Source organism: Acinonyx jubatus, chromosome A2 (assembly GCF_027475565.1).
Source record: "Acinonyx jubatus isolate Ajub_Pintada_27869175 chromosome A2, VMU_Ajub_asm_v1.0, whole genome shotgun sequence".
Lineage (NCBI taxonomy): Eukaryota > Metazoa > Chordata > Mammalia > Carnivora > Felidae > Acinonyx > Acinonyx jubatus.
This window is the reverse complement of record NC_069383.1, coordinates 11,411,399-11,483,487: the sequence shown is the minus strand read 5'-3', so window position 1 is coordinate 11,483,487 and position 72,089 is coordinate 11,411,399. Positions and strand designations below refer to the sequence as shown.

The following is a 72,089-nucleotide window of genomic DNA, read 5'->3' as shown; positions in this document are numbered from 1 at the left end:
CAAAAAAACTTGCCTTGCTTCCTTCTCCTCCAAAAAAGAATAATTTGAATAAAAAAATATTGGCTCCAAATGTAACAATCAGCACTATGGAGTTACTGCATGACGTATTTTAAAGGTAGAAAGAAGAAAAACAAGCAATATTTTTTATAAAAATAATGTTTTAACTATACCTAGAAAATTACTATAGTCACTAAAATATGTATACCTTAAATTAAGGTTAAACCAAAAGAAGAAAGAGGAAGAGGTAAATATAGGATAATGTGTTTCACACAAAACATAATCCGTAAGTATGAATTCAGAATGTTTCTACAAGGACCCAATAGAAAACTCAGGGGATTGCATTTATTTTTATGTGAGTTCAAAAATACTTGAGAAAAAAATAGATGATAAAGGCCAAGCTTCTCCAAAAATAACTAGTGTAGATGAATAATGAAGAGATGTCCTCCAGCAGGTCTAAAGAGCAGCTCTGACTCAAAAGGAGAAAATAAAAGCAAAACCATATTTTGTTAACAGATTACAGAAAACTCCTGAGTGTATGGGAGATTACCATTAATTGTTTCAGTATTTGAGTTATAGGACTTTATTTTTTTCTTCCAAGATTTTCTTTATTTATTTACTTATTTAAGATTATTTAGTTTGAGAGAGAGCATAAGTGGGGAAGGGGCAGAGAGAGAGAGAGAGAAAGAATCATAAGCAGGCTCTGTGTTGTCAGCACAGAGCTCAATGTGGGGCTCTCCCACAAAGCATGAGATCATGACCTGAACCAAAATAAGAAGTCAGAGGCTTAATTGACTGAGCCACCCAAGCACCCCTCTTCCAAGATTTTATTTAAATTCAAGTTAGTTAAAAAATATAAATTAATGAATTAATTAATTCAAGTTAGTTAACGTATAGGGTAGCATTGGTTTCTGGAGTAGAATTTAGCGATTCATCACTTGCTTACAACACCAGGGCTCATCCCAACAAGTGCTCTCCTTAATGCCCATCACCCATATAGCCCACCCCCCACCCACTTCCCCTCTAGCAACCCTCAGTTTGTTCTCTATAGTTAAAAGTCTCTTATGGTTTGCCTCCCTCTCTGTTTTTATCTTACTTTAGTTTTCCTTCCGTATGTTCCTCTGTTTTGTTTCTTAAATTCCACATATGAGTAAGATCATATGGTATTTGTCTTTCTCTGACTGACTTATTTCACTTAGAATAATACACTCTAGTTCCATCCACGTCATTGCAAATGGCAAAATTTCATTCTTTTTTATGTCTGAGTCATATTCCATTGTATATACACCTTCTTTATCCATTCATTGGTCGATGGACATTTGGGCTCTTTCCATAATTTGGCTATTGTTGATAGCACTGCTATAAACATTGGGGTGCCTGTGCCCCTTCAAATCAGTATTTTTATGTCCTTTGGATAAATACCTAGTAGTGCAATTGCTGGGTCATTGGGTAGTTCTATTTTTCACTTTTTGCGAAATCTCCATACTGTTTCCCAGAGTGGCTGCACCAGTTTACCTGATTTTTTTTTTTTTTTAGCTGCTAACCTTTTTAAGTCTTTATTTCCAGTTCATGTAACATTTGTGTATTAAATTACATGATAAGCAGTTGTGTTTAAACAATATATTTTTTTTGGCATGTGGCTTGTAGAATTTTTTAAAAAGTGATGTTAGATTTGTTTTCTTTTTCTTATGTGGAAAGCAGATGGGTGGTATCAGAGACTCTCCCTCATCACCATAGTGTAATATTGTTCTTACACCACACTGAAATGTATGCAGAATTGCTTTCGCTTTATTCTTTATTCAGAGGTGTTTCAAATGTACTGATGCTACCATTTCTTGCACTGAATATATATATAAACACTCCAAAGTGTATATATGGGGGAGATTTGAGGAGGAAGTAATTCGTAAAAGATGAAGGCTGTATCTGTTTATTTTATTTATCTTCAATTTCTTACTGGTTCACTGAAATCCTCACGAGGGTGGGATGAATTCTTCTTGCTGTTCAGTGCTTTATCTTTTTCATCTGTTGTTCTGTGGTCACAGTGACCAGGGCTATGTAGCAGACTTTCCCAAATGTATTGAGTGCAAATAAACAGGTACTTAGCAAGACCTGAAAAAAAAAAAAAGCGCTAGTCCAGAAACGACAATGCAATACTTTTTTTGAGTATTGGGTTGTTTGTGTTGGGGATGGTGTATGAAGGAAGTAAGCATGGAGTAACTACCTTTTCCTTGGAGGAATCCACATGGAGCGAATTACACTTAAAATAGTCTTCCAGGTTGTTGTTTGTGAGATGCAACTCTGTGTGCCTGGCTGCCCATCTTTCTCTCTCCTCCCACTGAGTGTCAGCCATCAACACGAAGCACACATTCTCTGCCCCTCTGTGCTTTAAGTTGCATGAGGGCTGGGTCTTGTCGGGAAGGCCTGTTGTTTGATAGTGTTTCCTATGACAAGACGGTGGGTTCAGTTCTGGGTAAGGAGTTAACAAATCTGTTTGGTACCACATCCAAGTCACATCCTCCTTGTGTCTCTCCCTTAATTAGTTCTCAGTAGGAATGATGTAGAAGCTTGTTCTTCAATGATAAATCTGAAAACCCCAGCATATTGTACCCAAGCTTACAGTTTAGATTAACCACATTGGGGCATTTGGATTGTTGATTTCAGTGGCCTACAGTTGCTTGTGCTGTGTGGGTAGGGAGCTCTAAGGGACACTGGGAGCCTAGACCAGGGGGAAAGGGACTTGCTCCTTCCTGTTTGCTTGCTGGTCTTGTCAGGTTGGCTCAATCTCTCTTTAGCTTGCCAGTGGCAGCTGATGTCTGTCACTGCAGCCTTTGTTTTCTGACTTCCCCAAAGTGAGTCTTCCTCCTCCCCCCACCCCCCTGGAGAACAACTGTGCAAGCTGGGGGGCCACCTCCCCTCTGCAGTAGTCTGGACCCTGATTCCTCTGACCTTCTAGATTTTAACTACACCGACCTCTGCCCTAGAGATGGCAGCTGCCCCACACAGCTCCTGCCTGTTTATCACAGAGCTCCGTTTTTCCTGTCACCATTTTGTTACGTTAAATTCTCTCTGCTCCTTTTTGCTGTAACCATTTTATTACATTAAATTCTCTATTGAAATAATCTATATGATTTTTCTGTTCCTATGGGATTCCCATCGGATTCAAAGAGAGGTTTATAAAACGCTCTGAATTTGGGACATCACTATGAGTGATGACATCAAATATCTAGGCAGGTATGAGAGTTGAAGAAAAGAAAATTACTGTAAAATATTTCTAAAATTGCCTGATGTGTTTCAAGGTGATCCAGTTATTATAGGTATGTGTGTATTACCTATACTCTGAATGAAAATGCCCAAGACTTTTAGGAATTTTGTTCACTAAGTGAAGGCAAAATGATGAAGTAAAAAAAGAGTGGGCACCAGGTCAGACAATGTTAAAGTATCTCTTTAGAAAGCAAAAGAAGAGAGAAACATGAAAGCCAAGAGGAAGAGTGCTAAAGAGAAAACACAAATGGTAGACAGTCTAAATATCTCAGTAATTACATTGAATGAAAATAGGTTACGTCTTATTTTCACATTGATATTTTTAAACCCATAAAATATAGCTTATATATTGTTTATAAGAGCAACTAAAACACAATCACACAAAAAAATCTGGGAATAAGGGTCTTGAAGAGCATATCCCTGAACAAATATGTGATAAGTGGAAGCAACAATACAAATTACAGTTTTTTAATAAAACTATTTATTTTTAATAGTTTATTAAATATAGATTAATTTTATAAATAGTTTATTTACCTATAAATAAAAAATAAATTTGCATTCATGTTTATATAAGGCAGAAAGCATCCATTAGCATACAGAGGGTTATAATATACAAATACAGGTAAGAAGCTATCAAGACAGTGTTACAATCATAAATATGTATGTATGTGATGGCATAGTGTAGAATTAGGGGGAAAACCCCCCAAGAATTATAATGAAAAGATTTGTAAATTCAACTTGTTAGTAAAGGATTTAGCAAATGTTCTCAGAAACAAATTGATAATCCCCCAAAAAACTAGAAATACAGGCTTTGAAAAACAAAGACCCTGGGATCCAAAGACCCTGGGATCATGATCTGAGCCAAAATCAGGAGTCTAACGTTCAACCAAAGTACCCCCTTTGTGTTTTAAAAATGAAGTTAATAATGATGAAAGTTCTGAATCTCACATGAGATGTACAGCTCAAATGGTAGAAGAAAAGCAAATTTATACCTCAGATTACAATTATTAAAAAAATAGGACACAAAAAGTAAGTTAAATATTCAACCCAGGAAGATGATCAAGAATTAAAGATAGGATGTAATTTATATAACAGCAAACTTTATTGATAAAAATGAAGTATGAAGATCATTAAAATATAACCTAATTCTTTTTTTTAAGTTTATTTATTTATTTTGAGAGAGAGAGAGAGAGAGAGAGAGAGAGAGTGAGCATGAGTCGGGAGGAGCAGAAAAAGAGGGAGAGAGAGAATCCCAAGCAGGCTCCGAGCTGTCAGCATGGAGCCTGAGGCAGGGCTCAACCCCACAAACCCTGTGTGGTCATGACCTGAGCTGAAGTCAAGAGTTGAATGCTCCACCCACCAACTGAGCCACCAGGGCCCCTAAACCTGATTCCTTTTACAAACAAACACCAATAAAACAGATAAGACTGATGAGAGGAACAAAAGAGAAAAGGTCTATATATACAATGTTGGGAATAAGTTATATAACCAAAAAGTAGAGATTGAAAAAACAATTCTATGAACAAAATTTATTACAATAAAATTTAAGATTAGAAATATCACTAAAACTTCCTTATGTAGAAATAGAAAATCTGGACAGGAAATATTCAAAAAAATTGATGACCAAAATTATCCTACAATCAGAGAACATTGAGTCACATGGTTTTAAAGGCAAATTTTACCCATCTTCAAGAAATGGCTAATTTGCAGATCATATAAAACCTTTTTGAGAACAGAAAAAGAGGGACAAGTGTCCAGTTCATTTTACAAGGCTAATATGACATTGGCAGCAAAACTGCCAAAGGATAGTAGAAGAAAAGTAATTTATTGAATAAATCTCAAAAGGTAAAATAAATACAAACAATCTTAAATAATCCGTAAACCAAACAGTATATTCAGTATCAAACAAAAGATATTTTTCATATAAAAATAACTTAAGGCAAAAACTTTTTTTTTTGAGAAAAATAGGACCCTTCTATGCTAGTAGATTTAAAAAAGGAGGAAAAGTAGCAATTTTGTATGTTTAATAAATTGGACCAGAACAAAATACAGGTAATGATAAGTGTTTCTCTCTAGTCACCAGATGCCCTTGGATGTTATCAGTAGGAGGGGGTAGCATCTTTCCAACATGTCAGGGTGCAAGCTGGATGCTGGTCACCAGTAAGCCTCTCCCTGAACAGGTGTGATGGAGAAAAGCCCATTTCAGATCTATGGCAGGTCAGTGCTCTCGGGTTAAAAAATAATCAGTCTGTTGATAATTTTCTTAGTTGGCATGTACATTAAAATAACTTTAACTTAGGAATTACATTTTACCCCGTTTATATTTGTGTATAAGAGTTGATTCAGATAAAAGAACAAAATAAATTTAAATTACAAAATCACTATTAAATTGACTCTTGTATTCCCCAGAATTATAAGATGCAGTCAGTTAATTTCTATTTTAAGAAGAGAGAAAATGGTGGCTACCTAGGGAAGACCTAGGGGGACCTTGGTTTTCCAGTCCCCTTGAGCTCAGAATCTCTGGAAATTAAAAAATAGAGGTTGTTTCCTGCTGAGATTTTTCCTTCCTTTTCTGCACTCCAGGTAAATCCTACAAAACAGGACTTAACAAGTCCCATTGGGATACCTTATCCTATTTCCTAACTCCTTAACATGTTCCTCATAGCTTCTATAGGTCCTGCTACCTGGTCTTCCTTTATAAATTGTATTCCTTGTGGTGATTTGATGAAAAAAAAAAAAAGGATGCATGGTACATCAGGTCAGGTGTGGTATAAAACTTAGCCAACACCACCGAGCATGGGGAAAATATGAGTTTCATCTGTCCTAAATACCACTTAATCTATTTGGCGGTTTAGGGATGTGGCAGGGGAGGGGGGGACGTTGGAGTTTTTGAAACCGAAATAAAACAAGCTTGTGGTAATTGTGATGTATGAAGGAGACTGGAAGACATTCTAATGCGTCTCACATTTAGGATCACGGGCTCCACAATGAATAAAGAAATCTGCAGCAGCAGCATTTTGTCAAGAACATCCTTCTAGAGAAACCAGAGGTAAGTACAGCGAGACCCCCCCTTCCCTGGGAGCAGCAGACAGCGGTGTGACAGACGGGGTTTCATCTCTCCCTACACCCAACACTCAGAAGCATCTTGAGAGGTGGGTGAGCTGAGCAGAGATTAAATCCTCTCTTCTGAAAGAGATTCCTTTGCCCCTGTGGAGAAGTTTTTCTCTTGCAAGAGATCATGGGAAGAAACGAATTTCAGCAGTAACTTACAGATGCCATTTACTTCATTGGGGTGCTTTCACTTCACCCAACTTCTATTGAGTTTGTCATCTCATTTTTAGCTGTGAATCTGAGCCAAGTTTATTACCTAGTCTTTGTTCACTACACAATTTCGAACAGGCTGTACTGAGCAATCACAATTCAAAATACAATTGCTATTGCCTGTCAATGCCAAATTTCTGCTATTGATAGCCTTAGCTAATAGGATAATTTAGATACACCTAATATGTATCATTTCCTCTCCTGCATGTAGTGTTGTTTATTTAAAATTTTTTTTAACATTTATTCATTATTTTTGAGAGACGGAAAGAGAACGTCAGCAAAGGAGGGACAGAGAGAGCGGGAGACACAGAATCTGAAGGAGGCTCCAGGCTCTGAGCTATCAACACAGAGCCTGATGCGAGGCTAGAACCCATGAACTGTGAGACATCATGACCGGAGCTGAAGTCAGGAGTCCAAAGCTTAACCAACTGAGCCACCCAGGTACCCCGTGTTTCTTGTTTAAATTATAACAGCTGTTTGAGAGATTTGCTTGCAAACCTTTCTATTGCCTCATGAACTTAAGGAGTAAGAACTTAAGTAAGCACCAAAAAATGAGTTTGTTACAGAAGAAGTGTGTGCTGAGGGTTTTCTTTTTGAAGGTGAAATTTCTTGTGGTGAGTTATTTAAATATAAGAATTACCATCTTTGTGGATGTTTTTAGCAGTCCTGTCATTCCAATCAGGTTATATACACCAGCAGACAGGAACTGTCTCATATGCCCTCAGCTGAGACACGTAGCAGGACACATGGTATGTTTAGTAAATATCTGTGAATTTTATATTTTGTCTTTTAGCTACTTGTAGGTAGGAGGAAGATTGGCCCTCCTACTCTGGTTTATTGTGTGCCTTCATCATATGAAATTTTAGAAACAGCATTGTTATCTCCATGGACTCCAAATATTGCAAGAAAGTCAAAGTGGAAATGGCTAACACTTTTCTACACATTTAGGGCCAAGGAATCCTATAGTTGGAAGGGACGTTAGCATTCTTCTGGGTCAACTTCTCACATAACACAGGAATCCCATCTTGAATAGATGGTTAATCAATTTCTGATTTCAAACATTCACTGACCTAAAGTTCAGCTCTAGCTTCCAAGGAGATTCTTATCTTTTGAACTAAGATAAAATCATCCTCCAATAATTTCTGTTCTGAATTCTGATTCTGTCTTTGAAGCAGGGCAAAAGTTTACTCACTTTTGTTTATGAAAGCTTTCAAATACTAACTTAACAGAAAAATGGATGGGGAACTGATAGGAACTCAATTATGAGTTTTTCTAGGATACTTATTTTGGTGAAATTCAGATGGATTCTGGACTGAAGATATGGAGTCAGACAGGCAAGAAAACAGGAGGAATGGCTTAAAACTTACAATGATTCCAACTTCAGAGCACCCACTGTGTGATGAAAGATTTTTTTTTAATTTACTAAGCCACAAAAAATGAAAGATTCATGATAAATAATAATTATCTTTTCACATAGAGTTAAGAAGCTTTAAAATATGTCACTACTACTATGAATACGAATCTATAGTTAGGGCTTTTGCTCTAGCCTTGGATAGGGACAGTACTTTTTAAGTCCTAGGCTATGATCCACCATGAAATCATGCAACTGACATTTCAAAAAAATTTTTTAAGTCTATTTATTTTGAGAGAGACAGAACACAAGTGGTGCAGGGGCGGAGAGAGAAGGAGAGAGAGAGAATCCCAAGCAGGCTCCATGTGGTCAGTGCTCAGAGCCTGATGTGGGGTCATGAAACTGTGAGATCATGACCTGAGCTGAAATTAAGAGTCAGACACTGAACTGACTGAGCCACCCAGGAACGCCCTAACCAAAATTCTTACTAAATAATGGAATAGAATAATATAGAAAACACACTGCACGTAATAAGGACTCAAGAGTCCTTAAATTAGTGTAGGAAATAGGTAGGTAGATAGATACAGAATGTAAATATAACATAGAGTATAAGAGGGGTGGTGGGGTAACATCCTGATGATGAGATAGCACAATCAGAATAGAACATTGTGGGTACAAGAGTCAAAAGACAAAGGTCTCCATTTGAAACCTGGCCAGAGTTGTTGCAAACAGCCTGCCATTCTCTCACTTTGTTCAAGATTATTCTGTCAGTGAAGATCACAAGGCTAACAAATAATTTATATATTGAAGGCAAAAACTCATGAGAAAACCTGATGGAAGCTTTTCTGACATTCACCTTATCCTTCTTCCCATCCTCATATTCTAGATATATTCTAGCTAAGAGACATCAGTACAAATTCACACGTACGGAGATATGCATACTGCAATCTGAGAATATGCACGGGCAAACCTCTGATAGAATCATTCCAAACTGAGGAAAGTACCCGCTCCTATGAAGACCACTTAAGTATTAACATTTGAACCGTGATGAAAGCTGGTTTGGAAAGAAACATAAGATTTACTGAATACTATTAATTTTTTTAAACATTTATTTATTATTGAGAGACAGAGAGACACAGAGCATGAGCAGGGGAGGGCCAGAGAGAGGGGGAGATGCAGAATCTGAAGCAGGCTACAGGTTCTGAGCTGTTAGCACAGAGCCCGACACAGGGCTCGAACCCACAAACTGTGAGATCATGACCTGAGCTGAAGCCGGTCACTTAACCAACTGAGCCACCCAGGCATCCCAGATTTACTGAGTATTTTAACAGAATATTAGCATTTAGCTTATTGAAGTGAAAAAATTTCCTTCTGTTTCATTTGGAATGCATAATTTTCACTTAGTAAGTAACTAATAGGACAAAAGCATCCTTGAAGGTATTTTCTTAGGAAATAAACAATGACAAACACAGATCCATCATGTTTAAACCCTTCCCTCAGGCATTCAGGCTTGGTGAGCCCCACTGTCTCACACAGAAATGGGGAGAAATAAGACCTCTGTCACAGAGTTCATCCTAGTGGGATTTCCTCTCAACTCAAGGATTCAGATGCTTCTCTTTGGGCTCTTCTCCCTGTTCTATGCCTTCACCCTGCTGGGGAACGGGCTCATCCTGAGACTCATCTGGCTGGACTCCAGACTGCACACCCCCATGTACTTCTTCCTCTCCCACCTGGCCATCGTCGACATAGCCTATGCCTGCAACACGGTGCCCCAGATGCTGGTAAACCTCGTGAATTCAGACAAGCCCATCTCCTTTGCTGGCTGCATGACACAAACCTTTATTTTCTTGAGTTTTGCTCATACTGAATGTCTTCTCCTGGTGGTGATGTCCTATGATCGGTATGTGGCCATCTGCCACCCGCTCCGATATTCTGTCATCATGAGCTGGAGAGTCTGCATCACCCTGGCATTGACTTCCTGGATTTTAGGAGTTCTCCTAGCCCTAGTACATCTAGTGTTACTCATACCATTGCCCTTCTGTGGACCCCAGAAAGTTAACCACTTTTTTTGTGAAATTATAGCTGTCCTCAAACTTGCCTGTGCAGATACCCACATTAATGAGACTATGGTTTTGGCTGGGGCAGTATCTGTGTTGGTAGGACCATTCTCCTCCATTATGATATCTTACATTTATATTTTATGTGCCATCCTAAAGATTCAATCAGGGGAGGGGCGCCAGAAAGCCTTCTCCACCTGTTCATCCCACCTCTGTGTGGTTGGACTCTTTTATGGCACAGCCATTATAATGTATGTTGGGCCCCGTAATGGGAACCCCAAGGAGCAGAAGAAATATCTCCTCCTGTTCCACAGCCTTTTCAATCCCATGCTCAATCCTCTGATCTATAGTCTGAGGAACAAAGAAGTCAAAGCTTCTCTGAAGAGGATGCTTGAAAAAGAGCGAACTTCATGAAAATCTGTAGAATAATAAAATAACTGAGTTTAAAGGGACCCGAGAAATCATCTCATCCAATATTTACCAGGATTCATAAACATGCTCAAGGGCATCCTTTTCATCTTCACACTTTCCTAGCTCCCAAGAAAGCTCATTCTACTTTCCTCCCTCTGGCATTGCAAGTCAATGCTACACAAGAAAATGAAAATAACTTCTGACCAGCTGAATAGTGGACATACTTGTAATATAATTATATTAAATATTCTGAATGAATGGAAATAAATTTGTATATTTTTCTGCCATCAGGACTCAGAGACAACATTTTATAAAATAAAGGAAGGTATTAGCAGAATGTTTAAGATACAGCAATTAGCAGAGATTGATACATAGTAATTTCAATATTTGAAATCCAGCAGTTGTCTACTCTTTCAAAAATAGTTCTGCAATTAAAATACAATTCCTGTATAAATTCCCGTGATAGTAATGCTTTCTAAGGCATAATCAATTTAAGTTAGGAAGAGCATGAGCCATGGCTTCATGGGATAGAGAATGAAAAATATAACTGTGACGCCACGACCAACAAGAAAAACTAAAAGATGTCTGGCTAGTAAATATAAGGACACGGTAAGAACTTGGGCAGTATAATCCTGAACCATATTCCAAAAGTTATGGTTATTCTGAAAGATCAAGTCAGGTACTTGGGAAGCAAATGCTATGCAAGTTGGTTTGTGGCCCTTAATCATACATACCATGTGGTAAGGTTTCATTGTCTGACAAGCAAGTAATTAGCTGTCTTGGACTGAGTTGTGTTCACTCAAAATTAATATGTTGAAGTCATGGCATTGTAATACCTCAAAGGGGGATGTTTTGGAGATCGGGTTTTATGGAGGTAATTATATCAGTGTGAGGTGTTTAAAGTAAGCCTATCCCAACAGAGCTGATGTCCTTATACGAAGAGATTAGGACACAGATATAAACATGTGAAGACACAGGGAGAAGACTGCCATCTACAAGCCAAGAAGAGAGACCTTGGCAGGAATCAACCCTGTCCACACTGAAATCTCAGACTACTCACCCTCTAGAACTGTGAGAAAATAAACTTCTATTGTTTATGCAGACCAGTGTGTGATAGTTTAATATGGCAGCCCTAGAAAACTAATATTTTATCTCAGAGGTAGAACAGAGAATCAAATGAATATAATTAGCAGAGGGCCAAACATTTTCAAGTACAAGTCAGTTACCAAAGATAACATTTAAGCAGCTACTGGAAAATTCTCCGCTATGGGAAAAAAATGACAAACAGAGAGTTTATTTCAAGTCTGGAAAGTAAAATCTTTTTTCTTAATTGTAAAAGTCTTTTATTGAGGTCTTTGGAAAAAATAAATCTATAGTATCATTGTATGAAAGTAATATTAGATATTTTCAGGTTAATTTTCACTTAGTGAAACCACAATGATCACAGGAAAATTATTTATAAATTTGCCCAAGCAATGCATTTTTATGAGACTCTCTGAAAGAATCATATAAGCAAAATTTATCTTAAAAATTAATTAAAGCTGTGTGAAAATAAATACCATTATGGACAATATGGATATATGTGATCATATATATATTAATATGTTAACATAGTATTAATATATATACTTATTTATATATATTCCTTCAAAAAATATAAGCACTGGTCAACAGAAATAATGTAGCAAGGATCTCCAAAAATCTTCTGCTCCATAAAGAAAAAAGTACTCTGACAAATTGGTATAAATTGACTGTTTAAGAACTCTGGGGGGAAAAAAGAGGCAACAATCTGGGGAGTGTTCATGCAAGAAACACTGCTGACCTTGTGAAGAACAGTGAGTTTTGGGATGGTTCAACTTGCTGTGTTTCCATCACTTTCTCCCCAGCTCTGCAGAATCCTCGAAAAGCAACAGCCCTACACTCATAGTGGAAATCAGCATCTCTGCAGCCTCTGGAGAGGGAGAATAAGGTTTAAGCAATATAAGAGCAAAGAAGTAAATAAATCTCTAGTATCATTCTACAAAACTAATTTTGGGTTAATTTTCACTTTATGAAAGCATGATGATCACAGGAAGGTTATTTATAAACCATTGAAATTAAGTTGATTTAACCTAAACCATATTATTATAAATTAAAATGCTGAGCATAAGCCCAAGGGGCAGCCACTAAGAAAATAACTCAAAAAATATACAGTGCACTACAAAATATTTAACAAAAAGGGGCCAGTAATGAAGGAATGAACAGAGGAACAAAACATCATAACATCTAATATGACAGCAAATAGCAGTTAAAGTATAAATGGTAATGTTAGGATTAGAATTTAGGCAGACCATGAATCCTGTACTCTTAAACTCTAATCCAAATTGTAGAATTAAGACCAAATTTTGTCAACCTCCGAGAATACAATGAGCACTTTACATGTTTAATTAGCAATGTAAAAATATATATAAAGTAATATTGATCACCAAAGAGAGGGAAGAGAAGAGAGAAAGAGAACAGAAGGGATAAGTATATAGAAGTGCATTTTTAAACATATTCTATGAAACAGTGTCTACATAAAGCAGGCACTCTCAACGACAGAGAGAAGGCATGAGAGGGAAGCTTACAACTGGAGTCTTGTCAGTGCCTTTAATGATGATGGATTTACTCTCTTGAGATAGGAGGTCAGCGGGCACTGCTGATTCACACGGATGTGTACTAGGCAAACATCTAGTCCAGAACACTGTATTTGGGAAGAGGCCTGGCAGGACATTTTAATTTAAGTGTTATCAGCATGTAAAATCCTTGGGACCGAGGAGGCCCCATAGAAAGTGGTCAGAAAATAGATACAAAGAACAAACCTTGAAAAATGCCAGTGTTCATAGACATGGGAAATGAAGAGAAACCAGCCAAGGAGACAGAGAAGGAAGAGCCAGAAAAGTAGAAGGACCACTGGTTGGGGTGGGAGGAGGCAGAATATCATGACAGTCAAGAGAAAGGAGTGTTTCAAAGAGGGAGCAATGGACTGTGTTAAATGCTGCTGGCAGGTCAAGTCAGATAAGGATAGAGAACCGGTCATTGGGTTTAGCGAAGACAAGATAATTGGTGAGAAAAACGGTCTCACATTTGACTAGATATGTTTAAAGGAATAGGAGCAAAGGCATTTGAGACAAATGGCAGGAGAACAGTTCTTGAGTAGGTGGGAGGGCTGGATTCCTGGCGTAAGTGGCAGACTGTCCTTCATGACAGACAACCCAGTGACTTCGCAGTAACAGCCGAGGAGTTGGGAATAAGTGCAGGCCCAGGAACTCCATCAATGTGTTAGTTAGGGTTGTGCAAGTTCTTGTTTGATTCTTCTGTGTCCTCAGTCACTGTCAGTCAGTAGCTGGGACTGTGGGTGGGAGGACTCATGGGAGGCTTAAAGAGAGAAAATATGGGGGAAAAATCACCTGGCAAGGAGACTAGAGAAACAGGAAACAGGAAGCGCTCTGGTAGCATCAGGGGTCAAATTGATGTGAATACTCATGAATTTAAAGGGGTCTGAGTCGTCTGGGTTTTGTGTTTTCCTCCAGATGTGTAGAGGCGGACAGAGACGTTCATTGTTGAAATTCAGTCTAACACCTAAAGGCTTAGCACAGAGACACTAAAATTACCTACCTAAAGTGTATGATGGAAAAATAAATGTTAAAAAAAGGAAGGAATATTTAGGGAGTGGCTTGCAATCAAAGGAAGACAAGAAAGCACGGAGGGAATAAGGTTCAATCTCTGTGAGTTTCCATGTAAAAAATAAGTATTTGCAATGGGAATTTTTTATAATTCACTTTACAGTAACACTAGTCAGCAAAGATTGTTCACTCCCTGGGGAGGATCTAGTCCTTTGACTATAGGTGCTTCTTTAACAAGCCCCCCGGGGGTGGGGGGCACACTTACACTGTAACATTTAAACCATTCCAAAAGGGGACATGGAACCAGGCACACTTGAAGATCAAGTACTTAAGATGTCCAAATACTTGAGGCTTGTACTGTGTGACGTAAGCCATGAAATATGACTTATATCTGCTACATTTCAGGCCAAGGTCCTCCTGAGTAGGATCACTCATGTCATTCTCCCTGAGTTCTCACTTTTCTGCATAAATAGGTGCGCACACGCATACCCACACGGATGACAAAGCTGGAGAATTCTGGGCAGGTTTTACACTAGTCTGTAGGGAAGACAATGTGTGAAGACGCTGTGTAATGTGTTCCCTGGATGCACAGGTATGCCTCTGTGAATTGGGGTAGTTGTAGGTGATCAGAGTACAACGCCCTCATATCCAGATGTGTCTTGAACACTCCTGAGTACTGTCCTCTTGGTCAAGGTAGAAAGGATATCTGTGTCTCCTCATCCACCAAACCCGCTCCAGGGACTTGGCGACTCATTCCCCCATCTCTGTGAGTTTTCCTGTACATTCAAGCCCAGTTTAAGAGATACACCAGAAATAGCATTCCCCTTTGTACAAATCATTGTATATAAAGCTGGTTGATGGTTAACACAAGAGCAAGCCAGAAGGCTGGCAGAAATCGTCAGGTTTAAAAAGAAGGAACAGTCTCCTTTGTGAAGACCTCTTTCTCCCACTATGTTGCGGGGGGGGGGGGTGTCCTCACAGTATCACCTGGCATTCATGCTGTTACAACCCCTCCCCAGTCACACCTATGGGAAGTCACACCTGGTGGAATTAGATGTCTGTGACTCATGGTATCAAACAGAAAGGAGCCTAAGAAGGATCTAATCCTTTAGCCTCCTTTTATAATTGGAGAAGATGAAGCCAGAGATCTTCTGCAATTTTCCTTGACCTGTCATTTCTTCCCCAACTGAACTAACTGCTCCTACTACAGATATTTTCCAACCAGGAAAGTGAGAACACTGGGGCTTCTTTTATAAGCCTCCCAGGAGGGAGGTGTTTGTCAGTGGCAGGGACACATCCTATACCTATTGGACAAAGTTCCATTATTATTTTTTTTTTATCAGTGAAGCTGGGAGAGGTGCCTGATTCGCTTATTCTTATTTGGCATTCCAGGCCTACTGTTCAGGGATGGGAGTCCTCATCCTAGGGAAACTCTTTGTCAGATCCTAGAATGGAATTATGTGACCACTATTGTCACTTAGTAAAGTTTAGAGGAAAGTACAGCTCATGGAAATGTGGTAAAAGCCACTACTACTAAACGATTTCATCTCTGTTCTGTGTCTGGCACCATGTTCAGTGACAACATTTGCTTTATAAAATTTAAAGAATTTAAATGAGCTCTTTATTAAGTCACTTTTGAGAATTGCTTCTTTTTTAATTTTTAAAGTTTATTTTTATTTTTTTTGTGAGAGTGCACATGTGAGCTGGGGAGAAGGGCAGAGGGAGAGAGATAGAGAAAGAATCTTAAGCAGACTCTACACTCAGTGTGCAGCCCAACACAGGGCTGGATCCCATACCCTGGGATCATGACCTCAGCCAAAGTCAACACTCGGACATTCAACCAACTGAGCCACCCAAGGGTCCCAAAAAGTGTTTTTTTGAAAAAAAACAAAGCAAAAATGTGTTGTTCTTAAATTTTAAAAATGCAAAAAGAAAAAAAAGTAAGAGAATCCACATCAGTGTGTTTAATATTGTAATGAGAAAATCTTTTCTTTGGATTCTGTGTAAGAAATATCTGCAGCTCTAAGGTCCTCTAATTTGTATTCTGGCAAGTTTGTTCTCCCCTTTCACATTTAGATCTAAAACCTACCTGGAGTTTATTTTGTGTATTAGGTGTAGTAGGGGCCATGTTTTAATTTTGTTCCACATAGATAGTTAACTGACCTGGCATCATGTATCACAAATACCAGTGCCACCTTTGCTGTAGATCATATGAGTGCACTTGAATGTGCATGCATGAGTGTGTGCATGTTTCCGAATTTCTGAGTCAATCAAGTTGTTCCATTGATCTGTTTGTTTTGCCCAATACCACATTGACTTAATCACTGTGACTTTGTGATAAGTATTGGTAGTTGATGGACTAACTCCTTTTACCTCATTCTTCCTTCTCAAGATTCCCATGGCTATCCTTGACCTTTTGCATTTCATATAACATTTACAATAAGATTATTAATTTCCACATGTAAAAAAAACCTGCTGGGATTCTGATTTGAATTTCATTGAAAGTATAGATCAGTTTGGAGAGATTTGGAACTTTACAAATTTTCCAATCTATAAACACACACACATACACACACACCTCCTTCATTTTGTGCATTGACCTTGAATTCAGAGTTTTACAAAATCACTCATTGATTTCAATAATTTATCTATAAATTTTTAAAAATGTTCTAATACATAATTGTGATTTTGTGAATAATGACATTTATATTCTCCATTTTAATTCTTATGCCCTTTGTTTTTTCTTTTCTGCTTTATTTCTGGCTATAGAGTCATTGCTAACTAGACATTAGTGTAAGTGGAGCACAGTAAGCTTGTTTCCTAACTCAGAGAAAAAGCTTTTACTATTTCATTAATTAGGTATAATATTTCTATAGGTTTTGTAAATACTCTCTCTCAGATTAAGGTCCTTTTCTTTTTATTACTTATTTTTTGAGAAGGGGGGAGAAGGGGCAGAGAGAGAGAAAGAGAATCCCAAGCAGGTTCTGTGCTGTCAGCACAGAGCCCCATGTGGGCCTTGAACTCACAAACTGTGAGATTATGACCTGAGCTGAAATCGAGTCAGATGCTTAACTGACTGAGCCGCCCAGATTCCCCTAAAGTTCTTTTCTATTTGAAGTTTGCTAAGTCTTTTTTTAGGAAATGGGTCCTGAATTTTATCTTGTTGGTGGATTTTTTTCCCAATTAGTATTGTACAGTATCTCCTCTGTGCCAATAAATGCTTTGTAATGGTATTACGTGTTTATGTGGCCAAGAACTTGTTTTGTCATTTCTTTTTTTCTCTTTTTTCCCCCTTTTTTCACTTAATTTTTTAGCCTTTGTGTATGTTTGTGTGTGAGAGAGAGACAGAGAGACACAGAGAGAGTTTGACTTATGTTTGAGTGGTTTAGGTATGATTCTTGAAGGGTTTTGTAACTTGTTTTTCTGATTTCCATCTATTATGATTAACTCTGTCTTTTAGTGACTTATATTTACATGTAATGTGATAATATATGTACACATTGATTAATGTCAGCTTATTTTGTGTTTTCGATCAAAATTTTGTTTCTTTCTCCTTTTTTCCCTTCTGCCTGCTGCTGGATTGATAATGTTTTTAATCTATTTTATTTGCCTTATAATTTTGGAAACTGTAGATTTGATGTCTGTTTTTGATGATTTTCATTAATTGGTAATATCCAAGTTTAATAAATTATTCTAAAAAATTTAAAGTCACTGGGGTTTCAATTCTTATCAAGAATCTCAGCACTTGCCACTTATCAAACATCCCTTCCTTGTTTAGTTAGTATTTTTAAAAGATTTCATCTCACCTCTTCAAAATACCAAAAATTATTTTATAATCCACAGGCTATAAAATTTACCAGCATAATTTTTCGAGTGCTGTGTCAATATTGTTTGTGTATTTTGATTTACCTCTAGTTCGCTTTTATTCTTCCTGAGGAATATACTTTAATAGTGTACTAGGAAGGATCTGTAGGTATCAATACCCTTCTTATTTGTATATCCAATAATGCGTCACTTTGCTCTCATTCATTCGAGAGAGTTCTTGAAGATACAAAATTTTGGAACATCAGCTTACCTCTTTGGCACATTAAAGGCAGTAGCTTATGTCTTCAGACCCTTTCCTGCCGTCAGCGGCCATTGAATTGTCCTTCCTATGTATTTCATTGTTTTTACCCTTGGTAACTCTTAGTACTTCCTCTTAATCCTGGAAAAAGTAAATGATATAACAGTCTAACAAAAGTTGCTGAAGACACAAATGAAATTATTGCTGCTATGACAAAATCATGAAAACTATGAATGAAATAAAAAGAGCACTATAATGAATCAAGAACAATGTGTATGGTAAGAATCACCTTTAAAGTCTTAGGAAGGAAAAGTAAAGTCATTTAAATTTTTAAAAAATTATGTAGATGGGATAAATGTTAACCTGGTGTCAGTCATAGAGTAAACGTACAATTAGGGTATAGTTATGAAAAAGTCTATCACGTGGTGAAGAGAAAAAGAAAAACAATCTGAAAGGATTTTGGAAGGGACATAAGTTGATCGACTACACATCGATTGAATAAAAGACCCACAGGGTCTAGATACAGTGAAATGTAGGCGATGGAGGAAAGACGACAGTTGGAGAGATAATTGTTAAGAACTTGGAATCACTGGGAATTTTTATTTATCCTATGCTGTTATCAGAATACATTTTTTTATCTGAAGATTCACATATTCTTCAGTAATGAAAAATACCTCATTTTGCTTGACTGTACATTTAATTTTTGCACTCCTTAAGTGGAATGCATTTTTTTTTTATCATTTAAGGATTTAGGTCTATTTTGAATTTTTGAGTTCTATTTTGAGTTGATTTCATGAAATCTCTTCAAGTATTATATCTTCACTCTTCTCTCCATTCTTTTGCTCTGGAAACTTTACCACGTCTAAGTTTAGCTGCTCAGTCGGATTAATCATGTCTCAAGACTGCACCTTCAAAATGGTACCCCTTTGTTTGTCTGTATTAACATCTGGGAGGGTTCTTAAATGTGACCTTCCAATGCACTATTTCTCTCTTTAATGTGAGGTCTGGAAATGATCTTCCTTATTGGTTACAAAATGATGTGGCATCATGTCTTATTTCAAATGTGTGTGCTTGATTCATTTTATACACTCTTTTTTTATGGCTACCTTATTCATTTTTCTTAATTTATCAAGCATTTTAGTCATTGTTATGCCTTTATTAATTTATTGGAGCATCTTAACCATTCTTGGAGTCTTTGGGAGATTGTGCCATAGCTTTATTAAATCTTGAGTGAATTCCAAGTTCCAAATGTTTACTTTATTTTTCCTATTTAGTAGGACTTATTTTTCCCAAAATAAGTGTTTAGGCACACCTGCTGAGTGAAAGATTTTTTTTAGCATGCTTTTTTTGCTTTTTCCACCTTTTCTTTCTGTCTTGTAATTTTGAATTTTTGTTATTCTTCACCCCAGCTCCATGAGCTCTGCATATACAATATATAAAATGTAATATGTAATATAATAGTGTCTCAGGCTCTGGTGATCTAATGAGAGACCCAGGAAGCATATTGTCTTCTTTGTAGTCACCTTCTCCAGCAGCCCAATAGCTGTTTTAAACTTCTTTTTATATCCAAGCCCTTAGGATTAAGCGATTATATTAGTATATTCCATCTCCCAAAACTTGCCTTGACTCTGTAAGAGCTGAGTTCCGGGTGTAACTTTCTGCCTTCACGCTTGGAGCATACATGTTTCTGATTCATTTCTGGCATTGTGGGAATGACTTCATTTTAAACTCTGGATATCTATTTGGGGGGTTGTATTTTATATTTTGATTTCTCATCTTGATGTGTTTGAAGTAGAGGAAGGCTGAGGAACCCCTCTTGAGCACAGGTCTTTCTTCTTAACTAAATATACAACCAATAGTGTAAATGCAATGATAACATTGTTAGTGTCTGTTATTATTGTTAATAGTATTTCTGGGAGAAAATAGAAATTAGTGGAAGTGGAGGTAAATGGAAGAGAATCTGACTCTATCTCCTTATTAGCTGCAGCTGATTATTGCTTACAGTGAATTTCAAGAAATGACATTTCTTCTATTTGTTAAACAGTAGCCAGAGACTCCAATTTTTATGTGAAGCCTACTAATTTTTAATATCAGTAAATAACTAAATGTGTTAAATGTCTCCAAAAGCCAAATGGACAGGTCAACACCACAGACTTTGGACTGGATTGGATCCATGAATTACTGATTTGGGGCCCCTGCATAAATTCTCACTCTGTATGAACAGATCAGTCCTTTCTCCTTTTCTACCCCTCAGCTCCAAAACTCCTATCCTACGTGTGGCATTGTGTCTGTGTGTCAAAAGAACATGGGAAGCAATCAGACATGGATCACAGAAGTCATCCTGCTGGGATTCCAGGTTGACCCCAAACTTGAACTTTTCCTCTTTGGGTTCTTCTTGCTATTCTATAGCCTCACGCTGATGGGAAATGGGGTGGTCCTGGGGCTCATCTGCTGGGATTCTACACTGCACACCCCCATGTACTTCTTCCTCTCAAACCTGACCATTGTCGACATGTCCTATGCCTCAAGCATTGTCCCCAAGATGCTGGCAAATCTTACAATGCAGAAGAAAACCATCTCCTTTGCTCCATGCCTACTTCAGACTTTTTTGTATTTGGCACTTGCTGTCACAGAGTGTACAAGTTTGGTGGTAATGTCCTATGATAGGTATGTGGCCATCTGTCACCCCCTACATTACGCTGTCAACATGAGCTGGAGAGTGTGTACTATCCTGGCTGCCACTTGCTGGATATTCAGCTTCCTCTTGGCTCTGGTCCATATTACTCTCATCCTGAGGTTGCCCTTTTGTGGGCCACAAACAATTGACCACTTTTTCTGTCAAATCATGTCCGTATTCAAATTGGCCTGTGCTGACACTAGACTCAACCAAACTGTTCTCTTTGTGGGCTCTGTGTTTGTTTTAGTCGGGCCCCTCTGCCTGGTGCTGGTGTCCTACACGTGCATCCTGTTCGCCATCCTGAGGATCCAGTCCTCCGAGAGCCAAAGAAAGGCCTTCTCCACCTGCTCCTCCCACCTCTGCATGGTGGGGCTCTTCTTTGGAAGTGCCATTGTCATGTACATGGCCCCCAAATCCCGCCATTCTCAAGAACAAAGAAAGATACTATCATTGTTTTACAGCCTTTTCAACCCTATGCTAAACCCATTGATCTACAGCCTGAGGAATGCTGAGGTGAAGGGTGCCCTGAGGAGATTTCTGAGGAAGAAGACATCAGTGTGAGAGAGGGTTTGGAGTATTCCAAGCCTGTGAGTTTTCTTCATGGTCCTGGGTCCTTGAATGCCCTTTTGAGTCCCTTAATTTAACAAACTCAGTAGTTTTTATCTTTGGATTTCTTATAAAATGAGAATATAAATACTCTAACCATTTAAGCCATTAATACAAAACCTGAGATAAACATTATGAAACAGAAAATTGTCTAAACCTATTCATGAACACAGATGTAAATATCTTAAAGAAAATATTAGTAAAATAAGTCCACAAAATAATGTTACATTTTGATAAAGTTTTTATCTTCCAAATGCAAGAATTGCCTAACATTAAAACAATGAAAATAATTCACCACATTAAAAAGATATATATCAGTAGATCCAAGAAAGTGTGACAAAATTCAACATAAATTCATGATAAAAGTCTTTAAACCTAGTATAACAGTAAGTATTCCTAAGAGGATCTACCAAAAAACAAAAGAACACATATAATAGATATCATTCTTACTGCTGAAATGCTAGCACCTTTCCCTGTAAGATAAAAAATAAGATAAAGATGTAGACTATCACCACTTGTTTTCCGTGCTTTAACCTTTTTACTAGAGACCCTAACTGGCACAGTTAGACAAAAAGGAGAAATACATGTGCACACACACACACTTGCAAAGGAATAAACAGACTGTGATTATATACAAATGACATGATTATAGATGTAGGAAATCCAAAGAAATCTTTTGATATATTATTAAAATTATAAGAAACTTTAGCAAAGCAGCTTGATACAAAATCAATACAATGATCAATTACATTAAAAAAATTTTTTTAATGTTTATTTCTGAGACAGAGCATGAGTGGCGGAGGGGCGGAGAGAGAGGGAGACACAGAATCCGAAGCAGGGTCCAGGCTCTGAGCTGTCAGCACAGAGCCCGACACGGGGCTCAAACTCACAGACTGTGAGATCATGACCTGAGCCGAAGTCAGACGCTCAACCGACTGAGCCACTCAGGCGCCCCTCAATTACATTTTTTATATAACAACAAATAATTGAAATGAAATTTTGCAAAATGCTAGTGAGACTATAGGACTTCATTTTAAAACTCTTAGGAATAAATTTAACAAACTATGTACAAAAAACTATAAAGACAAAATTAGAAAACTTTATTGAGTTCCAATAGTAACTTGCGGTGCCTGGGTGGCTCAGCTGGTAAATACACAGGTAAACAACATGAAATATGCCAACTTCTTGGACTGGGAAACATAATATTATAAAGATCCAATCTCCTCAAATTGATTAATATATTTAATATAGTCCTAATCAATATCCTACAATATTTCAGTGGTGTGGGTATGTGCAGAATTTCACAAGCTGATTCTAAAATGCAAAGGGCCAAGGCTAGTCCAAGTACTATTTAAAAAGATCAAGAATGAGGTGAGAGTATTTAATTTTTCCGTGTGCCATAAAGCGCCAGTAAATAAGACAACGTGCTGCTCTTCCAGGCACTGACCAATAAATAAACTGAACAGTGTACGAAGCACAGAAGCAAGATTCATGCCTTTATAAAATGACACCTGCTATATTAGAGATGTGCCATGGCAGTTCAGTGGGGGAAAGGGCTTTGCAGTAAAGAGAGCCGGCACACTTAAGGAACCATGTAGATACTCAAAGGGCAAAAAAACCTCAATTCCTAGTGTTTTCAAGACCTAAGTGTCAAACATGAACTATACATAAAGCTTTTAAAAGATAAGAAGGGGAAGGATTTTTAAAATAACATACAAAATTGTTAGTCACAAAAGACAACATTGATGAATTTAACTAGATTAAAATTAAGAATGTCTATCAATCAATAAAGGGTGTAAAAAGAGTGGAAAGACAAGACATGGAGTGCTCTTCTACCTGTTCTTCTAATTTATTGGGTCTCAGACATTACCTCCTCAAAGACCAGCATATTTCAGAGTCACATGTGTCTGGAACAGGTGATTTTCTGTCATATCACTCCAGTTTATCTTTGTACCCAAATCACTTTTTACAAAATAAACAGACCTTAGGAATAAGGGTAAAATGGAGATTTTTCTCTTTCCTGTCCACCTGGTAGATGAGCCATTTTCAGATGTTTTGGGCGGGAGAGTTTTCTGACATATAATTACTCCCTCTCAGCAGATTTTTCCTTGTATTTCGTTGGCCAATATTGAGCCAAATGGTGATCTCGAAATAGTCACTGACAAAGAGGATAAAATTAAGAACTTGGCTTAGATCCATTATGGTTTAATCAGTGAGACCCACTTTCTCTGATAAGTTTACTATCTAATACCTCAAGAATATCAGTACTAGCTCAGGAAGTGGTAATGGCCATAAGGCAGACAACCAATAGTATCTGCTAAATGGTTCAAGTTCTGATGCAAGATTTCTGAAATCTTGAGTAGGAAATTGAAGTGTGCTAATCTTCTTATCCTTTAGTATTAGGGATCTAATGGATACTCTCTCACAATAAGACATAATGTTTAAAAACCTAAAGGCTACAACCTCTAAATATAATGAAAAATTGTTATATCAAAGAGATTGTATTAAGAATCTGGTAAGACTAAAAAGGACTCTGAACTAGAATAAACATTTTAGTTACATAGTGGGAACTTAATTTTCTTTCTGCTAGATTTTATACACACACACACAGACACACACACACACACTTAAAAATAGCATGAGGAATATGAAACAATTTTCATTAAAATGTTATCTATTTATCCTTTCCTCCATTTATTTATCCAAGTACACAGAGATATGTGGGAGTCTACTAACCAAATGTGTGGGTGATATTGTTGTATTTTTCTGAACTGCTTATTTTCATTTGGGGAAAATATTCTTTTTACACAAAATAAAGAGTGAAAATACTTTCCTAAAATATCATGTGATTACATTTTGTTAAATTATTCATCCATCTGTCCTATTAGCCCTGAATTTGTTTATTTACTTGAAGAAATCTCTGGGATTTCTTGAGCTATTTAGCCATAATAGTTATTTCAGGGTGCTTTGACCTGGAATAATTTTAGATTTTTTTCTTTGTACTTTTCAGAATTGCTTTATTTTTTACATATGGAGCTCATTTCCATTTTACAACAACAAAAAAATCATTTTTCCCCCTAAAAGTTGGTGGAGAGAGAGGCTGGTAAAGAAGCATGGAGACTTTGGGGCTCCTGGGTGGCTCAGTCAATTAAGTGTCCGACTCCAGCTCAGGTCATGATCTCACAGTTGGTGGGGTTGAGCCCCGCATCAGGCTCTCTGCTGTCAGCACAGAACCTGTCCTGGATCCCCTGTCCCCTTTCTGCCCCTCTCTCACTGGTGCTCTCTCTCTCTCTCTTCTCTCAAAAATAAATAAACATTACAAAATATTCAAAAAAAAAAGGAGCATGGAGACTTTTAAGAAAGAGGGTAACATGAGTGTAGCTCTCCTGTTTACCGCTAGAATGTGAGCAAGGGGAATACAGATTTTGTCTCCATCAGTTGTATCCCTTAGTGTCTGACACATTACTGGTTTATGATAAACATTTGATTAGGGAAGATAGTAGTGGTCAGCACCCACTCTCCAATCCTGAGCAGGGTGCAATATAGTGTTGTTGTCGCATTGATCAAACCAACCAAGGGGACACAATTTCTGGAAAAATCTGCTGGATGAAAGAAACAACACCCCCACCCAAGTCCATTTATCCACAGCACATCAGCAGTGTGAACAAGTTTGTATAGAAAACTCTTGGGACACCTGGGTGGCTCAGTCAGTAAAACATCAACTCTTGGTTTCAGCTCAGGTCATGATCTCATGGTTGATGAGTTCAAGCCCTGCATCAGTTCAAGTTCTGTTAGCACTGAGCCTGCTTGGGATTCTCTCTCTCCCTCTCTCTGCCCCTCCTGTGTGCATGCTCTCTCTCTCTCTCTCAAAAATAAATAAATAAACTTTAAAAATTAAAAAAAAAAGAAAACTCTTTATTAGGCTAATATTTTCCCTCACCTGATTTCTAAGCAGGAAGTATATAGCAATTAACAGCTTATAGATACAAGTAATAAAGGTGATAGTAACCAATTGCTGTGTTTTTCCCCCCACCTGGACTCTTAGGTCTCTTCCTAAGGTTTTCTCTATCTTTCAATTCCCATCAGCCGCCTCAAATAATATGTCCATCCTTCAGGAGATTTCCATTCTCCTTCTATCTGGACTGGCTGTTCCCTGGCAATACCATCTGCCTTTACCCCATGTTAGATTTCTTAGTTCATTAATCTCATGTCTTCCTCTTTCTCAGTGTAGTCCCCTTGTTTTGATGGAGCACATCCTTAAACAGCTTCAAACAGAGATGTTTATCATGACAGAAGTCGTGGTGAAAACAGTCATCAACACTTCTCATTTCTTATCATTTATACTATTTTATCTTCTTCAAACGCCCCATTGAAATTCTATGTGCAAGGTACAATGAAAAGGAAAGGGAAGGGAAGGGAAGGGAAGGGAAGGGAAGGGAAGGGAAGGGAAAGGACGAGAAGGGAAGGGAAAGGAAGGGAACAGACTCATGCCCTCTGCAGGAGGATTTTCTGTCTCAGAGATGGCAAAATATTAACATGATATTTAGGTGCAGCTGCAGGTATTGTATTTGTGATCTGTAAAAACTTCTATCTCTATACTGATCTTTTAAAAATTTTTTTTAATGTTTTATTTATTTTTAAGACAGAGAGAGACAGAGCATGAGTGGGGATGGGGCAGAGAGAGAGGGAGACACAGAATCTGAAGCAAGCTCCAGGCTCTGAGCTGTCAGCACAGAGCCCGACACGGGGCTCGAACTTGAAAACCATGAGATCGTGACCTGAGGCAAAGTCAGATGCTGAACCAACCAACTGAGCCACCCAGGCGCCCCTATACTGACCTTCTTTAATAAAGGTCCATCACTAATGATAGAGCGAAGTATACTTTATAATACCTATTCTCACTAAAATATAAAATATTAGTCAATAGAATTATTGATAATAAAAGAAGTCTAAGACTTTTCACAAGGAATGCTTTTGCTTCCTCCACTTCAAAGATTAGAAACAAAATAGTAGAGACAAACTGTAAGCCCCTTTGTATCCACAATACACTGTGTTAAATATCGTCATACTGTTCAATCAAAAGAAATAACAGTGGTAACTATACATATTTGAATGAGGATGCACCAACTTGGCTCTATCTGGGTATTGGTGAGTGAAACGTATTCTTCTGTAACAATCTTGTTTTCCTTGTAAAATACAGGAAATGCAAACAATAAAAATAATAAGGGTGTAAAATTATTTAAGCACAATTTTGAAGGATGTTATAGTAAGTGCCGTTAGTCTTCCAGAGAAGGGAGACCAGTTGGGGTTTGGATAGGTGAAGAGGGCTCCCTGAATGCTTTGAAGGATTGGTATTATGTTTGAAGTGAAATGGACACTACAAGGATAAAATTGACTTGGAACAAGGAATAAGCATTTCAAGGGTGGGAGCGGTCGGGGAATAGTACTTGAATAAAATTCAGAGTGTGTGTTGAAGAATAAGGAGGTATGTGGAGGGAGGCTCTATCCACCCAGGTTATTTTAAGAAAAGAAATAACTCCATATATATATGGAGCCTATAGCTCCATATATATATATATATATATATATATATATATATGCTCACCTCCATATATATATATATATATACACATACATATATATTTTTCCCTGTCCAATAGATTAAATACATTACCTTTATTTTGAAGTGCCTTTTCTACCACAGTTTAAGAACTGAAACTGTAGATAGACCCTCTGGAAGTTAGAAGTGGAAGGACTTTCTTATCACCAAACATCACTTAGTGCACGAGAGAGGGTGAGAGAGAGAGATTGGGAGAGAGAAATTCATTTTAACTGTAAGTCTTAACTCAGGATGAAGAAGTAAAATGTGGTCCAGAAATCTCAAGAAGTTTGAAATGGAGGATAAACTTCAGAAAATTAAGGGAGAGGGGCACCTGGGTGGTTCAGTCAGTTAAGCGTCTGACTTCAACTCAGGTCATGATCTCACAGTTCGTGGGTTCAAGCTCCGCGTTGGGCTCTGAGCTGATAACTCAGAGCCTGGAGCCTGCTTTGTGGATTCTATGCCTCCCTCTCTCTCTCTCTGCCTCTCTCCTGCTCATGCTCTGTCTCTCTGTGTCAAAAATTAAAAATAAACATTAAAATGTCTTAAAAAAAAGAAAATTAAGGGAGAAATATATCTAAACTGCCAAGTCAAAAATACTTGTAAGTCAGAAATGTTCAGTGATTATCTGGCAATAACATTCCTCTATTAGGAGAAATCTATTTCTCCGAGATGATGTCTTAACAGGACCCATGGGACCCCTACCATGAAAGATCAAGCGATCACAGCCTCTCTTCTACAAACAGAAAGAATTCCAGTGTGGGGAAATTTTAAGGCTGGTAAAATACATATTGAGAGAAATTAATTTATGACATGATCTTGAATTTTTTAATTTTCTGTGCCAGGGTCTTGCATTGTTTAGAGACATCCTGACCTCACCCAATCCCAAGCAAACACAAACACACACACACAAATCCCAAACAAATGCACATAAAAATTCCCAGGGGACATTGAAAGAGCAAAATGAATACACGTGGGAAATCTGTTTAGTGGTTCGCCTGCCGAAAGAAAAGTAGCAAACTTTAAATCTCCCTGAGGAGAATGGGAGTGGATAGAATGCTATATGGCTCTGTCCCTGGAATCATTATCTGTGTCTGCAGGGAGGGAGCTGGGTTCAAATGATGACAGAAGAAAGCCCTTGCTTGTGGAAGCAGATCTATCATCAGGTTCCACCAAGAGAACCGTGTCTATGGGCTTCACCTCCCGATGAGACCCCTTTTGCACAGGAGAGTTAATTTCGGTCCTTCCCTGTGCGGTTTCTTTTAAACCCAAGGCTATGTTTGAAGAAAAGAACACAGATTATACCACTGTAAGTAAATGTGGTTCATTAGCCCCTAGAAGGGGTTTGCAGGTGGGATATGGGGAAAGGAGGTAGGAATGAAATTGCTGGCTCTGGGCATTAGTGACTAGCTGCCTTCCATGTGGCCCTAAGCCTACCTTCAGAACTAGAGTCCTGGTGAGGATCTCTAGGTACCGCTCCCTGTCTGCTTCTGGCCCTCTAGGACCATCTGTCCACACTCCCCTCATCGTCCTCACGTGGCAGCTCTTAGCTTTGTCTTGACTGTGTGAGAGAAGAGGAATCAGCATGTAGGATACGGTCTGACTAAAGGGCTACAAAGAACTTCAGAGGTCACGTGGCCCAGGTGTCTCTCCTTACAAATAAAAAAATCCTGAAGTCACAGGTAAGTGGTTCCTTGCCCTGAGATGGATCTTCCTTCCCTGCCTGTTAAATGCCTGCCCCTGCAGACACTGGGAAACATCGTCTGCCCAAACAGGACCCACTTATCGCTTGCCCGAGAGACAGATGGCATTCTCTTACAAGGGAAACCCGGGTCTGTTGATGTACTGATTCTCTTTTTGTTCTGTTTCAGCAGAGGAACATTATGATTCTTAACATATTTCCTTATTGGATCCAGAAGTTACTCTGCATGGTGGCTTCTAAATCCCCAATAGATCACTAAGCACTTATTAAATGTCTTGTGTAAGTTAACCCATGAGGTAGGGTTATCGTTCAACCCATTTCGCAGCTGGTGATGCTGACGAAGGGAGAGGCTCAGAGAGGTTGCAAAACTACGTATGCAGCCACGTCAGAATGGAAACTCAGGCAGTTGAGCTCAGAATCCATGTTTGTTTGTTACACTCCTGCTCGGTAAGATCAAGTCTTGAAGTCACTGTTGGAAGATGCTAAGTAATTTCTGAGTAAGTGTGCAAATTGCCCCAGAACCCCATCTTTGACACCCCAGGACTCTCCCTCAGAGTGATCATTACATACTCTCACTGTGGGTCAGTGCTAAATACCCAAAGTACAGCCTCCTTTCCTTTCAAGAGATTTTTGAGTTTTAAAACCTGTGTTTTCTTCCTGAATCCGGGAGTGAGTTTCCTTTAAAGGATTTTTCCTTTTCTTTAAAATCTGTTTGAAACTTAATTTTTTAAATCAGTGTATAAAAACATTAACAGAAATGAAAGTAATGTGGTGTGTTTTCTTTTTTCTTTTTTTTTTTAATGTTTATTTATTTTTGGTAGAGAGACAGAGCGTGAGTGCGGGAAGGGCAGAGAGAGAGAGAGACAGACAGACAGAATCCGAAGCAGGCTCCAGGCTCCCAGCTGTCAGCACAGAGTCCCATGCGGGGATCGAACTCAAAAACCGTGAGATCATGACCTGAGCTGAGGTCAGACGCTTAACCCACTGAGTCACCCAGGTGCCCCTTTTTTTTCCTTTTAATTTTTTAAATGTTTATTTGTTTTTGATAGAGACAGAGTGCGAGTGGGGGGAGGGGCAGAGAGCAAGAGGGAGACACAGAATCTGAAGCAAAAGTGGTGCGTTTTCTATTTCAACTCCAAAATAACCAAACGGAGGCAAGATAAATGTGAGTTTACAATGTCATGATTTTGTTGGATCACTAATGCTGATGATTGGGACTCTTTCTCGACATTTGTGGTCTCATTAATGCTATTAGCCACAGTTAACCTTTCTGTAACTCGTATTATATGCCAGTTTAATGTAGTTATTCTTCACCGCCACCCTTTAGACATCTGTTGTCACTTTTTTATGGATGAAAACAATGAGTTGAGGGGCACCGGGGTGGTTCAGTTGGTTAAGCGTCCGACTCTTGATCTCAGCCCAGGTCTTGATCTCTGTCTGGCTCCTGAGTTCAAGCCCGGCATTGGGTTCTGTTCTGGGCGTGAAGCGTGCTCAACAAACAAACAAACAAACAGCAGCAGTGAGGCATAGACTAAGTGGCTTTAGTTCATAAGCTCACCTTGCAGAATGGAGATTGGGGTGATGCTCTGATCAGCACAGCTAACCATGGTGCTTTCATCCTTGCTCAGGATCTTGCTATTTCCAGTCCCTGTGAATTTTCATGCTGTGGAAGAACAGAGAAATGTATCCACGAAACTTGCCCTTGTTCTGTGCACTGAAGATCTTTCTTTAATATGTAGCTAAGGTGGCACTAAAAGAAATCATTGTAGACATTTTTCTCTTTGTTATTTGCCACAGGCTTTTTCTCAGAGGAAAACCAAACCTGACTTGAGCTGTGAAATTCAAAATGCAAAACCATGCCAACATTTAAAAGGAAAGAAATGCTCTCACCTTCTATTGCATTCTATTTTCCTTGTCCTCACACATGAGCTGACCAGCAACTAGTATGCGTAGTTAGCCGTCATTATAGAGTGGTCTCCTCGCGACCTTCCTACAAAACTGTAAAAGGGTGAAGTTCACATCCTGCATGACATACGGTGTGTCTGTAGTTCACATTTGATGAAACAAATTGTTTCCCTAAGAATTCTATTTGCCTCTTTATTCATTCCTGCCATTTTGGAAATAGGCTACTAGTTTCTTCCAGATGTGTTAGAAAACAAATTACATGTAAAACTCCGTAAGTCCAGATTGCTTTCATTATGCACTTGGATTAATCAGACAATTCTAATCATTTGGGAAAGGGAAGCTAATGACTGGCATAGCTGATAGCTGACGCATCCATGTGTCGGCTGTCCAGGGTCACTGGCCTGGGCGCAGTAGGAACACGAGGGACCCATCACAGATGAGCCCACTGTGCTTTTCCTTTGGTCCACTCTCAGGATTCCATCTCAGGCCCAGAGAGCCTGTCCTGGGCACAGGCTCTGTGCTCAGCCTACCTTCCTTCTCCTGCCCACCTGATAATATGAAGCTCTTATCACATTTCATCTCCTATGACTCATCCAAAGGTAATCTTTGGAAAGAAATTTAGTCTTTCCTGCCTCCTGTGTCTTTATTAGCTCTAAGACCTGCATATAAGACTTGTTTCTAAAGGCATTATCAAATTTTCTGTCATTACTTTTGCCTTGCTTTCCCTGGTGACAGAATGTGCTTATTCAAGAAGAGCCTTAAATGTTGACAAGATGTTCCTGTTCCTGGAGGACTTGGGCTTTAGGAGCTCTCTGAACCCCCCTATTTGGTTTGATTCACTGGGACCCATTAACACAGTATTTGGTCTGTCCACAAAATGCCATATTCCATTCTGTCATTACATATGCATTGTCCAAACAATTGGACAGTTTCCCATTTCATATCTGCTAATTGGAAGTTCAATATACATCCTTTAACTGTGCTCTCTTTGCATGAATTTAAAAACAAGTCAAAAGTAGACCTATCAGCCCAAATAAAAACCGTAATATTCGAGTGACTTTGTAAGATACTTTACCAATTATAGTTTGTTGCTATTTCTTGGGACCTCCAGTGAAGTGTTCACCCAAAACCTAGGAAGTTAAGATGACCACCTTTTTCTAAGAGAAACACCAAATCCACATAGGCGTAGACATGTAAGTTCCTGTGAAAGAGGGTGAATGTCTCTCAAATTTGCAATTCAGCTCACTCTGCACATTGTCTACTAGTAAGCACGCTGGTCAACCGCAAGAATATGAATAAAGTGAACTCACAGAGGGGAACAGGAAAGTACCACTTGAACAGTATCCAGGGGAAGAGGAGGCCTTCATGAACTGGCTTGGAATAAAAAGTCCCCTCCAGTAGGCAGGGCGATTCTAAGTGACTTTTTCTAAGATCCTGATGGAAAGATTCCTGGACTGGATGATTGCTAAACTCTCTGTCACTTCTGAGTCTGCTTACAGGTACTGGTTTTATTGCTGTCCTCAGTGTTTCAGTTTTTAACCTCCAATCCCCAAAAGCTGCATTGCGAATAAGGAAACTAAAAGGGCAATACAGTGTGCATCTCTGAATGACAAAGGTCCTTTCTCTGGCCTGTACAAAGCCACAGCTCTGCCTGTGCTCCTGTTCACATTTTGGCAGGTGTTGCAATAATTTTCAACCTGATTTCAGATCTATTTCAATTAAAAAAAATTTTAATGTTTTATTTATTTTTAAGACAGAGAGAGCAGAGCATGAGTGGGGATGGGGCAGAGAGAGAGGGAGACACAGAATCCGAAGCAGGCTCCAGGCTCCAAGCTGTCAGCACAGAGCCCGAAGTGGGGCTCAAACTCACAAACTGTGAGATCATGACCTGAGCTGAAGTCGGTAGCTCAACCGACTGAGCCACCCAGGCGCCCCTATTTCTACTTTTATTTGAAGGAAGATCTTGATCTTTTTCTCTATTAGGATGATTCAGGAAAAAAACGTCTGCATAAAAAAAAATGAGCTTGAGGTTTTCCATTTCCCCATTCCTGTCAAAGGTTACTATTTTTTATAATGTACTGATATATTTCTCCCAGTTGAAACTCTCAGAAAATCTGCTCTGACGTCAGATTCCTGGTAAAATTTGGGGAGGATTACTCTCAAGATGAGCAGGAACAATGTGCAAATTTAGTTTTATATTACATTATAGATTTTTCCAAAATGAAAATATCTTGTTTCCCCTGATTAATGCATAAAGTTTATTAAACAGACAAATAAACAATTCCTATAACAGATGAATCCCTATACAATCCTACTGTCTGGAAATAATCAATATAAACAATTTCATGTTTAACTTACAGAATTTTCATATATATATATATGTATATATATATATGTTTATATATATATATACAAAAGACATATGTGTGTAAATATGTTTATATTTTAAAATATAAGTTGGATCATACTATATACACATCTTTTTTACTTTATGTGGAAACCTTTTCATTCCACTGTACAAAGATCTACATTAAACTTTAAAAATTTTTTTAAATTTATTTTAGAAAGAGAGAGCACACAAGCTGGGGAGGGGCAGAAAGAGAGGGAAACAGAGAATCCCAAGCAGGTTCCTCACTGTCAGTTCAGAACCCACTGTGGGGCTTGAACTCCTGAACCATAAGATCATGACCTGAGCCAAAATCAAAAGTCAGATGCTTAACAAACTGAACCACCTAAACACCCCTAGATCTGTATTAACCTTTTAAATGTCTGCATCATATTCTATGTTATAAAAGTAGCCAGCTATTTTAATCTACCTCCAACTTGTAACCTTTATGAGAGTTCCTTTTTTCTTCTTCTTCTTTTTTTAAATATAAGCAGGATTACAATGAATATTTTACATCTTCTTGGTCACCATGGTTCTGGTATGTTGGATTTTTTCTGTTCCCAGACCTCACTAAATCCTTCCCACCCAGGGATTTTGTCTTTACGGTTCCCTGTGCAAGGAACATCTACTTTGGCTTTAGACTGGGTGCACCCCCCTTCATCATTTACATTCCACCCATGTGTTTTTTTATTGGAGAGATTTTTTTCCTGACAATCCCATTTAAAGAACCACCACCCCCCTTCAAACCAAGTGACTTTTAATCATATTGCCCTGTTTATTTTCTTCATCATACTTTCCACTGTCAACAAATATTTTATTTCTTCACTCTTGGTTTTTAGGGGTGGTAATCAACCATGGTGTCTCCTTATTCCTGGTCTGAAGAAATAGAGAAATAAACCAAGAAATCAGGTAAAAATTTAAAAAAATATATATTTTATTAGTGATGTTTATTGAAAAACATGATCTATATCTTTAACAAAATGTCTCTCCAAATTAAAATCACAATCATTAGCCCATTCCCACCTCTAAACAGGACAGTACATATTCCTGCAGGCTTTAACCTGAAGGAGTAGAAATGTATATGGCCAAAAATGAGAGCAGAGAAAGGGCATCCTCACTTCCTGTTTCCTGTTCTGCAAATCATATAGAGAGCAGTGTTTCCATCTGGGGGAGAGAGATTTCTCCCCTAAATGGAAACATGAGGAATAGATTACAAATACACCACCTGACATCTTCGCTACTTGTATCTCTTTCAGAATGTGTCTACTTTTGTGTCTACTCTGTTCTTCCAGAGCTTGAAACAGGCCAGAACAGATGATGTACTCAAGGAGTATGTGTTAATGGATTGTTGAAATATAAATTTAAACTGTATAAACTATTCACATATTCCATTTTCAAAGTTCGTAACTTGTAATACTTAGTATTGCTGACCATGTGGGAGAGAAACACAATTCTCCCACAGTCAGAGGGAGAAATCGGTATGTTTTTCCTGCAGGTAAGCTGATCATAGGTATCACAAGCTTTCAAATGTCTCTAACATCCGCAATTTGAATTTTAGAATATGTCCTAAAGAAATAACCGTGAATATAGACAGAACTTCAGTTTGAAAGAGTATTTATCTCAATGCTGATAAACATAAGAGAAATAAGAACCAAAAATTTTTCAACAATAAGAAATTAAATAAATTATAATAGAATATGCATTAGTTTTAAATAATATCTGTAAAATATTATTTTAACACATGAAAAATGTTCATTATATTAAGGGAAGAGGGTAGTTGAAAAAGTCTATACAATATAATCCTGATTTTAAAATGTGAATTTGAGGATCTAAATTTTTACAAAGAGAGCAATGAAATTATTTTGAAAGTTCTGTTGGATTTGAAACTACTGCCTAATTAGAAAGTAAAGATAGGTCTCAGGCTGTTTCCGGGAAAAATGTGAAGAGAGTGTAAAGGGACAGCATCAGGTCACATGGTTTCTCAGCATAACATAACCACGTGGCAGTTCCATGACCATTTCTCCCTCTGGACAACCCTAGCCACCTCCCAGGAGGAGCTCCCTGGAAAGAAATATCCAACCAATGCTCCACCTATCCCCACTCCCTGTGACCTGCCCAGAACACATCAAAACAGCAGTGGGCAGTCAGCATGGTAACAGGTGTAGAAGATCTGAGGGGAGTTAATGGCCATAGGAATTGCCAAAGCAGCAAAGACATCCTGATGACAAACAATTCTGTCACACTAGAAAATAAGCTCTGAGATTTGTCTCTGTCTTAAGTTATGGAAGGGAAAGGAGAAAACACCCAAAGAAAATACAATTACAAGATAGCTATTAATGTAAAATCATTTTCCCTTTTGAGTTTCATTCTTGAAAAAGCTGCAAAAATGTTATCATATTTACCTGAATTTAGGATATGTACATGTGTTCATTGCATGCAGCCAAAGAATTCTTTCACTTGTGCCCAAATTTCAGCATCTAATGGTCATAAAGTAGTAAATAAAACTCTCAGAATAAAACCACAAACACCGGAGATGGAAAAGAGCTACCAGAAGATGTTTGTAGGGAGTATGAGCTGAAAACGAGGGGCTTACAAAGTTTTAAAGATATCATAAAATTGAGAATTTACTTAGAAGGCACTTCAAATCTGAAATAAATAGGTAGAAAAGCATGTGTGAAGGTAAAAGGATAAGTAAGCAACATATATAAAGAAAAGGACCCTAATCACTTCATATCTTGGACCAAGAAGACAAGCAAACTTAGGAGACAAAATACCTCCAGTGCAGATGTTCCATCTGGGTTGTCTCACTTCTAACTCTAGTAATAATCAAGACTCGCACCCTTGAAGGGAAGCCAGAACACCTGAATCCTCCAAAACAACATATGTTTGCATGTGTGTATGTGTGTGTGTGTGTGTGTGTGTGTGTGTGTGTGTGTGTATGCTCTTAGGTGCAGTATATGATGTATCATGTTGTAATATTACCTATAACAAATTATATACATATATATCCTGCCATTCCATTGATACAAGGGGAATTTTCTGGTTTATATGAGCACACTGTTTTTTAACATATCTAAAGATAAATGACCGTAAATCCACCCAGAGTAGTATATTTCAAAATGCTCATTCTGTAACATTTAGTAATATTCTGTGTCTTGATTGTCCTGGAACTCTGATCTTCTGGTTGTGAACATGATTTGTCTGTCTCTGCCATAGGAGCATGGGAAGCAACCAGACATGGGTCACAGAAGTCACCTTGCTGGGATTCCAGGTTTATCCAGCACTGGAGTTTTTTCTCTTTGGACTTTTCTGTCTCTTCTATACCCTCACTCTTCTGGGGAATGGGGTCATCTTAGGGCTTATCTGCTTAGACTCTAGACTGCACACCCCCATGTACTTCTTCCTCTCCCATCTGGCCATCATTGATATGTCCTATGCTTCCAACAATGTACCCAAGATGCTGGCAAATCTTTTGACTCAGAGAAGAACCATATCCTTTGTTCCTTGCATTATGCAGACTTTTTTGTATCTAGCTTTTGCTCATGCAGAGTGCCTGATTTTGGTCGTGATGTCCTACGATAGGTTTGTGGCGATCTGCAATCCCCTACATTACACTGTCATCATGAGCTGGAGAGTGTGCACAGTCCTGGCCATCACTTCCTGGGTGTTTAGCTTCCTCCTGGCCCTCATCCATTTAATTCTCATCCTGAGGCTGCCCTTCTGTGGACCTCATGAAATCAATCACTTCTTCTGCGAAATCCTATCTGTCCTCAAGCTGGCCTGCGCTGACACCTGGCTCAACCAAGTTGTCATTTTTGCAGCCTGTGTATTTATCTTACTAGGGCCCCTCTGCCTGGTGCTGGTGTCCTACACGCGCATCCTGTTCACCATCCTGAGGATCCAGTCTGGGGAGGGCCGCAGAAAGGCCTTCTCCACCTGCTCCTCCCACCTCTGCGTGGTGGGGCTCTTCTTTGGAAGCGCCATTGTCATGTATATGACCCCCAAATCCCGCCACCCCGAGGAGCAACAGAAGATCCTCTCCTTGTTTTACAGCCTTTTCAACCCTATGCTGAACCCACTGATCTACAGCCTGAGGAACACAGAGGTCAAGGGTGCCCTGAGGAGAACGCTGTACAAACAGAGGCACGTATGAAGGATACCAAAAACCAACATGGGGAAAGGCATTTTGCTCCCAATGAAATCTGGCAGGTGGCATTTTCACCTTGTGCTATAATAAATACCACATTAACATAGAATCTTTTAGACTTAAATATACAACCTGAAGCCATGTAGACTTTAGAAAATAAAATAGATGAATGTCTTCGTGACCATTGGTAGGCAAAGATTATTAGAGATGATGCAAAAAGCACAAGACATAATGTTTGCAAAATTGACAAATATTAGACCTTTTCAGAATCATTCTGATTTTCAATATTCCTGTGAAGAAAGCAAGCCACATACCAAGTGTTTTGTACATTTTAAATGCAATGGTGAGTCAAGTACGACCACATGAGGAGACAGAGATATATTAGGAAAGCAAAAAGTTTGTTGTCCTCACAGGTTCTGGAAAAGGAGGCAGGATCCCAGGGACATGTAGGAAAGACACCAGGGTGGTCAGAAGGCAGAAGACAGGAGCAAGAGAAGGTTTACATCACTGCCTTTATGTACATTTCCACAGAAAACAACCAATAAAGGGTGTATAAGAACAATAAAGGGTGTATAAGAACCCTTTTGTGGGTTCCTACAAAAGGCAAATCTTTGCCATGTAAAGAAAGGGCATCACCATGCAGGCAGGGTGGTGGTGGAGACTGCAGACCCTTTTGACAGCCTCTGTACAGCATGACAAAGCTCACGAATTTCTAAGATGTATCAAATTCATCAGCTGGGAGGAAAAGGAACTGTTTGGAATAACGGAGTGTCCTCATCAATATATAATGATACACAATAAAAACTAGTTTCAGTACAAGACTTTAAACTGAGATAGGGTAACTGGTTTTGTCTTCAACTGACTGGAACTGAGAAATCAGTGAATCTTGGCTAATTATAATGACACCTGTCATGATAACCTGGTAAATGGACAAGGGCCAAACCTGTTGGAATGTCATAGCAAATACGACTATAATTCTTACATACCTCTGATATGTTCTGTAATGAAACTGAATTGTACCATGACTATGCTCTGCTGTGAGGTAACATTGACATTATTGCTAAAATTCAGCTACATTATGTAAATAAGTGACATGACAATGCTGGTATTGATGACCAAATGTATTGGGAGATCCAGTTAAATCTTTCACAAGTTGTCATATCAATGGAAAATGGCTGGTCTTAGGCAGAACTTGATTTAACTAACCCACAGCTCATTTCTATGCTAAATAGCTCTGCACAAGGTTATTACAAGGTATGAACAACATAGCTCCAAGGAGAACAAGTGATCAAATTAGTACCAAAAATGTGAAAATGTATGTCATGGCTTTATAGGCTATAGATGTTTCTTTGAGTCTGTGCCTAATCTCCACTGGCTCCTCCAAATATGGGCCATATTCATGTTATTGCTTCATCTATTATTTTAAGTAAAACATTGCTGTCTGTACCTGTTACCTAAGTGCTCTTCTAAAAGTAGATGCTGAGAAAAATATGGTCATTGTGCTGTAAGAGCACCAGGCCAAGGGCCAGGTGTGTGCACTGTGCAAAAAAGGGTTCTCTTAAACTCATATAAATTAGGAATTAAAAGGAACTTTAAAATATGCTGGTCTTGTCACTTAGCATGAGACACAGAAATGGAAATTGTGTCCCTGTGAGTTTAGTGTCAGAATTACTTTGATTACCTGGGGAGGGAGTCCTGGAGGTGTATGTGGCAGATAATAAAGAGAGTCACAGGATAGCACCTGTCTGAGGAAAGGTACAGGATCTAGAAAATGAAGGCACTGCTCTGTGATTAAGAGAAGAGACTGGGTGGTGGGATCCTCAAGATGGCCCCCTGAGGAGCCTGCCCCTCTTTTTTAATCAAGGGCTAATCTGGGCTCTGCTGTGAAGATGTTTTGCAAAACCAATTGATCTTAAACTCTGGAGGTTATGTTGGTGGGCCTAATCAGGTCTGGTGAGCTTTCCAAAAGCAGGGTATTTTCCCATCTAACAGCAGAGGAGGAAGTCAGGAGATCTCAAGTGTGAGGATGGAGGGCGCCCTGGGTGAGGACTGCAGGAGGACTACAGACCCCGCCACATCTTTGAATTTAGCCTGTGAGACAGAAACAGAGAATCCGACACCAGAACTTCTGACCCAGAGAAACTGAGAGATAACACTTGTGGCCTAGGGTTTTTTTTGTTGTTAATGTGTCTGGGTGTTTTTTTTTTTTACATTGTGTGTGTGTGAGAGAGTGTGTGTGTGTGTGTATATGAATGTGTATATATATGTATATATAATTTTTAACTTTTTTTAATTCCAATATAATTAACATACAGTGTTATGTGAGCCTCAGGTGTACAACATAGTGATTCAGCAATTCTATACATTGTTCAGTGCTCATCATAAGAGTACTCTTAATCCCCTTCCCATGTTTTCCCATTCCCACAGCCACCTCCCTTCTGGTAACTGCCAGTTTGTTCTCTATAGTTCAGAGTCTGTTTTTTTGTGTGTGTCTCTTTTCCTTTCTTCGTTTGTTTTGTTTCTTAAATTTCACATATGAGTGAAATCAAATGGTGGTATTTATCTTTCTCTGCCTGATTTATTTCACTTAGCATTATAGTTCTACAACCATCCATGTTGGTACAAATGAAAATATTTTTTTTAATGGCTGAGTAATATTCCAGTGTGTGTGTGTGTGTGTGTGTGTGTGTGTGTGTGTATATATATATATATATATATATATATATATATATATACCATATGTGTGCTGTTTTAAGCTGCTACGTTTGTGTTCATTTGTGGCAACAACAAGAGAAAACTATAAAACCATTGGTATCAGGTAAGATTCATTTGTTTCCATCTCTGACCCTTTCTAGATTGGCAATCTACCAATTAGTTTAGTGGTACTCTAATATATGGTTTCCAGACCTCTTTGAACTCTTAAAAATTACCAAGGACTGAAAGACATTTTTATGTGGTTGTATCTCTTTTTTATTTAAACATAATTTATTGTCAAGTTAGCTAACAACAGAGTTCACAGTGTGCTCTTGACTTCAGGGATAGATTCCCATGATTCATGGCTTACATACAACACCTAGTGCTCATCCCAACAAGTGCCCTCCTCAATGCTCATCATCCATTTTCCCCATCCCCTGCCCGCTCCCCATCAACCCTTAGTTTGTTCTTTGTATTTAAGAGTCTTTTATGGTTTGCCTTCTCTCTGTTTGAAACTATTTTTTCCCCTTCCCTTTCCCCATAGTCTTCTGTTAAGTTTCTCAAATTCCACATGTGACTGAAAACATATGGTGTCTGTCTTTCTCTGACTGACTTCTTTCACTTAGCATAATACTCTCCAGTTCCATCCATGTTGTTGCATAATGACAGGATTTCATTCTTTCTCACTGCCAAGTAGTATTCCATTGTATATATAAACCACATATTCTTTATTTATTCATCAGTTGTTGGACCTTTGGTCTCTTTCCATAATTTGGCTATTGTTGAAAGTGCTGCTATAAACATTGGGGTAAATGTGCTCCTATGAATCAGCACTCCTGTATCCTTTGGATAAATTCCTAGTAGTGCTATTGCTGGGTCGTAGGGTAATTCAGTCTTTAATTTTTTGAGGAACCTCCACACTGTTTTCCAGAGTGGCTGCACCAGTTTGCATTCCCACCAACAGTATAGGAGGGTTCCTGTTTCTCCACAACCTCTCCAACATCTGTTGTCTCCTGAGTTATGAATTTAAGCCACTCTGACTGGTGTGAGGTGGTATCTCATTATGGTTTTAATTTGTATTTTCCTGATGATGAGTGATGTTGAGCATCTTTTCATGTGCCTATCAGCCATCTGGGGATGTCTTTGGGAAAGTGTCTACTCATGGCTTTTGCCCAATTCTTCACTGGATTATTTGGTTTTTGGGGTGTTGAGTTTGGTGAATTCTTTATAGGTTTTGGATACTAACCCTTTATCTGACATGTCACTTGCAAATATCTTTTCCCATTCCATCGGTTGCCTTTTAGTTTTACTGATTGTTTCCTTTGCAGTGCACAAGCTTTTTACCTTGATGAGGTCCCAATAGTTCATTTTTGCTTTTATTTCCCTTGCCTTTAGAGATGTGTCAAGCAAGCAGTTGCTGTGGCTGAGGTCAAAGAGGTTGTTTCCTGTTTTCTCCTCTAGGGTTTTGATAGTTTCCTGCTCACATTTAGGTCTTTCATCCATTTCGAGTTTATTTTTGTGTATGGTGTAAGAAAGTGGTCCAGTTTCATTCTTCTCCATGTTGCTGTCCAGTTCTCCCAGCACCATTTGCTAAAGAGACTGTCTTTTTTCCATTAGATACTCTTTCCTGCTTTGTCAAAGATTAGTTGGCCATACATTTGTGGGTCCAATTCTGGGTTCTATATCCTATTCCATTGGTCTATGTGTCTATTTCTGTGCCAATACCATACTGTCTTGATGATTACAGCTTTGTAGTAGAGGCTAAAGTCTGGGACTGTGATGCCTCCCGCTTTGGTTTTCTTTTCCAACATTACTTTTGCTATTTGGGGTCTTTTGTGGTTCCATACAAATTTTAGGATTGTTTATTCTAGCTCTGAGAAGAATGCCCGTGCAATTTTGATTGGGATCACCCTGAATGTGTAGATTGCTTTGAGTAATATTGACATTTTAACAATATTTCTTCTTCCAATCCATGAGCATGGAATGTTTTTCTTTGCGTCTTCTTCAATTTCCTTCATAAGTTTTCTATAGTTTTCAGCATACAGATCTTTTACATCTTTGGTCAGGTTTATTCCTAGGTATTTTATGGTTCTTGGTGCAATTATGAATGGGATCAATTTCTTGATTTCTCTTTCTGTTGCTCCATTATTGGTATGTAGAAATGCAACAGATTTCTGTATACTGATTTTGTATCCTGTGACTTTGCTGAATTCATCTATCAGTTCTAGCAGCTTTTTGTGTAGTCTTTTGGGCTTTCCATGTAAAGCATTATGTCATCTGCAAAAAGTGAAAGTTTGACTTCTTTCTCATTTTATTTCATTTTATTGTCTGATTGCTGAGGCTAGGACTTCCAGCATTATGTTAAACAACAGTGGTGAGAGTGGACATCCCTATTGTGTTCCTGATCTCAGGAGGAAAGTTCTCAGTTTTTCACAATGGAGGATGATATTAGCTGTGGGCTTTTCGTATATGGCTTTTATGATGTTAAGGTATGTCCCTTCTATCCCGACTTTCTTGAGGGTTTTTATTAAGAAAGGATGCTGAATTTTGTCAAATGCTTTTTCTGCATCAATTGACAAGATCATATGGTTCTTATCCTTTCTTCTATTAATGTGATATATCATATTTATTGACTTGTAAATATTGAACCAGCCCTGTAGCCCAGGAATGAATCCCACTTGATCATGGTGAATAATTCTTTTAATATATTGTTGAATTTGATTTGCCAGTAACTTGTTGAGAAGTTTTGCATCCATATTCATCAGGAATACTGGCCTGTAATCCTCCTTTTTAGTGGGGTCTCTGTCTGGTTTGGGAATCAAGGTAATGCTGGCTTCATAGAATGAGTCGGGAAGGTTTCCTTCTGTTTTTATATTTTGGAGCAACTTGAAAAGGATAGGTATTACCTCTGCTTTAAATGTCTGGTAGAATTCTTATTTGTTGGCAGATTTTTGATAACTGATTCCATTTCTTTGCTGGTTATATGTTCAAATTTTCTATTCCCATTTGAGTTTTGGTAATGTGTGAGTATCTAGGAATTTTTCCATTTCTTCCAGGTTGTCTAGTTTGTTGGCATATAATTTTTCATAGTATTCTCTAATAATTGTATTTCTGTGATGTTTGTTGGCATCTCTCCTCTTTCATTTGTGATTTTATCAATTTGGGTTTTCTCTCTTTTCTTTTTGAGAACACTTGTTTATTTTTTCAAAATACCATCTCTTTGATTCATTGATCTGTTCTACTGTTATTTATTTATTTATTTATTTATTTGGATTCTATACTGTTTATTTCTGCTCTAATCTTTATTATTTCTCTTCTGTTGGCTTTGGGGTTTCTTTGCTATTCTTCTAGTTCCTTTAGGTGTGAAGTTAGGTTTTGTATTTGTGATTTTTCCTGTTTCTTGAGATAGGCCTGGATTGCAATGTATTTTCCTCTTAGGACTGCCTTTGCTACATCCCAAAGGGTTTGGACTGTCATGTTTTTATTTTCATTTGCTTCCATATATTTTTTAATTTCTTCTTTAATTGCCTGGTTGACCCATTCATTCTTTAGTAGGCTGTTATTTAGCCTCCATGCATTTGGAGGATTACCAAATTTTTTCTTGTGGTTGATTTCAAGTTTCATAGTATTGTGATTTGAAAATACACATGGTATGATCTCAATTCTTTTATATTTATTGAGGTCTCACTGCTTTGTGACCCAGTATGTGATCTGTCTTGGAGAATTTTCCATGTGCACTCAAGAAGAATGTGTATTCTGCTGCTTTTGGATGGAAAGTTCTGAATATATCTGTCAAATCCATCTGGTCCAGTGTATCATTCAAGGCCATTGTTTCTTTATTGATTTTCTGCTTAAATGAACTTTCCATTGTTGTAAGTGAAGTATTAAAGCCCCCTGAAATTACTATATTCTTATCAATAAGATTGCTTATGTTCATGATTAATTGATTTACATATTTGGGGATTTCAAGTTGGGGGCATAAACATTTAGAATTGTTAGCTCTTCTTGACGGATGGATCTTGTAATTATGATATAATGCCCTTCTTCATCTCTTCTTACAGCCTTTAGTTTAAAATCTCATGTGTCTGATAGAAATATGGCTACTCCAGCTTTCTTTTGACTTCCAGTAGCATGATATGTGGTTCTCCATCCCCTCACTTTCAATCTGAATGTATCTTCGGGTCTAAATTGAGTCTCTTGTAAACAGCATATAGATTGATCTTATTTTTTTTCTTTTTTAAATCCATTCTGATACCCTATGTCTTTTGATTGGGGAAGTTAGTCCATTTACATTCAGAGTTACTATTGAAAGATATGGACTTCGTGTCGTAGAAATCCATAGAAATCTGTACATTTCATTCTTGTAGTGATGTCTCTGGTCCTTTGTAGTCTTTGCAGCATTCCACTCACAGAACTCCCCTTAGGATGTCTTACAGGGCTGGTTTAGTGGTCATGAACTCCTTCAGTTTTTGTTTGTCTGGGAAACCTTTATCTCTCCTTCTATTCTAAATGACAGCCTTGCTGGATAAAGGATTCTTGGCTGCATATTTTTCTATTCAGCACAGTGAGTATTTCCTGCCACTCCCTTCTGGCCTGCCAAGTTTCAGTGGACAGGTCTGATACTACCCTTATATGTTTACCCTTGAAGGTTAAGGCCAATTTGTCCCTAGCTGCTTTTAGAATTCTCTCTTTATCTTTGTATTTTGCCAGTTGCACTATGATATGCCATGGTGAAGACCTATTCTTGTTACATCGGAAGGGAGTTCTCTGTGCCTCCTGGATTGGGATGTCTGCTTCCTTTCCCGGATTAGGTAACTTCTCAGCTATAATTTATTCAAGTAAACCTTCTGCCCACTCCCCTTCTTCTTCTGGAACTCCTATGATACAGATATTATCACGTTTCATTGAGTCACTTAGTTCTATAATTCACCCCTCATTGGTCTAGTATTTTCTTACCTCTTTTTTTCTTGGCTTCATCATTTCCCATAATTTTATCTTCTGTTTCACTTATTCTCTCCTCCGCTTCTTCCACCCTTGCTGTCACTGCGTTTAGTTTATTTTGCACCTCATTTACAACATTTCTTAATTCATCATGAGTATTTCTTAGGTCCTTGATCTCTGCAGCAATAGATTCTCTGCTGTCTTCTATGCTTTTTTCAAGCCCCGCTATTAGTCGTATGACTATTATTCTAAACTCTTAATCAGATATATTGCTTATATCTGTTTTGAGCAATTCTCTAGCTGTCATTTCTTCCTAGAATTTCTTTTGAAGAGAATTCTTCCATTTCATCATTTAGGCTAGTTTTCTGTCTTTTATGTGTTTTAATAGATTGTTATGTGTCCTGCACCTGTGAGCACTACTATATTAAAAAGGGGTCATACACTGTCCAGGGCCTGGCCCTTCAGGAGGTGTTTTTGGGGTGTGTTGCATGCTTTCTTCTGTTGTGATTCTCGTTGCTTTATCTCCCTACTCATAGTGATGGTTCGGACCTTCCACCAGGTGTGCTGTGATTTGTTCATTGAAGTAGCCCTGGAAAAAATTCTAAAAAGGGGGTGGTGGAGAAAGAAGTCTTATCCCATACAAAGAGAGAAATGACAGGGATGGGGGAAAAGAAAGGAAAAAAATTGACCAGGAAGAGAATCAGAGAAACTATGTGGCTTAATTCAGAGAGAGAGGGGGGTGGGGAATAAAGAATAAGGAGACACAGAAGAGGTATAAAAAGAATAGATTAAAAATGTCTACTTACACAAACCAACAACCAGAATAACCAGAATAGAGAAGGGAAGAAATAAAAGGAAGAAAAGGAAGTAGAAAACAGAAAAAAAAAAAACCATACATATATATAAAATAAGAATTGACTGAGAATCAAATCAGAAAATGCAAAACCGCTGGACCCATATCTGATGGTGCCTTGGAACCAGTAGCTGCTGTGGTCTGGAGGAGGGACTGTCTGGTTCTGTCAGTGTCAGTCTTGCTCTGTTAGATACACAGTTTCTAGGCACGGAGGGGTGGTTTGTTGTAGGCGGGTCCCACCTCCACTGTGGGCCCTTTGTCTGTTCCCTGAAGCCCCACCTTGTTGGTGATGGGGAGAAAAAGAGTGACACCCCAGTCTCTCCTCCCTGGACTGGGTGACCCAAACCATTCTGTTCAGGCCATCCTCACAATGCTGCATGGGTAGAGTGGGCCAGTTTGTCTCGCTCCACAGTTTCCCATGCCTTTCAGGTGCTCAGCTGGGATCCAAACCCTGATCTCTTAAAGGATCCCACTCTTCGCACTCAGTTCTGGGATACTGCCACTCTGGCAGCCAGTCGACAAAGGGCCTCTACCTGGTGTGCACCTGCAGGGTCTTTTGTCCTTCAAGCAGTTATGTGCCTTCTTCCCACAGCACTCAAGGAAGGGGACTGCTCTCTCCAACTGCACCTCAGCTGGTGACTGAGCCCAGGGCTGACTCCCCTCCTCCCCAGGTGTGTGCGCACAGCAGTCAGCCCCAGTCCAGAGAAAGCCCCGCAACCCTGGATGGAGTTAGAAATTGGTTCTTTCTCTGTTTTTTTCCATTCCCTGCTCTGTGGTTTTCCTATTGTCCAAATACAATCCTACACTTCCACACCTCTTTCTCTTCCTTTTGTCTCTCTGTTCTATGGATAAACACCACCTGTTGTATCTCTCTCAGTTTTCAATCATACGATTGTGTGACAGAGGTTTCTGTCACTCTATAGCCCCAATTCCTGGAATTCCAAGTCTTCTAGCCTCAGTACTGCTGTATTTGAGGGAACATCAGGTCCCCCTACTTCTCCACCGTGCTGACTCTCCTCCATGTGGTTGTATTTCTTTTTGGTTGTTATTTTAATATTTTTAAAAAAAATTTTTAATGTTAATTTTTATTTTGGAGAGAAAGAGAGAGTGTGAGTGGTGAGGTGGGGGGAGGCAGAGAGAGAGGGAGACACACATTCTGAAGCAGGCTCCAGGCTCTGAGCTGTCAACACAGGGCCTGAAATTTCTCGATATGTATCATATTGGAAATCAAAACTGAGAATTCATTAAATATTTTCATTCATTTAGAAATATTTCCATTACATATTAATATAATGTATTTTTATATAAATATTTTATAAAGCAAAAATAATCAGTAAAAGGAGTAACTATGTTTTACATTTTTGAAAAAAATTTTAAATGTTGGCTTAAGCAAGGACAGGTGAATTTTATATTTCTTCTGCACTCTGTCTCATGCAGTATCACATGCCATGCTGCTTCTGGAATAGTCCATGGCACACTCTTGAGAGAGGGAGGTTGAAAAAGTAAAAAAGTCTAAATATAATTATGATAACAGTTTTGATCATATGGACCCTTTGAGGTTCTCCAAGATTTCCCCCTCCCAGTCCCTGGACCACACTTAGAGAATCAATAATTTAGTATATTCAAACTTCAGTCTCCACACCCATAAAATGGTAATGCTGATCAGATTACACCATGTAATCAATATAGAGCATTTGGCACATTTTCTGAAATAAGAGACAGGCTCAATACTTGTTGCTTATGTATGTTAGAAGCCTTCCTCATTTGGATTTATCAACCCTTACTGCAGCTAGAGATTCATCTTGGCTTGGGGGATCTATTCTCTCTCAGGGTGGTACAGGCTCCCTGGGAATCTACTTCTCAAGTATCTAGAAGTTCCATTCTCTCAGATGCTTCGATAGGGATTGTGGAGAAGCATGACTTCATAAAACCGTAATAAATTTTTAGAGTTTGGGTACTGTAATTGTGGTATTTGTCTCACATTTATAACCCTTGAGACATTTGAAAGTTTGTGTAGAAACAGTGTGATGTCCACATCTGCCCTGTTTGTACCCCAGAATTTTCCTTCGAGGCCAATCACATGCAATCTTAACTCTACCCCAGAGGATTTCCCTCCCCACCTTTTTTCTTATGATTCTTCTGGGAATTTGAATCCTCAGTAGAAATGCAAGAATGTTTTATGTTCATCTGATTCTAAAATAAAACCTATTCTCTTGGGGTTCTTTGAAGAGACTTCAGCAAGTCTAGTGAGTGACTCCTTCTATACCTGGGATTTAATCCTCTGAAAGCTACTAAGGGAACAGGACACTGCACCCATGTTAGAGGTACATTTCTCACCTCTGTGAAATTTATTCTAGATCAAAGTAGATTCTTGTGAGAAAACCCAGTGCTAACATGTTCTTATGCAGAAGGGATGAATTTATGCTGGGAGGTGATTTTCAGTACGGGTAGTTGATAAAGGACAGGCTATGTGGACAAGAATGACATTCCTGGGTGATCCTGCCTCCTGACTCCCATTGTGCACTGTAGGTAGATGCAATCAGCATCTGAATGTTTCCTTCCCCGACATTAGGGACCTCTGCCTACTGAGTAGTGGTCAGGGCATCCTTGAACTTCCCCACCACCTCTCACCATTTCCTACCAATGGAACTGTAACTCAGTGCTGGTAGGCAGAGCTAGCATGACTGTCTCCGTGTGAGGGGGCTCAGAGAATGAGAAGCCTTATATTGAAGTATTGTCTCTGAATAAAGCTCTGCAATGGCCAAATTAATGAAAGGACTTTTTATATTACCTACCCTAAATGAAGCTATTGATGTCCAGAGAAACCTGTCTCAATGGAAAAGAAAATTCTAGTAACAGTAAGTCTTTGCTCAAACACTGTAAGATGTAAGTTTGCTGTATCATTATATCTTTTTGAACTATCCCAGGTTATCACCCTGTTGTGACAATTATAAGACTTAAAGATCATTGTATTGTATGTTCATGTCTTTCTTATCACAAAAGAGGGAAGAATGAGTGCCAGCATTCCTGGAGAGGATTGAAGAAATAGAATATAGTTCCCTTGATCACAACACATTCTGAGGGGAACCTAGGCATGGCTCAGTTGGTTGAGTCTCCTACTCTTGATTTTGGCTCAGGTCATGATCCCAGGGCCCTGGAATCAAGCTCTGTGTTGGATTCCATGATGAGCATGCAGCTGCTTAATATTCTCTCTCTCTCTCTCTCTCTCTCTCTCTCTCTCTCTCTCTCCCTTTCTCCCCCCCCCTCCTTCTCTCCCTCTTTCCCGTCCCCTGCTTGTACTCTCTCTCTCTCTCTCTCTCTCTTTAAAATAAAGAAAAAAATACTGGTGTACAGGACTGCCTAGAGAGCACTGCTCATACAACCATGCAAAGCTTTTCTTGAGTTGCTATTGTTTCATTTACTCCATCAGGGAGGTGAAATTTCAAGCATCATTATTGGGACATTTTCTTCTCTATTTCAGTACTCTAACTGCTAAAGAGTTTTAACCTACTTTCAATTTTGTTTTTATGTTGTTCATTTTTTAAGAGCAAACTGAAAATAATGGTAATTAAAATAAGAATAAAAAGATATACACAATCACACACAAAAGTGACTAGACTAAAAAGTTCATAAACAAGTGTTCCTACTGAATAGCAATAGATCGATTACCTTCAACAATATTTTTATCTTTTATGTTAGAGATTAAATGTGTTTCAGACATGGCTCATCGTATCCAACTCTGTAGATTTTACAATATTGATGTTGTCTCCAACTTTACATAATACAGGTATATTCTTTAATTGTGGCAAAATCAATGTCACAAACTTCACGCACATATGCATAGAATCCTCCCACATGCGATCATATTCATGGAGGTGAAAGAATCTATGATTTTGTCTCTGTTTCATTTTCCAGTGATCATACTCTAACTTCTGTGAACTTCTCTAATGAAGGAGAAACCATGTCTTTGTCAAAAGAAACTGGCAAGTAGAAGATACACAGTACATCCATTTTTTTTAACTAAAATGACAGTCATCCATCTAACATTTCCTGAGTGCCTGTTTTATCTAGAATTTACTAGTCATTTGAAATGTAAAGATGTACAGGACATATTACAGGCCCATAAGATTTATCATTTGGTGAAAGGGAATGTCTGTTCAAATACACGACATTTGGATTTTATCTTGAGGATTATCCATGTCTTCATAGTGCGGATATTACTCTTTTAACTGTTAATATTGGCCAATTCCATACAGTTAATAGGTACCTGAAGAGCCTCCTCACGTGAATCTACTCTGATTCTCAAGAGTAGCAAAGACCCTTTTTATCAGCTGTCTTATAATTAGTCTCCTTAATAGGGCCGAGAGAAGATCAAGTAGGCTGTCACCATTCTCTTTGCAGTGACAAGTGAAAACTGCAATAAAATGGTTCAAATGAGGAGAATGACCCCAGGGCAACATCCCATCAGGATTACACAATGAGGGTAGTGATGCACATAGTTTGTAACCACGCTAATATTTTTGAATGACCCATATGCATTTTCCAGCCCAATATACACTAGCCCAGTAACTTACATTCACCCAAGCCGGGTATCCTCTAAAGGCATAGATGATAATTCTCAGTGTTTTATAATGTACTGAATTCATCCTACTCTCAGAAAAAAAAATACATAAACGTAGAGAAAAAGAGAATAAGGCAAATATGAAAGAGGTATTAAAATTTGTTGAATCTGTGTAAAGGAATATGGGAGTTTTTGTATAATTCTTGACCCTTTTCTGTGAGTTTAAACTTCTTTCACATTAATAGTTCAAATCAGGGGTGCCTGGGAGGCTCAGTCAGTGGAGCAGCAGACTCTTAATCTCAGGGCTGTGATTTCATGCCACCTGTTGGTGTGGAGCCTCCTTAAAAAAAAGTTGAAATAAAAAAGGTACCCAATTTGCTTCCCCTGTCAAGTAGGAACAAGGATACAAGATTTCTCTGAGCTCGTTTTGAGCTAAGTAACTCCAATTTTTGTCCATTCTCCACCTATGACCTTTTCTCACACTTCAGTCCTTGACAAACTGTCATTAAGAAATGGGAAGCAACCAGTCATGGGTCACAGAATTCATCTTGGTGGGATTCCAGCTCCGTGCAGAGATGGAAGTGCTCCTCTTCTGGATCTTTTCCCTGTTCTACATCTTTAGCTTGTTGGCAAATGGCATGATCTTGGGACTCATCTGTCTGGACTCGAGACTACACACCCCCATGTACTTCTTCCTCTCCCACCTGGCCATCATTGACATTTCCTATGCATCCAATAATGTCCCCAAGATGTTGGCAAACTTAGTGAATCAGAAGAGAGCCATCTCCTTTGTTTCATGCATAATGCAGACATTTTTGTATTTGGGTTTTGCTGCTACGGAGTGCCTGATCTTGGTGGCGATGTCTTATGATAGGTTTGTGGCAATCTGCCACCCCCTCCAGTATACTGTCATCATGAGCTGGAGACTGTGCCTGGTCCTGGCTGCCACTTCCTGGTCATGTGGATTTATTCTGGCTCTGGTACATGCAATTCTCCTTCTACGGTTGCCCTTCTGTGGACCCCGGGAAGTGAATCACCTCTTCTGTGAAATCCTATCTGTCCTCAAGTTGGCCTGTGCTGACACATGGATCAACCAATTGGTTATCCTTGCTGCCTGTATGTTTGTCTTAGTTGGGCCCCTCAGTTTAATGCTAATCTCCTACATGTGCATCCTCTGGGCCATCCTTAAAATCCAGTCTGGGGAAGGCCGCAGAAAGGCCTTCTCCACCTGTTCGTCCCATCTCTGTGTGGTTGGACTCTTCTTTGGCATAGCCATGGTCGTTTATATGGTCCCAGATTCCAAACAACGAGAAGAGCAAGAGAAAATATTATCCCTTTTTCATAGTCTTTTTAACCCAATGCTGAACCCTCTCATTTACAGCCTGAGGAACGCTCAGGTAAAGGCTTCTTTGTATAGAGCACTGAAGAAAAGGTCCATGTGAAATATAGATAGAATGTTGTTTGGGGGTTTCCTTTTAAATTATGCAGTTTGCTGAAGCAAAAATTCAGATAGGTTCCCACTTGGAAGTTTGAATTAAACGTGGTAACTGTCCATCTTCTAGCTCTAAAAATAGGGCAAAATTCCATGGAAAAGCGTATCTTCTGAAACCGAGAGACTGTGTTAGTATTTGGGACATCTAAATTATCAGACTATTTAGTCTTTCTTTGGAAAAACATTAAATTTCTTTATCTTTTTAAGCCAGGAATATTCACGTATGGAGAAAAATTTAAATGTAAACCCGACATCATTGCATGACTCTGGCTGATGTATTTAGACATATGTGACTTTTTATCACCTTGTGGTAGCTGGACACAGTACAGAAAATTAATGCCATAAGAAAGAACTTCCACAGATCTGAGATTCCAATACAGAAAACATTGCGGAGTGATAGGACTCTGACTCACCAATTGTGAGTCTGATGAAGGAAGAGTTTAGAGAAATGCTAAATTCCTTGATGGAATAATTTAGGAGTAAAGGGGAAAATGTTAAGGGAAGAGTTTATCCAACGAGAAACTATGTAAAAAAAAATCCTAAAATATATTTAATGCTTCGGATTTGGTTCAATAAAGGAAATTCATCAGTAAATGTGTAAATGGTTCTAGAGGTAAGGGTTTTGAGTGTTGCTCAAACATTATGTTTATTCTTGGGTTATAATGATTTCTTTTTTAAAAACAATTTCTAATAAGAGAAGATTGAATCACCTGTTGAAGTTCTTGAAATTGTTCCCACCAATATTTTTCATAATTATTGAACCAACTTGTCAGAAGATGGTTTGGGGTCGCACCAAATATCAGGAGATAGCTATGACATACCTAACATCATCTTTCTTTCACGGCGGCAGAAGTTTCTCTGGATTTACAAGATTTGAACAACTGTCTTCATGATGCTAATGTTGATAAAATAAATAAGAGCTGCTTTTTTTTAAATGATTCAATATTTGCAGATATTGCAAAATGATCACCACAGTAAGTCTAGCTAAATTGGTCACTATACATAGTTACAGTTTTTTTTTCATGTAATGACAACTTTTAAGGTGTACTCTTTTAAGAGCAACTTTCAAATATGTAATACAGTATTCATAACTCTAGTTACTTTGCTCTGCATACATCCCCACATTTTCTTTATTTTATAACTGGAAGTTTGTATCTCTTGACCCTCTTCACCCATTTCACCTATTCCCCACACCCTGGCCTCTGGCAATCACCAGTCGTTCTCTGTATCTATGAGCTAGTTTTGTCTTACTTCCCTTCCTTTCCTCTTCCCTTTCCTTCCTCTCTTCTTCCCTTCCCAGCTCCCCATATAAGTGAGATCATATGGTATTTGTCTTTCCCTATCTGGCTTATTTCACTAGCATAATGCCCTCAAGATCCATCCAGGTTGTCACAAATGGCAAGGTTTCCTTCTTTTTTATGTCTGAATAGTATTTCATTGACCACATTTTTAAATCCATTGTTCCATCAATGGACATTTAGGTTGTTTCCATGTCTTGGCTGTTGTGAATACTGCTGCAATGAATATGGGGGTGCAGATATCTTTTTGGGTGATTTCATTTCCTTTGGATGAATACCCAGGAATGAAATGGCTGAATCAAATGGTAGTTCTATTTTTGAATTTTTTGAGGAACTTCCATAACTGTCTTCCACAGTGGCTGCACCAATTTACATTCCCACCAACAGAGCACAAGTGTTCCCTTCTCTCTGCATCCTCACCAACACATGTAATCCTTGTCTGTTTGATGATAGCCATTCTAACAGATGTGAGGTGATATCTCAATGTGTTTTTGATGATGATGAATGATGTTGAGCACTTTTTCATGTACCTGTTGGCCAAATGCATGTCTTCTTTGAAAAATGTCCATTCAGATCCTCTGCCCATTGTTAAAACTGATTGTTTTATTACCATTGAGTTGTATGAGTTCTTTATATATTTTGGATATTAACACGTATCAGATATATGATTTCCAAATATTTTTTCCCACTTAATAGGTTGTCTTTTCATTCTGCTGATGGTTTCCTTTGCTGTGAAGATTGGTTTTATTTTAAAATATATCAAGACATTAAGTATTTTGAATTTTTTGCAAGTCATGAAAAATTTATTAAAATCAAGATTTATAAAATTCTGGGGTGCCTGGGTGGCTCAGTCAGCTAAGCATCTGACTTCAGCTCAGGTCATGATCTTACAGCTCATGTATTGGAGGCCCAAGTCGGGTTCTGTGCTGACAGCTCAGAGCCTGGAGCCTGCTTTGGATTCTGTGTCTCCCTCTCTCTCTTCCCCTTCCCTGCTCACACTTTGTGTCTCTCCCTCTCAAAAAATAAATAAACATTAAAAAAAAAGATTATAAAATTCCAGGGGTTCCTGGGTGGCTCAGTTAGCTGAGTGTCTAACTTCAGTTCAGGTCACAATCTCAGGGCTCATGAGTTCGAGCACAGCATCAGGCTCTGTGCTGACAGCTCAGAGCACAGAACGTGCTTCAGATTCTGCATCTCCCTCTCTCTCTGCTCCTCCCCCACTCACCCTTTGTTTCTCTCCCTCTCTCTCTCTCTCAAAGATAAACATTAAAAAAAATTTTTTTAAGTTATACGATTCTAGAATAACTACAAAATTAAGCATACATTTTAAAAATATATGGTAACAATTATATATATATATATATAGTTCTCAAAGCATATAATATATAGTATTCAACACTGCAAGAAATATACTGAAAAAGACAACCAAAAAGGTGAAGTCCATATTGCTGCTGTGGACGTTTAATATGCCTAAATAAATACATAAATAGAATTCAATTAAGCAAAGTGTTATTATACATACTTCCTCTTTGTTGCCAGTTTTTTCCATCATAATTATCATAATTTTATGTCTAAATTTTTCATATATGCTGCCAATACATGATTGTAACCGTAAAAATAAAGACAATTCTATGCTTCTTCCCTTTTCTGAGCAAGATAATTATATTATTTTGGGATAAAAATTGCCACCATTTTTAGAGTTAGAAATTCTTCAAAGAATAACTAAGTCTTTGCTGAAACATGAAATGAAGGCAGTTCTAGAGAAAACTACAGCATTTTAATGCAGTATTTCCAACGAGAATTAAAAGTTGGCTTAACTATTGCCCCAAGTCAATAACTCAGATTCTAAGACGGCAGGCTTAATTATATTCAGGATGATTAGCAAGCCTTATAAACTATCAAGTTATTCAAGTGAATCCAAATAGGAAAAGTCATATGGTTGTCATATTAAACATGATGCACTTTTAAGTAAAAGTTTAAAGCATTTCTCCATTGTCTTATTTCTTATACACGATGAATGGAAAAACAGACATAAAGTTGTTGACAATTCTTAAGACAGTAAAAAACTGTGTTTCTAAACCACCATCTGGTTGGGGTGCCTGGGTGGCTCAGTCAGTTAAGCATCCGATTTCGGCTCAGGCCATGATCTCATGGTTTGTGTGTTCGAGCCCCACATTGGGCTCTGTGCTGACAGTTCAAAGCCTGGAGCCTGTTTCAGATTCTGTGTCTCCCTCTCTCTCTGCCCTTTCCCTGTTTACACACACTCTCTCTGTCTCTCAAAAATAAACATTTTAAAAAGAAAGTAGGGGCACCTGGGTGGCTCAGTGGGCTCAGATCATAATCTCTCAGTCCGTGGATTTGGCCTGCATTGGGCTCTGTGCTGACAGCTCAGAGCCTCGAACCTGCTTCAGATTCTGTGTCTCCCTCTCTCTCTCTGCCCCTCCCCTGTTTGCATTCTCTGTCTCTCTCTCAAAACTAAACATTAAAAATTTTTAAAAAAACTAACAATTATCCACACTAAAGTATTATCTGGTTCAAAATTATTTGTAGGGTATAACTTAGAGTAGAGTTTGTCCTGTCTGTCCCTGTAATACTTCGGAGGTGTCAGACCCATGTTTTGGGGTGTGTGTGTGTGTGTGTGATTCCTGTAGTGCAAGCCGCCTTATAAGAAAGCTTATAGAATCTTCTATCAGAGGAAGAGAGCGGCTGCTGCAGCCTCTGGTGATCAGAGGAGGGTCTTCGAAAGCGAATAGGTTTCTGCAGAGTCACATTGGGGACGAGCAGGGCCCCACGGCCTGACTCCTCTTACAAGAAAGGCTCGGGGGAGGGAAGGCACACGCACCCGGACACGGCCCCAGCCCCACAGGAAAGCCATAAATAGCCCCGGGGGTCAGCCGGAGGTCAAGAACTCAGAGATGCGTGAGGTTAAGAGAGCGGACACCGGCGCCAGGGTCGAGCCAGGGCGACGGGGACCAACGCCGTCTCCCCTACGTCCTGCGCGGCTGGGGCAAGAACCCGAAAGCCAGGGCCCCCCGGTGACAAGAAAGGGTCCTTCCGCCCCAGAAGGTCAAGGCCTGCCAGCGGGCCGGGGTTCGGCGCAGCGCTCGACGGGAGACACCCTGAGAAAAGGACACGCTCAGGGACGCGGCATCCGGAGGCCGCCCCCTCCCGGTCAAGCGTGGAGACTCAGGGCTGGTCCCAGCCGCGGGCACGGTGTTCGCGGAGCCCTGTGGTGTCCCGCTGCCCCGACGTGAGGCCCTTCCCCCTCGAGCTCTGCCTGGAACAGCAGGGTCCCGCCACGGGGCCTCTCGACGTGACGAAAGGGCGCGGTCGGCAGCAGCCTCCTGCTCGCTGGTTGTCGCCAGCACACCTGCTCGCTATTCTCCGTTAGCCTCCAGGGCTCTCTGGTTCCCCGGCCTCCCCGTGGACCCTTCCCTGCTCGTACTGCCTGAGACGGTGATTCCCTTTAAAGCCTCGAGAAAACGGCAGGAGCTCTAACACATCAGGGCATAATGTCTTCTGTGCTGTGCTGTTCCCTTGTTGTCTTGGGAATAATGGAGAGCACCAACAAGCTGATGGCCGCACGGACGTGGCCAGGCCTCTGGGTCCCTTCCTCTGGCACCTTCTGGAATAACCACGGCGAATCGCAGATTCACGCCCATCTCCGATCCGGTGGAGAGGCTCAGCCAGGGACTGCCGGCTGTCCTGCCGATGGACAAGTGGCCGCGTGGGCAGTGAGCACACGGTACAGTACAAGGAAATGACCTAGCTTCGATGACCTGAACTGTTTATTCCTTCCCACTGGGGCTCTCCGGAGTTCAGCTTCTTGAAAGTTAACTATGTCATCTGACCCCTGACAAGGCCCCACCTGACAGCTGGAGAATCAAGCAGAAGGACAGCAGATCAGTTAGTGACCAGTTAGTGACCAGTGACCATATCAGTTAGTGACCACCAGACAGTGACCACTTAGTGATCAGTTAGTGACTGTGACCTCTAGGACATGGTCTCTAGAGGCAGCCTTCCTGAGTTCAAATCCACTTACCAGCTGTTGACCCCGGGCTAGTTATTTAACCCGTCTCTGTTCTATCATGTGCAAAATGGAGATAATAATTGTACCTACCTCACTGAGTAATCACGTAGACTGAGTTAGTTTTTGTAGATGCATGGGGCAGGCATAATACATAGCAGGAACTGTGTAAGTGATTGATAAATGACAGAATAAACACATCTACCATGGGCTTGGTATTGTGGTCGGGATTAGAATCCAAGGATAGAAAACTATATCTCCTATTACCTTTCTCCTTTAATGCATAAAGTTTATTAGTGAGAAGAGATGAGATTAGAAGCTGAGAAAACAGTGGTCCCAAATCTGTTGTGAGACAGAACACTTTTGCAAGATGCAATTCACAACCCCTCCTGAAAAGTCATTAGAGACCCTGATAAGCCTCTGAACAGTTTTCTAACTGACTTTCATGGTATTTCAAGAGCCTTTCTGGGAATGTGGGGTTACGACTCAGCTGACTGTCAGTTTGGGGACTTGCCTACATGTTTAATTCATTTTGTGATCTTTAACCAGACATTTTCATACTGTATCTGCTTTTTTTTTTTTTTCCTACAGAATGTTTTTACCAGCAGGAGGCATCACTGAGTTTGGTTTACTCAGCAACCTCTCTTTAAGCAGCTTGTTTGAAATAGAACCTCCAGGTGAGGTCAAAATCACTTTCCCTCTCTTTCCTCCTATCTCCCGTCTCCCGTCTTCCCTCTCCTTCCTTTGGAATGGAGAAACCCAGAGAAAACTTGAGACAGCCTGTGGTTCTCACATCTTAGCTTGCACCAGAATCACCTGCAGGGTTTGTTAAAACCCTGATTGCCGGGAGCCACTCCTGGAGTTTCTGATTCTGTGAATGTCAGTGAGGTCTGAGAATCTGCATTGCTACTAAGTTACCCGGTGGAGCAGACGGTGGCCATCCAGGAATCACACATGAGATAAACAATCTCAATGGAAAATTTTTTCAGCATGACCTTCAACCCAGGCACAACTTTTCTTTCCATCTCCAAACCCTAAAGCTCTCCCCACCCCTCCGGGAGAGGGAGTGGACTCAGACTGATAATCCCAACCCATGAAGTTGAAAGACAATCCCATTGGAGGGGAGGATGCTGAGTATATAATGTTAAAGGGATGTTGGGGAGGATAAAGAGGACTTTTCCTGGAGTATTTCAGTGGGAAATTCCCTGGGAGAATCAGGTTCTCACCCTGAGAAGCCACTTCTGAATCTCCACCAACTGGTGCTTTTGTGCGGGTTGGATTGGATCCATTTAAACTGGAGAAAAGGATTGGTTGAGTGTTCTTCATGACTCTCAGGAAAAGGTCGAGGCGCTTGACGTTTTTGAGCTGCAGCACTTTTCTCCAGGGGAAGGAGTGAGGAGACTGAGAGATCTATGCGTGGCCCCAAATTCCCACTGGTGTTCCCCAACACCCAGCCCCCCTGCCACACCTCCCCACAGCCCTGCTCCATAGACGCAGGGGGAGGGAAAGGAGTACAGTCTGCCTGTGATAAGCATCCCTTCTCCCCTTTGCTTAATTCCTGGAGGTGGAATATATCCAAAACTATCCTCCCAAAGTTTCTCGTGGTTACAGGTTATTCGGGAAACAAATTTAATTTTACAAATACACCTCGTTCTCCAACACAATACCTGCAACATCTATTAACACGTTGGAGTTGTTTTTATCTGGGTTCCCAACCTCAGCTGGTGGTCATAAACCCCACATGGGGAGCTTTTACAAACCACAAGGCCAGGACCCAGCTTTGGACCCACATCATCAGGATCTGGAGGTTGTGGTCTCAGAACTGCTGAGGTCTCCAGGTGATCCGAGTGGGCCTCTACGGGCGGAAAACAGCCCTGTTTCAATCAAAGAGCCAGCTACATCTCTTTGAGGGCTGAGCTCCTTTGATTAGGGCAGTGAGTTTAGGGACAGTTTAGGGTACTGGTTTAGGGGCAGGGAAGCTGCATGAGGGTGCTGCGTGCAGAGGGAGAGACAAGACTGGGGAGTGAGTGTGAGAGCTTTCGAGAAAAGGAGCCGCCATCACAGATCAGGAAACTTCCCTGAGAAACATCCAGTGTCCAAAGTCACCAGTGGCCTGAATCATGATCTCTTGAGTAGAGTAACGACAGAAAACCTCAGCTGTCCCACGTTGGCTGCATTTCCAGCCCAGCTCTGACTCTGCAGTGGGGTGAGGGAGAGAATGAAGGTAAGTGCTTGAAACTCACCTCCAATATCTTCCTTTTTTATAGGGTGGAACTTATGCTATTCAAGGGGCCACCCTAAGTATGGCTTTGTTGTAATTAGGAGACTGTCGTTGGGGGCTCAGAGTCATCAGCACTTGGAGGATGCCCTCTAGAGAAGGTGGGTATTTCACATAAGATGAGGATTTTGGTTTTTAACTTTACTAAGAGAGTGGTTGTTTGAATTTCTTGTGGAGGGGAACAGAATGCATTGATGGTAATGTTGATCACTTATGCCTTTTACATGGTGACTAGAACAGAAATTTGAAGTAGTTGGTTTAAATCTCTGCTTATCTGGGGTGCCTGGGTGGCGCAGTTGGTTAAGCGTCCGACTTCAGCCAGGTCACAATCTCGCGGTCCGTGAGTTCGAGCCCCGCGTCAGGCTCTGGGCTGATGGCTCAGAGCCTGGAGCCTGTTTCCGATTCTGTGTCTCCCTCTCTCCCTGCCCCTCCCCCGTTCATGCTCTGTCTCTCTCTGTCCCAAAAATAAATAAACGTTGAAAAAAAAATTTTTTAAATAAATCTCTGCTTATTTGTGGACTTAAGAAAATGAAACTCAATGACCCACATACTGAATAAACCTTATGGCTGTAGTAGTAAAAGAAGTGATTTCTTTTCTAAAGACTTTGTCCTATTTAGCTGCTTTTAAATTAGTGGACTCAAAGAGGCACAGAAAATTTTCTAGAAAATGGGCTCTTTAGCATGTAATGCTAAAGCATTTTTCTTAACCTGTAAAAGCTCTTCATTCAGAGAGTTGGCTTTATATTTACAACTAATTAGATTGGGCAGACTTTTCTACTGGCCTCTGGTATTCAGAAATTGTGTGTTTTCCTCCAATGCCTAAATACAAGTGTGTTTTTCTTTCCCACAAAGAACAGATGGATCATCAAGGCCAGAATTATTTTCGAAGTAACATCCCTGTGCTTAGTCATGACTCCCTTATAAGCCACTTGGTCCCTTTATCTTAATGAGGTGCTCTCAGAACCTTCTTTAAATTCCTGTTCTTTCTTCACTCCTGTTTTCAAAAGCCTGTAAATGATATCCCAGGTTGTCTTTTACCAAATCCATTTTCTGATTCTAGACACTCAAAACTCATCTTCTGGAAGCATAAGTTTCATTTCTCATGATTTCTTTCACCACAGTGGTCTTCTCGCTGTTTAAATGTCAAGACCATCGGCTGCTCATCCTCACCAGAGAACTTCATTCATATCATTTTCCACACTGGAGTAGCCCCTCTACCAGTGATGTACTGCTGGCCATGGCAGCCAGCAACCCCATGAGGACCGTTATGACCACCAGAACAGCCCCTTATTGACCCACTTGTTTCAGGAAGTTGCTGGCCATAGAAAATATCACCCCCTCTAACTGTGAACAGTCTTTCCACCTTTGAGGGGCCCTATACTGCTTGCTTACCTGTTATGGCCAACCAAGGACTGTGTAATGTCACAGAAGACAAATTAGACAACTTGACTTCCAAGAAGGACCACTCATGGTGGTGGTGCAGAATATCATGATAGTCAAGAGAAAGGAGTGTTTCAAAGAGGGAACAATGGACTGTGTTAAATGCTGCTGGCAGGTCAAGTCAGATAAGGATAGAGAACTGGTCGTTGGGTTTAGCAAAGTCCAGATAATTGGTGAGTAAAACGGTCTCACATTTGACTAGATATGTTTAAAGGAATAGGAGCAAAGGCATTTGAGACAAATGGCAGGAGAACAGTTCTTGAGTAGGTGGGAGGGCTGGATTCCTGGCGTAAGTGGCAGACTGTCCTTCATGACAGACAACCCAGTGACTTCGCAGTAACAGCCGAGGAGCTGGGAATAAGTGCAGGTCCAGGAACTCCATCAATGTGTTAGTTAGGGTTGTGCAAGTTCCTGTTTGATTCTTCTGTGTCCTCAGTCACTGTCAGTCAGTAGCAGGGACTGTGGGTGGGAGGACTCATGGGAGGCTTAAAGAGAGAAAATATGGGGGGAAAATCACCTGGCGAGGAGAGGAGATTAGGGAAACAGGAAACAGGATGAGCTGTGGTAGCATCCAGGACAAACTGATGTGATTGCTCATGAATTTAAGGAGATCTGAGTCATTATGGCTATGTGTTTCCCTTAGTTGTGTGGGTGCTAGCGAAGCCATTTATCATCTTAATTTACATCTAAATGCTTAGGGCACAATAGCCCCTGTAATGTAGGATGTATATTTGGGGGAGAAATGTTGTAGAAATAGGACAAAATGGGGTCCTGAGCCTGGGTGGCTCAGTTGGTTAGGTGTCTGACTCTTGATTTCAGCTCAGGTCATGATCTCACGGTTCATGGGATGGAACCCTGCATTGGGCTCTGCACTGTCCGCATGGAGCCTGCTTAGGATTCTCTCTCTCCCTCTTCGCCCTGCCCCCATTCATGTTCTCTCTTTCACTCTCTAAATAAATAAATAAACTTAAAAAAAGAGAGAGAGAAGAAATGGGACCAAGTTTGGGCAGTAGCTTGAAATCAAAAAAGACAGGAAAGCACCGAAGGACTGGGATTCAATCTCCCTGAGTTTCTCCATAAAAATTAATATTTGCAGTAGATATTCCTGGTAATTATCTCACATTAACACTTTTCAGCAGACAAAGATTGTTCATTCCCTAAAGAAAATAGAGTCCTTTGAGACTGCCTTAATAAGCACCATGGGATTTACATTCATCATGAACTTTCCAAAAGTAGAACATGGAGACAGGAAATTTCAAGATCAAGTACACAATACATTCATATCCTTGGGGATTGTACTAGGTGACATAATAAAGTATGACTTACCTATTAAATTTTTATACCAAGATTCTCTTTAGCACAGATACCCATCCTTCTTCCTGAGTCCTTCTCTGCATAAGTGGATGCATCCAGGTACACACACACACACAAACACACACACACACGGAGAATAAAGCTGGAGAGGCAAGAGGTGAGGGGCAGGTTTTTACTCTAACTGTAGGGAAGACCTAGAATGTTGGGAAGATGCTTTGTAATTTGTTCTCTGGATTCCATAGATACATCTCTGGGGAATAGGTTGGTTCTAAGTGATCAGAGTATAAAGCCCTCACATCTAGAAGCCTCCTGAACACCCTGAATCCTGTCCAGTGATCAGGGAAGAAAGAGGATCTGGAACTCCTCATTTCCCCAAAACTGCTTCAAGGAGTGGGTGACACAGCTCCAACCTTTTCCCATCTCTGTGCGTGTTCCTGTACATGAAAGCCCCACTTGAGAAAATGCAGGAAATAGTACTTCTGTTTGTCTAAGTCATCATTTATCCATTGGTTAATAGTTTACAGAAGAGCAGAGCAGCCAACTGGCAGGAACTGATAAAACCTGATAGGTTTGGGAAGGATAAAAGGCCACTTTTGTGAAGATGCATTTTTCCTCAGTATTTTGGGAGACTCCGAGCAGTATCCGTTTGCTCCCCATGATGATAGGTGTCTGACGTCTCTTCATTCCCCTCTGGCCATTTGTGGGAGGGGCTGGTGGCACCAGCTGTTCGTGGCTCAAGGTATCAACTGAAAAGGACATAAGACCATCTAATCCTCTTGTCTCACATCACAAATGATGGTGAACTCAGAGGTGTTATGTCATTTGTCTTTGAACTATATTTCATTTCCTCCTCTGCTGAGAACCATGTGTTCCTACTGTATCCTAGGAATATCTCCAGCCAGAGAAGTGAGGAACGTTAGAGTCCTTTTCTTTGCTGCCCAGGAGGGAGATGTTAATAAGTAGCAGGAAGAAATCCCATAGCTATTAGATAAAGATTCCATAATTATTTCTTCTAGCAGGACTGAAGCTGGTGCAGGGGACAGAATAGCTTCTTTTTTGATTTGATGGTCCTCATCCTAGGGAAACCCTTTGTCAGATCCTAGATAATGTGACTACCGTCATCACTTACTACACGTGGGGGGAAAGTTCTAGCTGGGGAAAATATGGTAAAAAGTCCTTACTATGGGAACAATTTCTCTATTTCACATGTGTTTGTACTTGGCAACATCTTCAGGGAATATTTTTGTTTTTTATGCTTTTTGCATTTATTTTAAGGCACTTTAAAAAAATAGTATAACAAATGAAAATGTATTTTTAAAAATTTTACAGAACTCAAAAGAAAATCAAGAGAGTCCTGTCAGAGCTTGGAATGTGATGAGGCACAGAATTTCTAACACCTTCCTCTAAACTGCAATAATTTATTTTTGTCTGTATCTTCAATATTCTTACACGTGAGATTCAAGTCACTACTTATTAGGCTTAAAGGGTTTTCATATCGATGTTAACCCTACTTTTTCTATGTAGAAGGAGAGAATTGATGATCTGCTAACAGGAAATTACTAGAATGCCATTCTAGGTAGCACCTACCTGAGCTTATAAGCCATCAGAGTCCACCAAAGTGGTGTGAGAATTAGAACCAAAGGGTTTCACTTCTAAGACAAGTCAGGGAATGATTACTTCTCTGTAGACACGAGGGAGGGTGGGACAAGTTGTAGGAATATTAAAGACAAAGCCCTCCAATGATGGTTTTATAGTATCATAATTGATGCTATTTATTTTTTTCCCAAATAAAAATTCCAAATATGTATTAAAATTATGTAGAAATTTAAATACGTGAATTGAATCTCCTGTAAAGTAAAATCTTATATAATATACACTGTGATAAATGTATTCTTTTAATCTATGATGACAGCATGCCTGAAATGCAGAATAAATTTTGGAGAGATTGAATTTTTTTGAGAGCTGGATTTAGAAGCTAATACCAGATCATTGGGAGCATTGGAGAGAGACAGTGAAGACGGATGGCCATCTCAGAGTCTAAGTATGCTCTGAAAGCCAAAGAATCAGGCAAATGTTGTCAGGGTACTATTAGTAAGAGGAAAAAAAGCTGTAATTTTGACTTATGTATAAATTTAGGAATTTGTGTAGAAAAGATTCCACATTAAACTAAGTAGCTAAGGCCCCAAGCAGTCCCAACTCAGGATACAAGGGCAGACCAGAACTAACAATTAAAGCAGCAGGCTACCATAGAGGCTTTTAATGGTTGGGTTGAGATTAATCATGTTTAAAGGTTTAATGACATTAATTGTAACATTATTACCTAAACTTTGGATGTTAAAGATATGCACTGAAATTAGATGAAAGCCTTAGAATCATTTTTACTGGTGAGCTGACTCAATATTGCTTGAGGGACTCATGAGCTATCATTAAATAGAAAAACCTCTCACCTCTCCTCCCTGGTATACAACACAGAAGGTTGTCACTATAAGAAGTTAATTGTAAATCAGTGCCTGTAATAGATTGTATTTGCCATTTGATATTTTATTCAGGGCGCTTATCTGAAATCAGTGTATTTGTGTTACCCCAATGTAGTGTGTTACCCCAGTGCTACAAAAATTAGACTTTTCTGCAGTTTCAGGTTTTGAAGGGTGACTGTCTTCTTTCCTTCTTGTCCCCTGAAAATGAACTGCATGAACATTATATATAATCTATACACCATCCTAAATGTGCCTTCCTAATTGTTGACAATCTGTTGAACACTTTTCACATGGCAAATGAACTGGAAACTTTAATTCTTTTATGTAGATTTTCCACATCCTTCTCAACCTATACTGAAGACATAGAAATATTTTTCTCATTTATGGTGAATTACAGGAGCTAAAATTAGATAGTATCCATCCCCAAAATTAAATGTAATATCAACAGAGTTTTATTTTTTTATTTTTATTTTTTATTTATTTATTTTTTTGCCAACAGAGTTTTATAAAATTCTTTAGGTGTGAGATATATAATGGGGGTTAGTAGGTTGGGTATACGTAAAACCAACTCTTTTTTTTCTTTTTCTTTTTTTTTTTTAATATGAAATTTATTGTCAAATTGGTTTCCATGTAACACCCAGTGCTCATCCCAACAAGTGCCCTCCTCAATGCCCATCACCCACTTTCCCCTCCCTCTCACCCCCCATCAACCCTCAGTTTATTCTCAGTTTTAAGAGTCTCTTGTGGTAAAACCAACTTTTGAAATGAAAATTTTAAATTGTAGTTTTACTTAACTATGGTTAAATATCCATGCTACTATATTTATTTTTAAAAATCATTAAATATATAGGGTTTTTTTTTTCAGAATTATCTCCTTCAATTTAGAACCAGAAAATCATACCTATTCCCCTGCCTGATGTCCAATCACATTTTAGATTTCAAAGGTGATGTGATACACTATAATTTTTAAAATCCTCATTTATATGATTTTATTCACATAATAAAGACAAACTGAATAATGTTAATTTATATTCATAGGCTCTGAAATCAGAGAAACCCTTTGTGGAACTCAATATTGATCACATGATTTTTTTAATTTTAACATATTTTTTTAATTTACATCCAAGTTAGTTAGCATATAGTGCAACAATGATTTCAGGAGTAGATTCCTTAATGCCCTTTAGCCCATCTCCCCTCCCACCCCCCCTCCAGTAACCCTCTGTTTGTTCTCCATATTTGAGTCTCTCATGTTTTGTCCCCCTCCCTTTTTTTATATTATTTTTGTTTCCCTTCCCTTATGTTCATCTGTTTTGTATCTTAAAGTCCTCATATGAGTTAAGTCATATGATATTTGTCTTTCTCTGACTAATTTCACTTAGCATAATACTCTCTAGTTCCACCACATAGTTGCAAATGGCAAGATTTCATTCTTTTTGATTGCCGAGTAATACTCCATTGTATATCTATACCACATCTTCTTTATCCATTCATCCATCGATGGCCATTTGGGCTCTTTCCCTACTTTGGTCATTGTTGATAGTGCTGCTATAAACATTGGGGTGCATGTTGATCACACAATTTTTGCATGGATTTTGTAGCTGGTGCTGGGGGTACCCTGTCTGTAACACGTTTTTATTCTATTTCAGAGCACACAAGCCTGGCCTCACAGGCCAGCATGTGAATTTCTTTGTCTGATCATTTTCCCTGGCCCCAAGAGGCACTTTCTAGTCATTGGGCAGGGAGAGAGAGCCTAATGCTTGGTCCATCCACCCTAAGACTGTCAACCAATAGCTGATTCTACTTAGTCGATCAGCTCAGCTTCAAGGAAACTTCACTTTCCTTGACCTCCAGAGAGCTTAACACTTAGAAGCATATGCTACACTGGCTCTAAGATTTTTCCATTAGGTTCAAGCTCCAATTACTACAATTTTAGCCGGCTTGATCACCTACTCTTTATAGGCAGGCTTTACTTGGTTCTCCCCCTTTCTTCCACCTCTACTTGTAGAGGATTATCTTCTAAAAACCACTTCTGGAGGAAGTGGCTTCTGGAGGAACTCAAACTAAGATACATGTATTTTAAGTAGAATCAATATTTAGATTTATTTAATTCATAATGGGGAAAGATGTTCACAGATGATAGGTAATTTTGAACATGGATAGAAACTTGACATGGTGATTTTTATGTTTATGAATATAAAAGCTATTTGTAGGATTCTGGGGATTCTAGCACTAAAATATTTGGTTGTCAGAATATATTGCATTACTATTTAAAAAATTCTCATTTATACCATTTCATATAATAACCAAAAAATGTTAAACTGATGTTCACAGATGTTTAAATCTGTATTGAGCACAAAATTTGGGGAATGTGCTTATGACTCTCATTTTTTTTTTATTTTTAGAAACTGATTTTATAAAGAGACATAGCCCAGATTATTTTTGTCAAATAAGCATCCCCAAAACTTTATTTTTCGAGGAATAGGTAAATTACATAATACATTTTTTAATGTTTATTTATTTATTTTGAGAAAGAGCACACATGTGTGCATGATAGTGGGGGAGGGGCAGAGAGAGGGAGAGAAAGAATCTTAAGCAGGCTCCATGCCCAGCACAGAGCATAACATGGGGCTCAAGACGGGGCTCAGTCTCATGAACTGTGAAATCATGACCCGAGCTGAAATCAAGAGACACCTAACCAACCAAGTTGGACACCTAACTAATGGAGACACCCAGGTTTCCCTAAATAATACGTTTAAAAAACTAATTATAGACGTTCCTACGATAACTATTTGTGTGGTTACATGGATTGTATTGTCAAGCAAAAAGATAAGCCCTTGTTTCAATCTTCTCTAACAAGCTAAGATAGAATTTTTTCCCTTGGAAGCTAGAAAAAAAGTTATTATAATCATCTTATGAATATTCATATATAAATTTTTGTAGAGCAAAAACAAGTTGTAATAAATTTAAAGGATTGATATTATGCAAAGCATCTTTCCTGATTGCAATAGAATAAAGTCTGTGAGCATAAAGAGTGTGATGCTAGGAGGCGCCCTGCCTCTTTCTAGAAATTTCCTCCAAGGTCAACCAGATAAAATCTTTGCTCTCCTCCAGAGACAGAAGTTTCAGGGAATTTTCCCCCCTTCTCTTTAGGGAGAACTAGAGACATATGATGTCTCATGGTCCTTCTGGGAATTTGAGTTCTTTGCCGATTTAAATAAAACCTTTATTCCTAGAGGTTTAATTAGAACTTCATATTCTATTGCAAAGCTATCAGCAATTGTAATGAAGGTCTCGTGAGTCTGAGATTTCTCCTCTGCAGCCTTCTACAGCATCTTATGTAACTTACCTCTGAAGGGTCTTCTTTTGGTGAAAGTAGATTCCTGAGGAATATCCAGTGCTTATATCTGCGTACTGGAGAGATTTATTGGCACTGTGGGATGGTTTTTAGGACAGTAGTTGAAGTAGGACAAGGTGGAAGCCTGGCTATGTGGAAATGAATGATATTCCTCAGTGAAATATCCTGAGTCCCTCCTAACTCAAAGTTACCTGGCAGACAGGTGCACTAGATGACCAGTTTCCACCCCCACCCAGCTCCAGGAACTTCTGCCTGCTGAGTTGTGACAGGGGCCGTGTAGTCCCTCAGTAGCTTTCTCTTCACTTCCCAGTGTGGTTGAATGGTGGGCTCCACATTAGGCTAACTCTATTGTTTAAGAAGAGATCTGGAAGTAGGAGAGGCTTCACGTGCAGGGATCTCCCCTGGATAAGGCTTTGATGGAGCCAAAAGAATAAAAGGACCTTCTACTAACTGATACTGGAGAAGATATTGACAGAGTAGCTTTGTTGCTGGAAAGCAAAATTCTAGTAACAGTTGCAGAAAGTCTTCTCACCAAAACAGTGTAAGAGGTGAGTTTGCCACATAGTTATTTCTTATTGTAATATTCTCAAGTTATCACTCAATGTTAATAATTATTAGGCTCAGAAATTACTATGCTGGATACAAGTATTTATCCTACTGCAAAACGGGATAGAATAAGTGCCAATACCTTCAGCTAAAGCGGGAGAAGTAGCGTAAAGTTCCCTAACTCAGTTGCAGGATTGCCCAGGCAGAGGGAGAATTGCTCATACTGACCACCAGGACCTTCCTTTTCTGAGCTGCTGTTACCTTATTCTCTATTGGGAAGGGGAGATTGCATTTAGGCTATCTTGAAATCTTCTCTATTTCACTGCTGCATTACTTAAAAGATTTACTATATCTTCACTATTTTTAAAAGTATCTTCATACGTGAGGCCTCCTGTAGGCTGATGTTTCTTCAAAGGCTCAAAATGCTGTCACATGTGTCTTTGTGTTTCTTTCTTAGGTTATTTTATTTTCTGTAAATCTTTCAGTAAAGCTATTTGCCTGAAACTTGGTTCTAAGCATCACTTCAAATAGGTGCAAGACATTAACTCACTTTGGCATTGCCATAGTCTCTGCAGATACACTATTGTCTACACCTTCAAAGATTATTCCAATGTACCCTATAGAAACACTGCATTAAAATTACATGGATCATTCATGGCATTTTTTGTAAGAGCAGTTTTCAAATGATTAAATTCTAATTTTGAACTTTCTAGTAAAGTGGAATTCATGTCTTGCTCAGTAGACAGAAGATGCTCTGTCTTATATAGAGATAGACAAATTAGTAAAGCATGAATTCATAAAACTAGAAGAATTTTGAGAGTTTGGATACTGTAATTTTTGGTATCTTTTTGAGGTCTATGATCTTTGAGATATTTACAAATCTATGTAGAACAGTCTAATGTCAATATGCGACCTGATGTGTGTGCATGTATACGAATTCTTTCTTCCATTTAACAAATATTTGAATGTCTGTTTCAAGAATTATACCAGCTATTATAAAAGGCATTCCCCAGAGATATATAATAGTAATTATATATAGAATAATTTCCAGAATATTTTTGTTACTAATTCTATAAGCATAAAAGAAAGTCAAAAAATAGGAATTAAAACTCTATCCATCATCCCTCAAGAGATTTATCTCCCATTATCTGGAAATATGTTTTATAGAAAATACACTGTGGCCATGTATGGTAAAAGTCTTATCACAGTTTTGCAACATCAAAGATGTGTGGTGTTGATTACATTAAATATTTTTTTCTTTTTCTTTCATTTTTAAGTACATATTTTATTTTTAATATGAAATTTATTGTCAAACTGGTTTCCATACAACACCCAGTGCTCATCCCAAAAGGTGCCCTCCTCAATACCCATCACCCACCCTCCCCTCCCTCCCACCCCCATCAACCCTCAGTTTATTCTCAGTTTTTAAGAGTGTCTTATGTTTTGGCTTCCTCCCTCTCTAACTTTTTTTTTCCTTCCCCTCCCCCATGGTCTTCTGTTAAGTTTCTCAGGATCCACATAAGAGTGAAAACATATGGTATCTGTCTTTCTCTGTATGGCTTATTTCACTTAGCATCACACTCTCCAGTTCCATCCACGTTGCTACAAAAAGGCCATATTCATTCTTTCTCATTGCCACGTAGTATTCCATTTTGTATATAAACCACAATTTCTTTATCCATTCATCAGTTGATGGACATTTAGGCTCTTTCCATAATTTGGCTATTGTTGAAAGTTCTGCTAAAAACATTGGGGTACAAGTGCCCCTATGCATCAGCACTCCTGTATCCCTTGGGGAAATTCCTAGCAGTGCTATTGCTGGGTCATAGGGTAGATAGATCTATTTTTAAATTTTTGAGGAACCTCCACACTGTTTTTCAGAGTGGCTGCACCAGTTTACATTCCCACCAACAGTGCAAGAGGGTTCCCGTTTCTCCACATCCTCTCCAGCATCTATAGTTTACTGATTTGTTCATTTTAGCCATTCTGACTGGTGTGAGATGATATCTGAGTGTGGTTTTGACTTGTATTTCCCTGATGAGGAGTGACGTTGAGCATCTTTTCATGAGCCTGTTGGCCATCTGGATGTCTTTAGAGAAGTGTCTATTCATGTTTTCTGCCCATTTCTACACTGGATTATTTCTTTTTCAGGTGTGGAATTTGGTGACCTCTTTATAGATTTTGGATACTAGCCTTTTGTCCGATAAGTCATTTGCAAATATCTTTTCCCATTCCATTGGTTGCCTTTTAGTTTTGTTGATTATTTCCTTTGCAATGCAGAAGCTTTTTATCTTCATGAGGTCCCAATAGTTCATTTTTGCTATTAATTCCTTTGCCTTTGGGGATGTGTCAAGTAAGAAATTGCTGTGGCTGAGGTCAGAGAGGTTTTTTTCCTGCTTTCTCCTCTAGGGTTTTGATGGTTTCCTGTCTCACATTCAGGTCCTTCACACATTTTGAGTTTATTTTTGTGAATGGTGTGAGAAAGTGGTCTAGTTTCATCCTTCTGCATGTTGCTGTCCAGTGCTCCCAGCACCATTTGCTAAAGAGACTGTCTTTTTTTCATTGGATGTTCTTTCCTGCTTTGTCAAAGATTAGTTGGCCACACTTTTGTGGGTCTAACTCTGGGGTTTCTATTCTATTCCATTGGTCTATGTGTCTGTTTTTTGTTGTTGTTTTGGGTTTTTTTTTGTTTGTTTTTTTGGTTTTTTTGTTTTTTGCCAATACCATGGTGTCTTGATGGTTACAGCTTTGTAGTAGAGGCTAAAGTCTAGGATTGTGATGCCTCCCACTTTGGTCTTCTTCAAAATTACTTTGGCTATTTGGGGTCTTTTGTGGTTACAGAAATATTTTAGGATTGCTTGTTCTAGCTTCAGGAAGAATGTTGGTGCAATTTTCATTGGGATTGCATTGAATGTGTAGATAGCTTTGGGTAGTATTAACATTTTAACTATTTATTCTTCCAATCCATGAGCATGGAATGTTTTTCCATTTCTTTGTATCTTCTTCAATTTCCTTCATAAGCTCTCTATAGTTCTCAGCATACAGATCTTTTACATCTTTGGTTAGGTTTGTTCCTAAGTATTTTATGCTTCTTGGTGCAATTGTGAATGGGATCAGTTTCCTTATTTCTCTTTCTTTTGCTTCATTATTGGCGTATAAAAATGCAACTGATTTCTGTACATTGATTTTGTATCCTGCGACTTTGCTGAATTCATGTATCAGTTCTAGCAGACTTTTGGTGGAGTCTATTGGGTTTTCCAGGTATAATATGATGTCATCTGCAAAAAGTGAAAGCTTGACTTCATCTTTGCCAATTTTGATGCCTTTGATTTCCTTTTGTTGTCTGATTGCTGATGCTAGCACTTCCAACACTATGTTAAACAACAGCGGTCAGAGTGGACATCCCTGTCATGTTCCTGATCTCAGGGAGAAAGCTCTCAGTTTTTCCCCATTGAGGATGATATTAGCTGTGGGATCTTCATAAATGGCTTTTGTGATGTTTAAGTATGTTCCTTCTACCCCGACTTTCTCGAGGGTTTTTATTAAGAACGGATGGTGAATTTTGTCAAATGCTTTTTCTGCATCAATTGACAGGATCATATGGTTCTTATCTTTTCTTTTATTAATGTGATGTATCACATTGATTGATTTGCGAATGTTGAACCAGCCGTGCATCAATTGACAGG

At 39.1% G+C, this 72,089-nt stretch overlaps 4 protein-coding genes across 4 annotated transcripts; all 4 read left to right on the top strand.

Annotated features, from left to right (window-relative positions):
* The first annotated feature begins 9,433 nt into the window (after positions 1-9,433).
* On the top strand, positions 9,434-10,666 carry LOC106980755 (olfactory receptor 2A25). Its single transcript, XM_015078826.2, has one exon. The coding sequence runs from the start codon at positions 9,469-9,471 to the stop codon at positions 10,399-10,401; it is 933 nt and encodes a 310-aa protein (XP_014934312.1). The 5' UTR covers positions 9,434-9,468; the 3' UTR covers positions 10,402-10,666.
* A 9,744-nt stretch (positions 10,667-20,410) lies between these two features.
* LOC106980754 (olfactory receptor 2A12-like) lies at positions 20,411-21,343 on the top strand. Its single transcript, XM_015078825.3, has one exon. It carries the CDS (start codon positions 20,411-20,413, stop codon positions 21,341-21,343), a length of 933 nt encoding a protein of 310 aa, XP_014934311.3.
* Positions 21,344-36,200: 14,857 nt separating this feature from the next.
* LOC106980734 (olfactory receptor 2A14-like) lies at positions 36,201-37,212 on the top strand. The gene has a single exon (XM_015078807.3). It carries the CDS (start codon positions 36,201-36,203, stop codon positions 37,131-37,133), a length of 933 nt encoding a protein of 310 aa, XP_014934293.2. The 3' UTR covers positions 37,134-37,212.
* A 13,476-nt stretch (positions 37,213-50,688) lies between these two features.
* LOC106980753 (olfactory receptor 2A2-like) lies at positions 50,689-51,618 on the top strand. Its single transcript, XM_015078824.1, has one exon. It carries the CDS (start codon positions 50,689-50,691, stop codon positions 51,616-51,618), a length of 930 nt encoding a protein of 309 aa, XP_014934310.1.
* Positions 51,619-72,089: the final 20,471 nt, after the last annotated feature.

What these genes read in the sequence shown, in the direction of transcription:
- LOC106980734 (XM_015078807.3), top strand. Translation starts at nt 36,201, where the DNA reads ATGGGAAGCAACCAGACATGGGTCACAGAAGTCACCTTGCTGGGATTC.
- LOC106980755 (XM_015078826.2), top strand. Translation starts at nt 9,469, where the DNA reads ATGGGGAGAAATAAGACCTCTGTCACAGAGTTCATCCTAGTGGGATTT.
- LOC106980753 (XM_015078824.1), top strand. Translation starts at nt 50,689, where the DNA reads ATGGGAAGCAACCAGTCATGGGTCACAGAATTCATCTTGGTGGGATTC.
- LOC106980754 (XM_015078825.3), top strand. Translation starts at nt 20,411, where the DNA reads ATGGGAAGCAATCAGACATGGATCACAGAAGTCATCCTGCTGGGATTC.